Source organism: Bombina bombina, chromosome 1, assembly GCF_027579735.1.
Source record: "Bombina bombina isolate aBomBom1 chromosome 1, aBomBom1.pri, whole genome shotgun sequence".
In the NCBI taxonomy this organism is placed as follows: domain Eukaryota; kingdom Metazoa; phylum Chordata; class Amphibia; order Anura; family Bombinatoridae; genus Bombina; species Bombina bombina.
Window position 1 is genome coordinate 786647019 of NC_069499.1, and position 72089 is coordinate 786719107.

The window sequence follows — 72089 nt, forward strand, 5'->3', positions numbered from 1 at the left end:
ATTCAAAGAGAAATTACTCAGAGCTTCATATCAAAATAAACAGCTAAAAGACCCATTCCAGTCTATCCAGATCTTTCCCGACTTATCCTCTCATACTTTGAACAAACGACACTCCTTCCAACAAATAACTCAGACTTTACGCCAAAATAATATCAAATACAGGTGGGGATTTCCGGTTAAGTTATTTTTCCAGATTGAAGAGCAATCACATATTGTTTCCACTGTCGAACAAGGCTACAAGATCCTACAAACAGCAGGACTACTCCGCTCTCAAAATACATCCAAAGATCTTCCAGCCTCCTCTGAGAAACTCAATGCCACCGCTCCAGAGTGGAGACCTCTCCCACAACGGTTCAGCTATCAAGCTAAAAGAAAAGAACTTCACTCTCCACAAGGAGACCTCTGATACTGATCAAAATTTACAGGACTTTTCACATACTGTGTGCCTTCCTTCACCTTTTCATTGAATGAACACAAATTATTCAATTCTCCTCTCCAGAACATGCATAGGTGACCCACACTCAGGATGGTAATGTAGCAATGTTAACTCTGTTCTTCTACTTTTATTGTTATTTCTATATTCTACATGTTACATGATTAATGCATTCTTAGTTATGCTAATGTTGTTTTTCTTTTCATAGTAATAGTTAGTTTTCAATACTGATATTGGACTTACGCTGTACAGCCCTAATTTCAACCAAAGCTACAATGTCATAATCTCTAGACCTATAAGGGCTGTCACATAGTCAGAAATACATTACATTACCCACCGGACCTTCCGTACACTAATTACCCCCCTCTCACCTTTTACCTTATACTACTTCGACATAATGTGGTTGATCTCTATCTTGGACGTCATAGGGTTAATTCACATTTGAAGACAGCGATATATCAATGTAAGCTCAGTTTCCCTGATTTAATTATTTTTCCTTTTTTTTGTTTTCTGTTTTCTTTTGTACTTTTTTGTTTTCATATTATACGGTTATTATATTGCCAGATTGGTTATTATTATCTGTTGTTATAGACCCTGTTACGTCTCAACATTAATATATGACATTGTGCTAGTTTAGATGACATACACATTCTCTCTCCTCTTTACCCCCTATTTTAATTTCTTTGAAAGAGAGTAGAAAAGGGGGGGAAAATTCCATATTTCTGCTCTTCTACACGTTAAACTAATGTTTCATCTGTCACACTGATCAAAAGTGTGCAGAACTTTGCACATACGGTTTACCTTCTGTCACTTTGTCCAATTTTCTACTCCAGAACATACGTATGTGAATCACACTGAGGATGGTAATGTAGTGACCTTAACTCTGTCCCCCTAATTTTATTGCTCTTTATCCTACGAGTTATATGGTTAATACATCCTCAGCGATACTAATGTTGTTTTTCTTTTCATAGTAATTATTGGTTCACAACATTGATATAGGACCTATTCTGTGCAGCTCTAATTTCTAGTACCACCACAAAGTCACAATTCCCTGCTTTATAAGAGCTTTCTCATAGCCAGAAATAGATTACATTACCCACCAGTAGCGTTATACTGTTAAAAGGTGTGCGTAGTCTTCCGCACACTAATCACCCCCCACTTACCTTATACTACTTGTACATAGTGTAGTCGACCTTCATCTTAACCACTTTAAGGTTGATTCATTTGAAAGACAGCGACATACTGATGTAAGCTCAGTTCTCCTGATTTAACTCTCTTTCCTTTAATTGTTTTTTATTCTCTTTTGTACCCCTTTGCTTACATGTTATATGATTATTACATTGCTAGATTCGTTATTATTGACTGTTTTATATAAACTCTGTTGTGTCTCAACATCAATATAAACTGTTTGTTTAACTGCATTGTGCTAGCATAGATGACATACATATTTACTTTTCTTTTCACCACCTAATTTAATATCTCTGAGAGGGAAGAGAAAAGAGGGAAAAATTCCATATTTCCGCTCTCCCACATGTCAAGCTAATGTTTCATTAGTTTTTTTCTCATTAGATCCCGGCACCCCCCCCCTTATCTTCACTACTACATATACCTATTCCCCCTTCCACTGCTCCCTAATATCTGCAGCATTAGATGTATAAACACCTTCATTTTATTCCCCTCCTATACTATATTATTTTCTTTTTGCAGCACTTGGTTTACTAACTTCTCTATAGCGTTCGCATACTCCTTACAATATTGTCTTAACTGGCCTAGTTATACTTGTAATTACGTATCATTCTAACCCCCTTATTCTTAAGATAATTCACTTTTCTCTTAAGTGACTTTAATTCAATATTATTTCCACCTCCTCATTATTACCCCGTCCCTCATCCTTTGAGCGGCTCTTGTCCGCTGATTACCCACTCCTCATACCTTAATATTGATAGTATTATGGTGCATACAACTCACTTGCTTGCTCTCGTGGAATTTTTTTTTTCCCCTTTCCCCCTTTCCTGGTCACCCCTTTCCTCCCCTTTTCAGTCTCACCCCCTCCCACTTTCTCTATTAATTATATATAGTAGTCATGGACCAGCTGCGTATACTGACCCTTAACACCCAGGGCCTTAACTCCTCTACTAAACGCAGCTTAATGCTAAATATGCTACAACGCTCCAAGATTGATATTGCTCTAATCCAAGAAACCCACTGGCTCGCCAACTCGGCCCCCTCTCGCAGATATAGGAAATACCCAACACTTTTAGAAGCTTCATTTACCACCAAATCTAGAGGGGTCGCAATTCTTATTAGCTCTCTGGTAAATTATGAACCAATTTACACAGAAATTGATCCGCAAGCCAGATTCATTATATCAATTTGCAGATTGAACGATAAATTGTTTACCATCGTCAATGCGTACGCACCTAACACAAAGCAAATCAGATTTCTCAGACGTTTGTTAGACCTAGTAATAACTATCCAGCAGGGTGAGCTGATATTAGGAGGAGATATGAACATGATCTGGGATTTTGCTTTAGATAGATTAGGCCCTAGAATTTCGTCAGGGGAGAGATCCACACACCCACTTTCAATATCTTTTCAGAAGCTACTCGTGAAATTTGATTTGTATGATGCATGGAGGGCTCTACATCCTTTTGATAAGGAATTTACCTTTTATTCCCCACCGCACCGCTCGTATAGTCGTATTGACTTCCTCTTCTTGAGCTCATGAGCCTTAGAACAAGTAGCCCTAGCTAAGATCCTTCCAATTTCATGGTCTGATCATGATGCCGTACTACTCATGTTAGGCTTATGTCCCACACTTATTCCCCCTTACTCCTGGCGGCTTAAAAATCATTTAATCACTCTTCCAATTCTCAAACTTGAATTTTCAGACTTAATAAAGAATTACCTCGTGGTTAATGATACCCCTCATATCCCCACAGAAATAATATGGGCATCACTGAAAGCCTTTCTGAGAGGTCATTACATGACTAAGGAAGCCCAGTTCAAAAAGATGCAAAACTCATCTCTAGCCACTCTAACTTGTCATCTTAGATCACTTAAGAGTTCCCTTGCTACCTCTTATACTATCAACCTAAACACTCAAATATCTGATCTGATGAAACAGATCAGAGACTTGGAACTTCAGAAAACACAGGTAAACCTGGAGAAACTTAAACAGATCTACTACTATAAAAGTAATAAGATCTCCTCATTTCTAGCTTCTAAACTGAGACACAGAACCGCTCAGTCCAAAATCATACGAATTAATTTGAGTAAACGGTGCAGTCACCTCACCAAAAGACATTGGGGAGACTTTCCGAGCGTACTACCTGGATTTGTACAATTTATCAGATTCCGACCCAACCCCTCTTATAGAGGCACAGGAGATCCGACAGTTCCTAGAGTCTCTCAACCTCTCTTCGGTTAATCCGGAGCTCTCCCATGATCTCACTGCCCAGATCACGCCGAAAGAAGTCAGTGATACCATTAAAGGTCTCAAAATTTCTAAGTCCCCAGGTCCTGATGGATTTCCGGGACAGTTTTACAAGACCTATGTGGACATTATAACCCCGGTTTTATGCAGAGTCTTTAACGAAGTGATGGGAAAAAGTTCCTTCCGTGCAGAATATTTAATGGCATCTATTACTACTATCTTTAAGCCTGGTAAAAAACCCCTGGATTGTGGAAGCTACCACCCCATCTCCTTGTTGAATATTGACACAAAGCTGTATGCTAAAATCCTAGCCAATCGGTTATCCAAACTGCTTCCTTCCCTGGTGCATCCTAATCAGGTTGGGTTCGTTCCCATGAGAGAGGGACCTGACGCCACTAGATATGTGTTGGACATCTTAATCCAAGCAGCCAACACAGCAACGCCCATGCTCGCCCTGTCACTGGATGCCGAGAAGGCCTTTGACAGGGTGAGATGGGTTTACTTATGGGAAACCATGAAAGTTTTTCAATTCCCAACAGCCTTCATCACAGCCATTCAAGCACTCTATTCTAGTCCTTCAGCTGTAGTTCGAGGTGTTGGATTCCAATCTGACCCTTTTAAAATATCCAATGGCACTAGGCAGGGATGCCCCTTGTCACCCTTGCTTTTTGCGTTAGCAATAGAACCCATTGCACAAGCGATCAGACTAGACCCGAATATTATGGGGTTTTCCACCCAGGGAATACAGCACAGAATTTCACTATATGCTGATGACATTACATTACTTTTAACACAACCCTTTCAATCCCTCCCTGCTGTATTTAATCTTCTCAAATACTTCTCCTCTCTAAGCTACTATAAATTGAATCTCTCCAAGACGGAAGCTCTTCATATCCACATATCTCCTCCTGATCTCATTCGCTTGCAGAAGCTATATAATTTTCACTGGTCCGATCAGTCAATTAAACTGTTAGGAGTTCACCTTAGTATGGATACCTCTATTGTAGTTGCAAAAAACTTCTCCGACATGCTCCCTGAGTGGTGCGGGCTACTGGACTCTTGGGAATTCCGGGAGATATCTTGGACTGGTAGGATAGCAGCGATCAAGATGACATTTATCCCTAAAATTATCTATCTATTTTGGGCCCTCCCCATAAACTTGCCCAGATCCATTCTGAACAAAATGCAGAGTCTCGTCACATCCTATGTTTGGAAAGGCAAGACGCCAAGGACGGCCACTCACACTCTCCAGAGGCACGTCTCTGATGGCGGTCTAAGTCTCCCTAACATTATACTATACTTTCAAGCAGCTCGCCTCACTCACTTATTAAACTGGAGTTATACCTCTAACTCTGCTTCCTGGTGAGCGGTGGAATTATCCCTACTCCCTAGTGGTCTCCAGTTACAAGATTTACCTTGGGTTCCCACACACTATAGAAAAGACCTCAAACTGACTCATACAGTAATTTTTGAGACCCTACAGTTTTGGGACCAAATCAGGCACTCCCCTAATATAGCTCCCCACCCTTCCCCAAGACAGACAATTTCTAGCACTCTCATTTGCTTACCAGATTTCCATATATTTGCATGGACTCAATATGAGGTTAAATATGTATCAGACCTATACGACCGGGCTAATACCCTCTCCCATGTTAACCTATGCAGAAACCTCCAATTACCAAGTTCTTTGAATTTCGAATTTTTCCGCCTCTGCTCTATCCTTAAATCATGGAGGTTCCCCGGTACAACACTCAGAGATACAACAAACTTGGAAAGACGTTGGTCACTAGCTGTACAGATCAAAGGCGCTCTTTCTTACCATTACAACACACTTATTGAACCATACTCGCTCCACAAATTATCCCAACATATAGCTTGGGAAAAAGAGTTAAGTTTCATTTGCGATATTGATATCTGGCATAGGGAAATTTTAATTACAAAGAAAATTCTGCACTGTGCCACCCTGTGGGAATTACACTTCAAAATCACAGTACGTTGGCACTTAGTTCCAGTCACTCTCCACAAGATATACCCTAATCACTCACCTGCCTGCTGGAGAGGTTGCGGTCATTTAGGCACACAGAGTCACATATGGTGGTTCTGCCCACTCATCACCCCCCTCTGGTCCCAACTCTTCAATGTACTTAGGCGACTGGGAATTGCCTACCCGCTAAGCCCCCAGACATGTATTCTTCATTTAGAGTTCCCTCCACTGACTACTTCACAAAAATATCTGACGATATACTTATTAATGTCCACCAAACTAGAGATCGCGAAGGCCTGGAAGCAGAGATCCCCTCCTTCCATCAGACAGGTCATGGCCACTGCGTCATTCATTCACAAGATGGAATCTTATGCATATGCTGCCATGGACTCGTCTGACACATCACTTGGGAACTGTTCAACTATACCTTGATATATGGCGTCCTTGGGTAGAGCAAATTACCCCCTCAGAAATCTAATTCTCTTCTTTAATTGCCCCCCCCCTCATTCCTTCCCCTAAAACCTTTACTTCCCCTTTTCCCCTATTATTACTCTCCCTCATTCCCCCCTTCTTCCTCCCTCTTTCCCTCCCATCCTCCCTCCCCCACTTTTTTTTTTTTTCTTCCCTCCCCTCCTACACACCCCTTCTACGAGTCATTAAACACCTCCATCTTCTGCACATCAGTAATATGTATTAGAAAAAGAGAAATCACTTTTGTAACTTCAGGTTATACTTCTATCAATGTCTTATTGGTCATTAAGTTTAAGCTCTTAACCTTCTCTCCGCAAAGTTAAGGAAATGGGGCTAAGACCCCACTGTAATCCTTTGCTATAATGTACCATTGCATAACTGTTCATTTCCTCTTGGTTCCTATTTTTGTTTTCTTTTACTTGACGATAACTGAAGTTACTCTTGAATACAAAAGAACTTATGTATATTGGAATTAATGTTATCCCTGCGTGGATATTGATCATTTACATGTTTGCATTTATTTTTCTCAATAAAAACTCTTTTAAAAAAAAAATATATATATATATATATTAACCCCTAATCCGCCATTAACCAACATTGCAATAAACCTAATAAATGTATTAACTCTTAATCCGCCATTAACCCACATCGCAATAAACCTAATAAATGTATTAACCCCTAATCCGCAAAACCCACACAATGCAAATAACTAATTAAATTACTAAACCCTCTAACCTAACACCCCCTAAATTAACCCCAATTACCTAAATTAAAAAATACTAAGTTACAATTAAAATAAAAAGCTAGCATTACTTAAAAATAAAAAAAAAGATTAAATTAATCTAAGATTACAAAAAATAAAAAAAGTCTAACATTACATAAATAAACCAGATTATTAAAAATAAAAAAAATAAAATGAAAGGGACATAATATTCATATGCTAAATCCCTTGAAACTAATGCAGTATAACTATAAAAAGCTGACAGGAAAATATCACCTGAGCATCTCTATGTTAAAAAGGAAGATATTTTACCTAACAACTTCCTCAGCTCAGCAGAGTAAGTTCTGTGGAAAAAGTTATACTCAGCTGCTGCCCAACTGCAGGTAAAAAAAAAAAAAAGAAGAAATGAACAGCAGCCATTCAGAATCAACAGTGCTGAGGTCATGAACTATTTTACTGTGATTTCATGAGATTTGACTTAACTCTCATGAGATTTGACTTAACTCTCATGAGATTTCATAGTAAACTTCCTTAAACTGAATAGGGAAATAAGATGAGAGTGCACAAAAGCTCACTCACTTAGCTGTCCCGGGACAGACATACTGATTTGCTGCTTAGAAGTCCTTTACAATGGGATGTGGCTACTGAGGAACTTTTGAGGTAAAATTTCTTTCTTTTTTTACATAGAGATGTTCAGGTGATGTTTTTTAGTCAGCTTTTTACAGCTATGCTGCATCACTTTCAAGTGTTTCAACATTTGGGTATCATGGCCCTTTAATCCCTATGAAAATAAAAAAGTCCCCCCCCAAATAAAAACACCCCCTAATCTAATACTAAACTACCAATAGCCCTTAAAAGGGCCCTTTGTAGGGCATTGCCCTAAGTTAAACAGCTCTTTTACCTTAAAAAATAAGGTACAAGTTAAACAGTAAAAACCCCCACCCACCAAACCTCCCCAAAAAAATAACCTAACACTATAAAATCCTAAACTAGCAATTGCCCCTAAAGGGCAATCAGGTCTTTTACTGCCAGCGCCGTATATGTGATTCCCCGATGTGCGATGGGAATTTATGGGCAATGTAGGTTTCAGCAGTTATGCTGAAGCCTGCGCCGCATATGTAATCTCGCCCGAGGAGGAAAAAATACATGACTGTGTCTGCACATCAGATGCATGCTCCCTTGCAAGTTCTGAGGAAATTATGAGGTAAGATGTCTTCCTTTTTTTGTGTAGAGATGGTCAGGTGAGATTATCTAGTCAGATTTTCACAGCTATGCTGCATCACTTTCAAGTGCTTCAACATTTGGGGATCATGGCCCTTTAAAGGGACAGTCAAGTCAAAAAGAAAACTTTAAATAGGGCATGTAATTTTAAACAACTTTCCAATTTACTTTTATTACCAATTTTGCTTTGTTCTCTTGGTATTCTTAGTTGAAAGCTAAATCTAGGAGGTATATGCTAATTTCTTAGACCTTGAAGGCCACCTCTAATCTGAATGCATTTTGAGTTTTTCTCCACTAGAGGGCATTAGTTCATGTGTTTCATATAGATAACATTGAGCTCAGGCACATGAAGCTCCTAAGAGCAAGCACTTATTGGCTAAAAATTCAAGTCTGTCAAAAAAACTGAAATAAGGGGGCAGTTTGCAGAGCCATAGATACAAGGTAATCACAGAGGTAAAAAGTATATTATTATAACTGTGTTGGTTATGCAAAATTGGGGAATGGGTAATAAAGGGAGTATCAACCTTTTAAACAACAACAATTTTTTAAGCTCCATTAACAGACAAACTAAAGATGGCCCCACTTTAAGAAACATTCTTGAGTTTCTGATATAATATTTTTTTATATACAAAACTGTCACAAATGAGCAATGGTGAAAAATGGGAAAAAAAATGTAAAAAAAATTATACTTAACAATTGCCAAACAATGCATATGCTGTAGCTAAAATAGTCCACTAAGTAAAGTGATATTTGTCTTATCTTCTCTTTGTAACTCGAACAAATATTAGAACTTAATTTTAATATATATTTCTCCTACTGAGAAGACCAAAGCAGTTCTGCTCTAAAGATTTCTGCTTGTGATTAGATAAGTTAGAAAACATATTTTTATTTTTTAGGTTTGCATTGTTATGTTAATTTTGTATCATTTCATGTGTGCTATAACAAAATATCCTATTACTCTTAGACATGCTGAGTTCAATTTCTGTGTGTTTTGTACAAAGCTGAATCCAGAAGACAGAAAAAAATGTAGGATTTTATTCAGAAAAAGAAACATCTGTCATTGCTTTATATTCACACGAAAAAAGGAGCCATCCACCCATATCACAGATTTGCAGTTTAACATTTTGTATCTATCACTATGAGAACTTAATGGCCCAAGTTATATTACAAACTCTATTATATTATACTTGGTTTCTTGGCTTATTGAAAACATTGATGAAATTTGACATCTGCAAGAATATTCTAAGGACAACTGTCATAAGATGGCTACAGATTAGATTTGCAGACAGCTTTCTCAAACAGATGGGGTAAAGTTTAGGAACCAGAAGACTAGTCTATGGAATAACACTTGCAGATATGTTATTAATTTGTTATCATCATGTAATGGTGATTTTTGGTTAAATTGCAATAATATATAATTTTTAAAGGGACATTGCACTCTAAGATCCCCCCTCTTTAATGTGTTTTCAGTGCTCAAATGTACTTGCTGGAGTGTATTTTAACTGTTTGAAAACATCTACTTTACCTTTATTTTTATTTTAAATAGCTGTTTTTGCCTGTTGTATACCAATCTACACTGAAAATAAGTAACACATGTTTTTGCTATAAAACAGCTGTGTAATAGGAGAAAATAACACTGATTAATCTCCCAGTGGGGACTGTAAGAGAGAGATCTTTCATGTGAAATAGCTGCTTGTGCTTGTTCAACCCCCAGACATAATTAGCATTTCAATACCTAACAAATACTTGAAGGCTCAGCCCATTGTTATAGGCACATGCTAGGTGATGGTTTTAATTAATAAAAAAAAAATGCTATTTCAAATATAGAAATAAACACAAAATAATAATTACTCATATATTTAACAATCTGATGTAGGTATAACAAATCATTTAGAACAAATTATTCTATATTAAAGGGACAGTCTAAACCAGAATTTTTTATTGTTTTAAAAGATAGATAATCCCTTTATTACCCATTTCCCAGTTTTGCATAACCAACACAGTTATAATAATATACTTTTAACCTCTGTGATTATCTTGTATCTAAGCCTCTGCAAACTGCCCCTTTTCAGTTCTTTTGACAGACTTGCAGTCTAACCAATCAGTGCCTGCTCCCAGATAACTTCTTGTGCACGAGCACAGTGTTAACTATATGAAATACGTGCACTAACACCCTCTAGTGGTGAAAAACTGTTAAAATTCAATCTGAAAGAGGTGGGCTTCAAGGTCTAAGAAATTAGCATATGAACTTCCTAGGTTAAGCTTTCAACTAAGAATACCAAGAGAACAAAGCAAAAATGGTGATAAAAGTAAATTGGAAAATTGTTTAAAATTACATGCTCTATCTGAATCATAAAGGTCGATTTTGGCCTAGACTGTCCCTTTAAATTACTATAAAAAAGGCTTAGCCCCTTGACTGACAAAAATAGTTGCAATGGATTGCATAGCAATGTGTTTCATGCTTTAGTTACAATTGCTGGCTTGCAACTTTGTTACTCTGTTGTGGACCCTGATGGGTGAATAAAGGTCTATTTTATGAAAAAAATTATGGCTGGGCTCACTTATCTATCATTTACCATTACTGTAACAAATGTCCACAGCACTTTTTTATATAAAATTTCCTTTATTTGTCACACAACTTCACATGTTAAAGCGACGTTTCGGGTTACCCATTAGATGGACGGATTAAGTTCCCAGCTAGGGACTCTGTCCCCCCATTTTTGTGGGGCATTGGGGATGCTGTTCGTTCTCTGCCTGCATTTATTAATACACAAGATCATTCTGGTACAGTGCCGACCCATGCTCTTGCGTTAAAACCTCATGAAAGCATGGCCTGTCAATAACCTTGAATAAATAGGTTTGGGTTGATTTATCTCCAGCACTTGTCAGGTTAACTTGCTGTAAGCATATTCACAAAAGCAAATATTGCAAGGGCTCCCAAGCAGCCTCTGCAGTTTGATAAATGGAGCCCACAATATTGATTATTAGATTGAACATTTTTGCTCTCAGCAAACTTTAACATTCTGATTATTGTTTCAGTTGTGGACAAGTTTAATAGCTCAAAAGTGTACACTGCTTACGATTCTTTTTCTATTTTTTTAAGTAAATAGGAAATAACCATATTTTTTTAATATGTGAACTGTATTTGTTCAAAACTTTTTAGTTTGGTTCAAGGCTGTTGAAATAAAGTCCAAAGCTGATCAATTTGCGTGTATTATGATGGCTAGGTTGGTATTTTTAAGCACAAAAATGATATGCCAATATAGCAATTCCAGGATAAAAATAATAATTAATAGTGTATATTTAAAACAACTAGAGGACTTCCATCCAAATTAGTATAGTCTAAATTCACTAAACCTTGCTGGAGCCCAGAGTGAGCAGCTAAAAGACTTTTCGGAAACACTATCCAATAAGATAAATTGCTGATCAATGCTACTCCAAGCCCATTGTCATATATGGGACTATATTAATAAAGCTGTAGCTAAAACATGGGGTAAAAGACTTAAAACATTGTGGACTGATCCATCCAAGTGAATACATAGGTGACAATGCCTACTCTTGTGCAATCTGTCACGCAAAAGCAGAGGTGGGTCTGCACAAGAAATTATAAATACCGGTAGCCAATGCTGCCCCTCTCCCGGTAGCCAATGCTGCCCCTCTCCCAGTAGCCAATGCTGCCCCTCTCCCATCGAATCCTGACACACAGGTTCCCTGGCTGGGAACATTGCTCTCCCACATTATAGTAACTGTTGTCCATATAATACTATCACTTCTGAAACCCTTCTATATGGCATAAATAAATCTAACGGCGATGTTATTAGCACATTATCTATTTTTCAGTATGCTTATTTTAACTAAAAACTTAGCAACTGTATCTCTTATTTTGAGGTTTTTTTTGCAAATATGGAAAGGATGGCTTGAAAGGCCTTAAATCTTCATGAAAATACGAGTTTATATACAAGATCCATTTTGTGTGCAGTGTCTCACGTTAATTTTTGCATTGGATGTTCTTTACATACTCATTTAGAAAAATCAAGAGACTATTGTCCACAATCAGTTACAAGGCCTATTCCCTTTTAATTATGCATTTTTTTGGATGACAGCAAATTAAGGATTTTTGAAGCCTAAAATTTGATTTTGTATGATATACTATTTAAAATAGATTTTGAATTGTTGAAAAGAAGTGTACATGCTATGTTTACTTTACCAGCAATCTTTACAATAGGCACAAAGTCTTTAAATTGATGTTGAATTTTTTTTCAACTTTTAGCTATTAACAAAGGTGTTGGATTTTTGTATTGCAATAGCTGCATTAGTTGAGTGGAGTGTCACTTGTGGCTCCTATTAAACTCAACTAATGCCATTAAATATAAATATTCCTTTAGTTCACACTGAAGCTTTTAACAACCTTTAACCAACACAATGCTGATGTAAACCGGCTCTTTTGGAAAACTGGCTTTATGCTTGCGAAAAATGATCACACTAAGATCTGAATTTGCACAGATCTTTCACAAGCATAAAGAGCCGAAGTCAAGCTGTCGCATTCCCATGTCTAATGTCTATCTCCACTAAATATAAAGTGAAAGAATATTCTATGCAACTAGTTTATAAAAAAAGTATAACCATTTTAAAATATATGTTACATATATAATTGTTTTAAAATGTTACACGCACATAATACATTTAAAATTATATTTCAGAATGATATTTCTTTCAAATATTTTATAAGTAAATATAAATATATGTAAAATACATTAAAACCTTATAGTGCTGTATATATTAAATTAGAAAAGGGGTTCAAAATGTTATGTGTGTGTGTGCATAAAATGTTTTAAAAACACAAAGAAACATAAGTAAATACATGAATCGGAAATAGATGTAAATCCAATAGTATAGTAAATATTTTAAATATATTTGTTCATCTATTGAGCTGAGTCAGTCAAAGGCCGAATGTTGCAAGTTTTATATCTACTGAGTTATAGTTGCTAAGCAACACTAAAAATCATTTAGGGTGGTAAACATTAACTAAAACTGTGGGTGGGGCTACACTTAGGGCAAGATTTATCAATCTGCAAACCGTTAGGAATCATATGTTGTGAACCTATCCGCATTTGATCGCAGATTGTGGGGCACATTTGGTCTCCATATTTATCATTGCATGGGCAAACACTTGTGCAATGCTATCCCCCCTACCCTCATGGAACCAATTGCGTGAGTGTAGGGCTTGTCAATCACTCCAGTCGAATGAATCAGGGTTGATTTTCATCCGCCAACTCTTAATTAGTGAGAGGGTTTAAGTGGTCACAGGAAGGGTTTAAGTGGTCACAGGAAAAGACAATGGCACTACTCATAAGTAATAAACGTTCCCCTTTGAAAATATTTTTAATAATAATATATTAGGGATTGGTGCTTGTACTGGTCATAACTTTTACAAAAAATCAGTAAAGAAATGATAGAAGAGTACAAATGTAGCACTCATGAAGGTTGAAGAAAAATATATGTGGAAAATTGGAATAAAATATTTATTCCTTTTACTATATATACTAAATATTATTAAAAACTGGGGGTATACATATAATTTAAAAGAATGTGTATGTCTATTTGAAATGAATCCCAAGAGTATATGGACTTAAACCTGTTGGGATATTTGATTTGTCTCGTGAATAGATAACTAACCATAATACTGACCACTGGTATAGTATGGAGTTTACATGTGCCTGAAATAGGTACTTATTGGTTCACCGTTAGTAATCACTTGGAGTGTGAATTGCTGAGAATAAACCAGGATATAATGTCTTTGTTGAACAAAAGGTGAGATGGATACGTATATCTGTACCTGTACCAATAATTACGGTGTAAATACCTGGGTTTGAAAATATTCAACACCTATACCTTGTAATTACCGTTAGTATCAACTTAGTAACAGTCTGGAAATACCAGCACAAAATACCTATTAGTTTACCCTGGATTATAAAAGGTAAGGAAAGTAAATATGTCTATTCCTATACCTGGGATTGACGTGTGAGTCCCCAGGTCTGGAAATATCAGACACCTATACCTTGTAATTACCGTTGGTCACGAATATATAACTGTCTGGAAGTGCCGAGACAGAATACCTGTTGTTTTATCTTGAATACTGGAAGGTAAGGTGTGTAAATATGTTCAAATTTTTACCCGGTGTTACCTAAGTCTAGAAATAGCAGACACCTATAGCTAGAGATTGACGTTAGTTACAACTATGTGACGGTCTGGGAATACCAGAACAAGATACCTGTTTAATTACCATTGATGATAAGAAAAGAGGTGAATAAGTGTATCTCTGCTTATACCTGAGGTTACCATATAATTTCCTAGGTCTGGATATGCCGGACACCTATACCTGGTGATTACCGTTAGTGACAGCTATACAGGAATCTGGAAATACCAGAACATCTATACCTTTTAATTACCATTAATAACAACTACAGGGAGTGCAGAATTATTAGGCAAATGAGTATTTTGACCACATCATCCTCTTTATGCATGTTGTCTTACTCCAAGCTGTATAGGCTCAAAAGCCTACTACCAATTAAGCATATTAGGTGATGTGCATCTCTGTAATGAGAAGGGGTGTGGTCTAATGACATCAACACCCTATATCAGGTGTGCATAATTATTAGGCAACTTCCTTTCCTTTGGCAAAATGGGTCAAAAGAAGGACTTGACAGGCTCAGAAAAGTCAAAAATAGTGAGATATCTTGCAGAGGGATGCAGCACTCTTAAAATTGCAAAGCTTCTGAAGCGTGATCATCGAACAATAAAGCGTTTCATTCAAAATAGTCAACAGGGTCGCAAGAAGCGTGTGGAAAAACCAAGGCGCAAAATAACTGCCCATGAACTGAGAAAAGTCAAGCGTGCAGCTGCCAAGATGCCACTTGCCACCAGTTTGGCCATATTTCAGAGCTGCAACATCACTGGAGTGCCCAAAAGCACAAGGTGTGCAATACTCAGAGACATGGCCAAGGTAAGAAAGGCTGAAAGACGACCACCACTGAACAAGACACACAAGCTGAAACGTCAAGACTGGGCCAAGAAATATCTCAAGACTGATTTTTCTAAGGTTTTATGGACTGATGAAATGAGAGTGAGTCTTGATGGGCCAGATGGATGGGCCCGTGGCTGGATTGGTAAAGGGCAGAGAGCTCCAGTCCGACTCAGACGCCAGCAAGGTGGAGGTGGAGTACTGGTTTGGGCTGGTATCATCAAAGATGAGCTTGTGGGGCCTTTTCGGGTTGAGGATGGAGTCAAGCTCAACTCCCAGTCCTACTGCCAGTTTCTGGAAGACACCTTCTTCAAGCAGTGGTACAGGAAGAAGTCTGCATCCTTCAAGAAAAACATGATTTTCATGCAGGACAATGCTCCATCACACGCGTCCAAGTACTCCACAGCGTGGCTGGCAAGAAAGGGTATAAAAGAAGAAAATCTAATGACATGGCCTCCTTGTTCACCTGATCTGAACCCCATTGAAAACCTGTGGTCAATCATCAAATGTGAGATTTACAAGAAGGGAAAACAGTACACCTCTCTGAACAGTGTCTGGGAGGCTGTGGTTGCTGCTGCACGCAATGTTGATGGTGAACAGATCAAAACACTGACAGAATCCATGGATGGCAGGCTTTTGAGTGTCCTTGCAAAGAAAGGTGGCTATATTGGTCACTGATTTGTTTTTGTTTTGTTTTTGAATGTCATAAATGTATATTTGTGAATGTTGAGATGTTATATTGGTTTCACTGGTAAAAATAAATAATTGAAATGGGTATATATTTGTTTTTTGTTAAGTTGCCTAATAATTATGCACAGTAATAGTCACCTGCACACACAGATATCCCCCTAAATTAGCTAAACCTAAAAACAAACTAAAAACTACTTCCAAAAATATTCAGATTTGATATTAATGAGTTTTTTGGGTTCATTGAGAACATGGTTGTTGTTCAATAATAAAATTAATCCTCAAAAATACAACTTGCCTAATAATTCTGCACTCCCTGTATATAACAGTCTGGAAATACCAGAACAAGATACCTGTTAATTGACCATAGATAATAAAAGGTGAGTTAAAATATATCTACACCTATACCTGGGGTTACTGTGTGATTGACAAAGTCAGTAAATACCGGACACCTATACCTTGTAATTACCGTTAATAGTGACTTAGTATCTCTATTGAGGTTACTGTATGATTGACAGAGTCCAGAAATACCGGACATCTATACCTTGTAATTACCGTTAATAGTAACTGAGTATCTCTATTGGTAAATACTAAATGCCTCACCATAGAGGTGCCACTGTCTGAAAATACCAAACTCCTATACCTTGTGATTACCATGAGTAACAGCTAGTTAGTAATTACAGAGTAACTGTGCCTACTGATTACCAAACACCTATACCGGCTACCAAAAGCCTATACCTTTAAATTACCGTTGTTGGTGGTAAGGTACTGGATTACATTTTTCTGGCTTAGGCTGGATGGAAAACCATACCTGGGGTAAGATAGACCCTTAGAGCGGTCAGTACCACATAAAATATCAGGTAGTTACCATTAATACTAAAGTAGACATAACGTTAAAAACATAATAAACAACAGGGGGGATGTCACTGACGCGTTTCACCGAGGTGGCTGTATCAAAAGGAAGAAGTGGTGTAAACTGCAGATTCATAAATGTCAGTTGCAGGCTCAAATGAGCAAGCCTGCAACCATTTAGGGACTTTACCTCATGATAAATCTTCACTTAATGCATACAAATATTTTCATTCCCAAATAAAAAAAAAATGAGGAAAAGTGTTATCATGAAGCAAAATAGAAGCAATGTGTATTATACACCCATCACTTTTAATAATGATTTTGCTCAATTTTAAGGCTTGCCATCTAAATTTCTCCAAACTTCTATAAACAAAATGTTATGAGATATTTAATGCTGCGGATCAACTAAAACTTTTTATAAGTGACAACATGCTAAACCTCTCAGCAGGTTGCTGCTTTTTTATTCAGAGCCATTGCTTTGCAAAGAAAACCTGCCATACAAAGCTTGAGATTCAATATCTTTCCTCAATGCATTTTGCTGCGACCTGCATGGTATGCAAACTGCTAGATTTCTGTCCCTGCAAGTTTAAATTAATGCAGCTCAGTGAAACACATAAGGCTGTGACACACTGAGAGCGGAGCGGCGTGCAGCGTGTACATGCGGCTGTGTGCGCTCAGTGTGTCCTGCCTTTTCATCTTTGAGCACTCTGCTGCATCAGGTCGCGTAGCTGAGCGCTCAGAGATGAAATATTTGAACTTCAGAAGTGATACGACGTGGAGCGAAGCAGCTGCTTCGCCTCGTGCCGCATCGCTTGCAGTGTGTAACAGCCTTTACAGATGTTAATTACTTACTGAATATGCTGAGAGTTACAAGAAAAATTTAAATAACCAAGGAAAGTCATTTTCTAGTCCACTCACTAATACTTTAGGAACCACACAAAATATGATACAATATAAAAATGAAGGGCTTGATTACTAGTGGAGCACTATCGGTTGCACGCGAGCGGCCATTTGCATGCAAGTTAAATTACGCTCATGTTACAAGTTGAAAGTAAATGTGAATGTGTGAACGCAATCACGATTTAAGCTGGAATGATTAACGCAACTTCAGAGCTCTGGTTCACTGTTATGCAAGTCAAAAAGTGTCATAAAACACATCATTACAAAGTACAGTTACACTTATAATAACGCCATCTAATAAAAATAATTTAAAAAAAAAATTGCAATTAAAAGTTATAAGGGTTCAAAGAATTCGGAATAACTCTAACAGAGCCACAGGGGTCTCTCAGTTGCAATTGATGAGGGACAAATTCCTTCAAAGAGGTTATAAGGCACAGATGGTGGATGGCATACTACAGGAGGTGATGGGGTCTACACAGGACAGCCTTATTAACAAAAGCACTGCAGTTCGTGAATCCAAAAAATTAATTATGGCCACTACGTTTGCTCCCAACACAACTGAAGCAGGAAAGGCCTTGAGACAACATTGGCCCATGATACAATCAGACCCAAGACTTGTCTTTTCTTAGGACCTTACTCCAATGATAGCATATAAGAGGGGTACCAATTTGCTGGACATCCTGGTCATGACTGACCCAAAGAATTGCTATCAGAACAGGACATATAAAAATGTCAAAGGATCCTACAGATGTTTGGGATGCACTACGTGCAATGGGCTCATCTCTACAAAGACATTTCATCACCCACATACTAATAAAGTTTTTTCCATCAAGCATTCCATCACATGCACTACCACCCACATGGTGTATTTGCTATTTTGCCTATGTGCCCGGTTCTATGTGGGCAAAACTATAGGTACACTCCGGGAGAGGATGGCCAACCACAGGCGGGCAATTCGATTGGCTCTTACGTCTGGGGAATCCGAACAGCTGGTAGCAAGGCACTGTGCACGAATGGGTCACCAAGTATCCTCTATTAGATACATTTTAATTGATCATATCTCCTGCCTGGACAGGGGTTGTGACCGGGATAAGACACTACTCCGACGAGAGGCCGAGTGGATGTACCGCTTGGGTACGATAATTCCGGGTGGCTAAAATTCACAGCCGGATTTTAGGATGCTCACCTAAGTTGGAGATACATACTTGGGGTACGTGAGGCATGGGAGTTGACTCTGTCCAGGGGAGCTGTGGACCAGGCCCCGCTGGGGGTAGACCCACTGTCTCCTCTGGGTCATATGGTGCATTTGGGTCACCTTTGTGTTCCTTTTGCATTATTAAGCCAACATACCCCACCTCAGTGGGTTACCCATTTTTCTCCTAGACCTAATAAAAGAGCCCACCCGGTTCCATACATCCACACCATCTGGAATTTGTCTTGTTATGTATACAAATAGGTGATATATGGTTAACATGCAACATGTATTGTTTTCCCTTCTAGATAGACAAGAAGATTCTGTATATTACATCAAGGGATTTCTGATATGGGATGTGACACAACCTGTTACAGTAGTATATTTCACATTGGTCATTAAGGAAGGTTGGTAAGGGGATGATATAATGTCTCATACCTTTTAAAGGATTAGTAGGTTTCTCCTTTTCCCTTATATATTTAAATTATGGTTCACCATGGAGGGTTGGAACTAATCTATTGCAGCTTGTGTGCCGAGAATCGGCAATGAAGTAATTCTGTGAATGTTAATTTCATACTTTTGTTGGGATAGCTCCTAACTAGATAATAGCGCTATTTCTACTATGCTATTATTATAAGCTTGGTTAAAGTTCTATCTAACTTTTACTTTTTATTCTTTTATAGTTTAGAATTTACCTTATGTAACTTAAGTTTCAAAACCGCTCACCATTCTCATAAGGTGCTAACAGACACACTGTCTAAGTGCTTTGACCCAGCTCGGACACCGTAGCTGGAGTTTACATGGGGATGTGTGTATATGTGTTGCTATGGCAACCAACACGATCGCCGTGTATATAGCTCCTTTGAAATGAATGAGTGGGTCTTTCTATGAAATGGCTTAAGTATGTTATTTGCCATCTATGGCTGTATAATACACGTTTAAGTATTTATCGTATGCATTTAATTTGCACTAGTTTTTTCGATCGCACAAACTGACTATTACACATTTGAACACATTGAGACTTGGATTCCCAGGATGGATGTGTATTCTAATGTGGATCCACTGTATAAATATATAACTCGAGATATTTAGAGTTGAATTAATGTTTATTTGACATTCACACACCGGATGTGCTATGTTAAACAGCACTTCTGGTTCTTCACATTACCTGGAACGCATGGCTTGCGTTCCAGCACGATGCTGTGGTGATTGTGTTCACTGATTGTACACAGGTATTACTTGTTAACCTTTAATTTTATTGTGTGTGCATGTATTTATTGGTCACATTTTCACTTGTATGCTATGCTGATGAAGGGGAAGATATCCCTGAAAACGTTTCATCAATAAACAAGAGCCTGCAAAAAGACCCATGAGTGCATTTCTATCGTAAGGAATATATTTTGCATTCTTGCACTCAGGCGGATATCCCTAGGAGGGTAACACAGCTAGATGGACGGTATATGTATATATATATATATATATATATATATATATATATATATATATTTGTACAAAAATCAATTAAATATATATTTAAATATTTATTTAAGAATAAATAGTACATATTCTGAGCAATATGTGCAAAATGATATTCTTATGTTGCATTTTACATAACCGCGTATTTTCTTCAACTTTTTTGGCACCACTGAAGTCTATGGGGAATGCGAATTTGCATTTGCAACCTCTCAAATTCTATTTGTTACCGTGACTTTGCAAATGTGAGAGCGCAAACTTTTTACTTTCAACTCATAATACAAGCGCGAATCTCCAAGCACAAGAAAACACAAGCGCAAACTAACGCTCCACTCGTAATGTGGCATGAAGTTGTTTAGAAGATATTGGGCTAGATTACAAGTGGAGCGCTAATTAATTTGCCAATTTGTGGGCGTGTGTGATAAATAAACAGCCATTACAAGTGGCTGGTTATTGCTACCCCGAGTTTGCAATAGCAATTAGTGTTTATATAATTAACCAGATCTCAAATCTCTTGTTAATTTTATGTGTCCCAATGCCCCCAAAATACACTGTAGTGTATTTTATTAAAAAATTAAAATTGTAGCATTATTATGTTAATAAAATAACTGCACTAGGCAGTATTTTGGGGGTAAGGTTAGCGGGAGTGCATTTACATTGTGGTCTATGGGAATTGTGTGTTCCCAGTAAATATATATGTATATGCTTATATACATATATATTTATGTGTATATTCAAATATATATAATATATATCTGTATATTACCATATGCACTATATTTGCTGCCATCGCTGCACAACTTACCCCCTTCTCTGCACTTTGGTTCTGTGCCGTGTATGATGGCATCAGAACAAGGCTCCCATAGGAGCCTACAGAAGCGCGCCCTCATGAGTGTAATTCTACCGAATAACACAACCGCAAGCTTGCGTTCGCATTGCTGTCAACTTGTATTACCAGTGCACATTAGCTTGCGCTGGTATTACTCGGTGGAGTGCAAATATCGCTTTCACAAAAGCGATATTTAGCACTCCACTTGTAATCTTGCCCATATTCATAAAAACAAAACAATGGTATACAAATTTGTAATTGAATAAAATTGGTATTATGGTACAATATTGTAATTTAATAGGCCTCTAATTCTCATTAATAAATGAAGACTATAACCTTAAATATTTTATTGAGCTTAAATTATATTATTGATGGGAATGTGTCTGGTGTTCAAGCCAGTGCAAGGCAGATTGTTATTTATGTGTTTATATTTGCATGTTTTTTTTTTAAAGTTAGTTTTATTTTGTTGGAATAAGTAACTAGTGGGGGGGTCACTTGTAATACATACGGCTAGATTTAGAGTTTTGTCGGTAAAGAGCCGCATAGCTAACATAGCTTTTTTCCCAATGAACCCATAAGACAACGCTGGTATTTAGAGTTGTCTGAAGGGCTGCGTTAGGCTCCAAAAAGGGTGTGTTGAGCCGAATGTACCGCCACTTCAACCCTCAATACCAGCGTTGCTTATGGTAGCTGTAAGCTGGCAAAACGTGCTCGTGCACGATTCCCCCATAGGAAACAATGGGGCAGTTTGGGATGAAAAAAAACCTAACACCTGCAAAAAAGCAGCGTTAAGCTCCCAACGCAGCCCCATTGTTTCCTATAAGTCTGCACCTAACACCCTAACATGAAACCCGAGTCTAAACACCCCTAACCTTACACTGATTAACCCCTAATCTGCCGACCCCGCTATCGCTGACACCTGCATTATACTATTAACCCCTAATCTGCCGCTCCGGACAACGCCGCAACGTACATTATACCTATGTACCCCTAATCTGCTGCCCTAACATTGCTGACCCCTATATTATATTTATTAACCCCTAATCTGCCCCCCCCAGCGTCGCCGCTACCTTACCTAAACTTATTAACCCCTAATCTGCCGACCAGACCTCGCCGCTACTCTAATAAAGTTATTAACCCCTAAACCGCTGCACTCCCGCCTCGCAAACCCTATAATAAATAATATTAACCCCTAATCTGCCCCCCCCAACGTCGCCACCACCTAACTGCTTAAATCAGCTAATCAGATTCGAGTTCAATCCGATTGGCTGATCCAATCAGCCAATCAGATTGAGCTTGCATTCTATTGGCTGTTCCGATCAGCCAATAGAATGAGAGCTCAATCTGATTTGCTGATTGGATCAGCCAATCAGATTTTTCCTACTTTAATTCCGATTGGCTGATAGAATCCTATCAGCCAATCGGAATTCGAGGGACACCATTTTGGATGACGTCATTTAAAGGAACCTTTATTCGGCGAGTAGGCGTTGGTTGAAGAGGATGGATCCGCGTCGGCTGGAAGAAGATGGCTCCGCTCCGGTTGGATGAAGATAGAAGATGCCGCTTGGATGAAGATGTCTGCCGGTCCGGACGTCCTCTTCTGGCCGGATAGGATGAAGACTTCTGCCGTTCCGGATGTCCTCTTTTGGTCCATCGGTGCCCGGCTGGGTGAACACGACTCAAGGTAGGGAGATCTTCAGGGGGGTAGTGTTAGGTTTATTTAAGGGGGGTTTGGGTTAGAGTAGGGGTATGTGGGTGGTGGGTTTTAATGTTGGGGGGGTTGTATTTTTTTTTACAGGCAAAAGAGCTGATTACTTAGGGGCATGCCCCGCAAAAAGCCCTTTTAAGGGCTGGTAAAAGAGCTGGTTACTTTTTAATTTAGAATAGAGTAGGGACCTTTATTATTTTGGGGGCCTTTTTTATTTTATTAGGGGGCTTAGAGTAGGTGTAATTAGCCTAATATTATTGTAATCTTTTTTTATTTTTTGTAATTTAGTGTTTGTTTGTTTTTGTAATTTAGTTTAGTTTATTTAATTGTATGTAATTGTAGGTAATTTATTTAATTAATTTATTGATAGTCTAGTGTTAGGTTTAATTGTAACTTAGGTTAGGATTTATTTTACAGGTAATTTTGTAATTATTTTAACTAGGTAGCTATTAAAAATTAATAACTATTTAATAGCTATTGCACCTAGTTAAAATAAATACAAAGTTGCCTGTAAAATAAATATAAATCTTAAAATAGCTACAATATAATTATTTGTTATATTGTAGCTATATTAGGGTTTATTTTACAGGTAAGTATTTAGTTTTAAATAGGAATACTTTAGTTAATAAGATTTAATTTATTTTGTTAGATTAAAATTATATTTAACTTAGGGGGGTGTTAGGGTTAGGGTTAGACTTAGCTTTAGGGGTTAATACATTTATTAGAGTAGCGGCGAGGTCCGGTCGGCAGATTAGGGGTTAATACTTGAAGTTAGGTGGCGGCGATGTTAGGGAGAGCAGATTAGGGGTTTATACTATTTATTATAGTGTTTGCGAGGCAGGAGTACGGCCATTTAGGGGTTACTACATTTATTATAGTGGCGGCGACATTGGGGCAGCAGATTAGGGGTTAATAAGTGTAGTTAGGTAGCGGCGACGTTGGGGGCAGCAGATTAGGGGTTAATAAATATTATGTAGGTGTCGGCGATGTTAGGGGCAGCAGATTAGGGGTTCATAGGGATAATGTAGGTGGCGGCAGTGTGCGGTCAGCAGATTAGGGGTTAAAAATATTTATTATAGTGGCGGCGATGTGGGGGGACCTCGGTTTAGGGGTACATAGGTAGTTTATGGGTGTTAGTGTACTTTAGAGTACTGTAGTTAAGAGCTTTATAAACCGGCGTTAGCCCATAAAGCTCTTAACTACTGACTTTTGTTTGTGGCTGGAGTCTTGTCGGTAGAGGCTCTACCGCTCACTTCAGCCAAGACTCCAAATACCGGCGTTAGGAAGATCCCAATGAAAAGATAGGATACGCAATTGGTGTAAGGGGATCTGCGGTATGGAAAAGTCGCGACTTGAAAGTGAGCGTTAGACCCTTTCCTGCCTGACTCTAAATACCAGCGGGCAGCCAAAAGCAGCATTAGGACCCCTTAGCGCTGCTTTTGACGGCTAACGCAGAACTCTAAATCTAGGCGATAGATTGTTAATGTGCTTGTGTAGAGTATGTATAATACAAATAATGTAAAAAGTGAATTCATTTATAAAAACAGTGCATGATGTAATCTGAACTATTGAGTGGCAATATATATATATATTTGATATATACATTCTGCTTTAAGTTTGAACCAATTTCCATTCTCTTGCATATCTGTCTTATATCTAGCTATTTTAAATTAGTTTGTAATTTTAATCTATCTGATCAGTTTTGCTTTAGACTTAGGGAAGAGAGAAAACTCTTCGAAGATTATCTTGTAGCATGAAATGTTATTCCATTAAAATGGTATCAATACAAACTTTAATACTCTGTTTTTTTATACTTCAGTTATTTTTGCATCTGATTTATTTAATGATTGCTGTTTAACTTGTTTATATAAACTGATTTATTCAATAGATTTTGAATTTTTTAACACCTAGAATCAGAATGGAGAAAAGAGATCATAACATTTTTTGAAAGTTTTTTTTTTAAAATACTATATTTAAAGGGACAGTCTACCCCAAAATGTTTATTGTTTAAAAAGATAGATAATCCCTTTATTACCCATTCTTCAGATTTGCATAACCAACACAGTTTTATTAATACTTATTTTACCTCTGCAATTACCTTGTATCTAAGCCTCTGCCTCCTTGTCTCAGTTCTTTTGACAGACTTGCATTTTAGCTAATCCGTGCTGACTGCCATATAGCACATGTGAACTAGCACTGTCTAACTATGAGAAACTGTGAAAATGCACTAAGAAAAGAGGCAGCCTTCAAGGGTTTAGAAATTAGCATATGAGCCTTCCCGGGTTTAGCTTTTGACAAAGAATAGCAAGAGAACAAAGCAAATTTGATGATAAAAGTAAACTGGAAAGTTGTTTAAAATTGCATGCCCTATCTGAATCCTGAAAGTTTTATTTTGACTAGACTGTCCCTTTAACTTACTTTACTAAAACTCTTTGCAGGTTTTTGAAAATAATAGTATGAAGTTTACACCACCAGAAAAGTTTTCAGGAATTTTAAACCCAATATTTTTCTTTCATGCTTTAGATAGATCATATCATTTTAAACAACATTCCAATTTATGTCTATTATCTAACTTGCTTCATTCTTTATATATCCTATGTTTAAAAATGCAATGCACATGGGGGAGCAAATCACACTAGGCATTTATGTGCAGCAACCAATTAGCAGCTACTGAGCCTATCTAGATATGTTTTTAAGCAAATGATATCAAGAGAATAAAGCAAATGAGATAATATAAATAAATTAGAAACTATGGCCTAGATTTAGAGTTCGGCGGTAGCCGTCAAAACCAGCGTTAGAGGCTCCTAACGCTGGTTTTGGCCGCCCGCTGGTATTTGGAGTCAGTGATTAAAGGGTCTAACGCTCACTTTTCAGCCGCGACTTTTCCATACCGCAGATCCCCCTACGCCATTTGCGTAGCCTATCTTTTCAATGGGATCTTCCTAACGCCGGTATTTAGAGTCGTTTCTGCAGTGAGCGTTAGAGCTCTAACGACAAGATTCCAGCCGCCTGAAAATAGCAGGAGTTAAGAGCTTTCTGGCTAACGCCGGTTTATAAAGCTCTTAACTACTGTACCCTAAAGTACACTAACACCCATAAACTACCTATGTACCCCTAAACCGAGGTCCCCCCACATCGCCGCCACTCGATTAAAATTTTTAACCCCTAATCTGCCGACCGCCACCTACGTTATACTTATGTACCCCTAATCTGCTGCCCCTAACACCGCCGACCCCTGTATTATATCTATTAACCCCTAACTTGCCCCCCACAACGTCGCCGCAAGCTACTTAAAATAATTAACCCCTAATCTTCCGACCGCAAATCGCCGCCACCTACGTTATCCCTATGTACCCCTAATCTGCTACCCCTAACATCGCCGACCCCTATGTTATATTTATTAACCCCTAATCTGCCCCCCTCAACGTCGCCGACACCTACCTACACTTATTAACCCCTAATCTGCCGAGCGGACCTGAGCGCTACTATAATAAAGTTATTAACCCCTAATCCGCCTCACTAACCCTATCATAAATAGTATTAACCCCTAATCTGCCCTCCCTAACATCGCCGACACCTACCTTCAATTATTAACCCCTAATCTGACGACCGGAGCTCACCGCTATTCTAATAAATGTATTAACCCCTAAAGCTAAGTCTAACCCTAACACTAACACCCCCCTAAGTTAAATATAATTTTTATCTAACGAAATAAATTAATTCTTATTAAATAAATGATTCCTATTTAAAGCTAAATACTTACCTGTAAAATACATCCTAATATAGCTACAATATAAATTATAATTATATTATAGCTATTTTAGGATTAATATTTATTTTACAGGCAACTTTGTAATTATTTTAACCAGGTACAATAGCTATTAAATAGTTAAGAACTATTTAATAGTTACCTAGTTAAAATAATAACAAATTTACCTGTAAAATAAATCCTAACCTAAGATATAATTAAACCTAACACTACCCTATCAATAAAATAATTAAATAAACTACCTACAATTACCTACAATTAACCTAACACTACACTATCAATAAATTAATTAAACACAATTGCTACAAATAAATACAATTAAATAAACTATCTAAAGTACAAAAAATAAAAAAGAACTAAGTTACAGAAAATAATAAAATATTTACAAACATAAGAAAAATATTACAACAATTTTAAACTAATTACACCTACTCTAAGCCCCCTAATAAAATAACAAAGCCCCCCAAAATAAAAAATTCCCTACCCTATTCTAAAATACAAATATTACAAGCTCTTTTACCTTACCAGCCCTGAACAGGGCCCTTTGCAGGGGATGCCCCAAGAATTTCAGCTCTTTTGCCTGTAAAAAAAAACATACAATACCCCCCCCCCAACATTACAACCCACCACCCACATACCCCTAATCTAACCCAAACCCCCCTTAAATAAACCTAACACTAATCCCCTGAAGATCTTCCTACCTTGTCTTCACCATACCAGGTTCACCGATCCGTCCTGGCTCCAAGATCTTCATCCAACCCAAGCGGGGGTTGGCGATCCATAATCCGGTGCTCCAAAGTCTTCCTCCTATCCGGCAAGAAGAGGACATCCGGACCGGCAAACATCTTCTCCAAGCGGCATCTTCTATCTTCTTCCATCCGATGACGACCGGCTCCATCTTGAAGACCTCCAGCGCGGATCCATCCTCTTCTTCCGACGACTAGACGACGAATGACGGTTCCTTTAAGGGACGTCATCCAAGATGGCGTCCCTCGAATTCCGATTGGCTGATAGGATTCTATCAGCCAATCGGAATTAAGGTAGGAATTTTCTGATTGGCTGATGGAATCAGCCAATCAGAATATAGTTCAATCCGATTGGCTGATCCAATCAGCCAATCAGATTGAGCTCGCATTCTATTGGCTGATCGGAACAGCCAATAGAATGCGAGCTCAATCTGATTGGCTGATTGGATCAGCCAATCGGATTGAACTATATTCTGATTGGCTGATTCCATCAGCCAATCAGAAAATTCCTACCTTAATTCCGATTGGCTGATAGAATCCTATCAGCCAATCGGAATTCGAGGGACGCCATCTTGGATGACGTCCCTTAAAGGAACCGTCATTCGTCGTCTAGTCGTCGGAAGAAGAGGATGGATCCGCGCTGGAGGTCTTCAAGATGGAGCCGGTCGTCATCGGATGGAAGAAGATAGAAGATGCCGCTTGGAGAAGATGTTTGCCGGTCCGGATGTCCTCTTCTTGCCGGATAGGAGGAAGACTTTGGAGCACCGGATTATGGATCGCCAACCCCCGCTTGGGTTGGATGAAGATCTTGGAGCCAGGACGGATCGGTGAACCTGGTATGGTGAAGACAAGGTAGGAAGATCTTCAGGGGATTAGTGTTAGGTTTATTTAAGGGGGGTTTGGGTTAGATTAGGGGTATGTGGGTGGTGGGTTGTAATGTTGGGGGGGGGGGTATTGTATGTTTTTTTTTACAGGCAAAAGAGCTGAAATTCTTGGGGCATGCCCCGCAAAGGGCCCTGTTCAGGGCTGGTAAGGTAAAAGAGCTTGTAATATTTGTATTTTAGAATAGGGTAGGGAATTTTTTATTTTGGGGGGCTTTGTTATTTTATTAGGGGGCTTAGAGTAGGTGTAATTAGTTTAAAATTGTAATATTTTTCTTATGTTTGTAAATATTTTATTATTTTCTGTAACTTAGTTCTTTTTTATTTTTTGTACTTTAGATAGTTTATTTAATTGTATTTATTTGTAGCAATTGTGTTTAATTAATTTATTGATAGTGTAGTGTTAGGTTAATTGTAGGTAATTGTAGGTAGTTTATTTAATTATTTTATTGATAGGGTAGTGTTAGGTTTAATTATATCTTAGGTTAGGATTTATTTTACAGGTAAATTTGTTATTATTTTAACTAGGTAACTATTAAATAGTTCTTAACTATTTAATAGCTATTGTACCTGGTTAAAATAATTACAAAGTTGCCTGTAAAATAAATATTAATCCTAAAATAGCTATAATATAATTATAATTTATATTGTAGCTATATTAGGATTTATTTTACAGGTAAGTATTTAGCTTTAAATAGGAATCATTTATTTAATAAGAGTTAATTTATTTCGTTAGATAAAAATTATATTTAACTTAGGGGGGTGTTAGTGTTAGGGTTAGACTTAGCTTTAGGGGTTAATACATTTATTAGAATAGCGGTGAGCTCCGGTCGTCAGATTAGGGGTTAATAATTGAAGGTAGGTGTCGGCGATGTTAGGGAGGGCAGATTAGGGGTTAATACTATTTATGATAGGGTTAGTGAGGCGGATTAGGGGTTAATAACTTTATTATAGTAGCGCTCAGGTCCGCTCGGCAGATTAGGGGTTAATAAGTGTAGGCAGGTGTCGGCGACGTTGTGGGGGGCAGATTAGGGGTTAATAAATATAACATAGGGGTCGGCGATGTTAGGGCAGCAGATTAGGGGTACATAGGGATAACGTAGGTGGCGGCGGTTTACGGAGCGGCAGATTAGGGGTTAAAAGTGTAATGCAGGGGTCAGCGATAGCGGGGGCGGCAGATTAGGGGTTAATAAGTGTAAGGTTAGGGGTGTTTAGACTCGGGGTACATGTTAGAGTGTTAGGTGCAGACGTAGGAAGTGTTTCCCCATAGGAAACAATGGGGCTGCGTTAAGAGCTGAACGCTGCTTTTTTGCAGGTGTTAGGTTTTTTTTCAGCTCAAACTGCCCCATTGTTTCCTATGGGAGAATCGTGCACGAGCACGTTTTTGATGCCGGCCGCGTCCGTAAGCAACTCTGGTATCGAGAGTTGCATTTGCGGTAAATATGCTCTACGCTCCTTTTTTGGAGCCTAACGCAGCATTTGTTTGAACTCTCGATACCAGAGTTAAATTTATGGTGCGGCCAGAAAAAAACCCGCGGAGCGTTAACAGCCCTTTTACCGCCGAACTCCAAATCTAGGCCTAAGTTGGCAAGCTCTTTCTAAATCATGAAAGACAAAAATGTGGGTTTCATGTCCCTTTAAATGTCAGCATATGAATTTAACTGTGAAATAAAACTTGAAATGCAAGTGCTAGTAAATTGATTCGCTGATAGCCATGTAAGAAAAAAATGTTTTATTATGTGTAACATTACTGATCAATATATATAGGCTCACAAAGCTAAAGGACAAATAAATACAGTAGATTTTTATAATTAACAAATGCATGATAAAAAAAGACATCGCAATATCACTTAGGGGTAGATTTATTAAGCAGTGGATGCTGCTTCCTACCACCATCGTTTCAGGCTCTGGTGGTGGACTGAAATCATCCCAATTTGACCGAGATGATTGACACCCCCTGCTCACGACAGTGAGCAGGGGGTGGCATTGCACAAGCATTTCACTAGAAATGCTTGTGCAATGATAAATGCCGACAGCATATGGTGTCAGCATTTAGAGAGGTCGAGCGAATCATGTCTGCTTGACCCTTTGTAAATCTACCCCTTAGACTGAACTAACTAACTGAACAGAAATTATTTGTAGATATTTTAATGGCAAATTCCATTGTAATGTCTATTTCCACTCTTCCTGTATCAGGTGACAGCCATCAGCTAATCAGACATGCATATATGTATATTCTGTGAATTCTTGCACATGCTCAGTAGAAGCTGGTAATGTGAACATTAAAAAAAAGGCTGTGCACATTTTGTTAATGGACATGAATTGGAAAGTTGATTAACCCCTTTGCTACCAAGACGTTCAGAGAAGAACTTGCTCAGTGTTTTAGCATTTTTGTTATCACGCCATTTAAACAGAAATAGAGCCTTGTTTTTTTTGTTTTATTTTTTATTTACCTGACAAAACCAATGTATTGATTTAGGCCCATTTTGTTATATTTCATGCCACTATTTCACCGCCAAATGCGAACATATAAAAAAAAAAAAGTTAACTTTTAACAAAATTTCGGTTTCTCACTGAAATTATTTACATACCGCTCGTACAATCATGATAGAAATTATTATAAAAGCTTCTCTGGGATCCCTTTTGTTCAGAAATAGCAGACATACATGGCTTTGTCATTGCTTTTTGGTAATGAGAATCCCGCTAATTGCACCAGCGCAGCACAATTCTATTATTCCCAGCAATGAAGGGGTTAATAGCTTGTAAGGTTAATTTTAACTTTAGTGTAGAGATTACCCTCCCACCTGGCACCTCACACCCCCAATCCCTCCCAAAAAGCTCTAGATTACTAGGTTTTCATGTGCGCTAACCCAACCACGTTAAGATCTAAATTGCGAAACACAGTCGGGTTAGCGCATATGAAATTTAGTAATCTTATGGTGTGTTATTGAAATATAACATATAAAGTATTTAAAAATGTATATACATTATTAAAAATGAATAAACATTTTGTAAAATATATAGATATATTTACGGATTATTTAGAATATTTTACAGTATGTTTATTAATTTTTAATAATTTATATACATATTTTAAAATATTTTATATCTAATATTTCAATAACACACCTTAAGAACATAAAGTTTTCATGTACGCTAACCCGACTGCATTAAGATCTAAATTGAGAAAAGCATACGCAAAACACATATTTTACATTCCTATGTTCTTCAAATATAAAACAATTTAGTTTTTATTATTAAATATATATTTTTCTATAAATATATATGATCCTATTGCAGCCCTTTGCAGTTAAGTAGATGAAAACAAACATGTAAAATTATATTTATGTAACATTCATGTCATGCAGCTCCCCGTTACGCCACTCTGGCTGTTGCCAGGGACACAGAGCTTGCTGTGAGCATCGCTGCACATCAATTCCCCCCTCAAGCCAGTTGGATCCTTTGAAATCCTCCATGGAGCGAATCGGCGCCTATGTAAGAAGTACCTGCATAACTTGCATACACTGGCCAAGAATAGGACTTACTTTGTGTGCTCTTGGGTGTTGCTTATTGCTGAATTGCCTTATTGTTACTGAACTCTGCCTGTCTGACCACTCTGCTGTTAAACCCCTGAATTGCTGGATTGCCTTATTGTTACTGAACTCTGCCTATCTGAACACACTGCTGTTTAACCCCTGAATTGCTGGATTGCCTTTGTTTTGCTGAACTCTGCCTGTCTGACCACTCTGCTGTTTTACCCAGTACTGCTGATTCCTTGGACTGCCCTGTCTGCCGTGAGTACTGCTTACCTCATTTCATACATCTCACTTTGCTCAGGGATATTTCCTTATCCTTCCACTTGACACTGGAATAAGAAGACTACTGGCTAAGTTTGGGAAATATCCCATGAGCATTACATTTCATACTTAATAAAGTATTTTTAAATAGATATTCCTTTATATATCTGTATATATCTATTGAAAAATATAAAGAAAACACAGCGACCACCGATGCAAGGTAGCATAAAAACAGTTTTTATTTACAAGGGCAAAAAGCATATATCACTCACAAGATAGAAGTAGTTAAAAGGCGTATCACAAACGTGACAAAATCCTCCGTAGCTTAGTCGTGTCCAGGCCAAGTGGAAGGTTTCCGTAGCGTCCTTACTAAGGAATTTAGATGCAGTCTTTGCGTTTATTCCTTAGGATTGCAGCACTGTCTGATATCTTTAGATCTTTGCCAAGACGCTGTTAATTATCTCCACAAAAGAACCGTCACAGGTTGGTCTTGATGCAGTTACAAGAAAAGGGATTGTTAAAGATACTAACACTCTAATCTCTAATAGCTAATCCCAAAAGGTATGTACACCTCCTAACTACAAACCGAAAATAGTGCAAGAACAAAAGAGTGTGGGATAGCGCTAGTCAGCATAAGAGATACATAAAGAATTTGATGTGTATATGTACGGATATTGCCAATCTCAAATATACCTGAGATATCTTTAGTCATAATATTCCTTGACTAATAATATGTTAGAATGATAGAATAATGCAATTTATATATTAAAAATATATTTATATGGGGGGGCGGAGCCAACAGCCGAGATAACCAGACGTCCATTTCTTGAGCTCCTAGGCCTTAATTAAAAATAATCCTTACTTTCAATAAAGACAGACCTGATCTCACATGCAGATAACTGCTACTCAGCCCTTGATCAAAGGACAACTTGCCTGAGCCAGCTTTTGTGGCTGACTGGGTGTTTAACAACTTTCTTTTTGGGAGAAGATTCTTGGGCCTACTCTCCCTGAAACGGACTTTAGAGGGAACTTAGATTTCTTTGCAATATGGAGGAGAATCGAGAAATATTCTATACTCTACTACAAGACCTGGACCGGCAGATGTCTAGCAGTTTTTCAGACCTCTCAGCCACGCTAAAATTGGCACTTAAGGGAGGGGATAGCTGGACTCTATCTTGCAAGGAGAATGGCGACACGCGGGCAGTAACGGCTTGGGAAGGTCCACTTAAGCTCTCTCAACCCCCTCTATCAAGCGTTTGCGATGCAGATGAGGGAGATGTTTCACTAACCTACTGTTACCCGCCTCTGGCTGCTAGCATTACAGCGACAAAGAATATTTCTACAGTACCGGATTGGTCCCTGCTAAATATGGAGTTGCAACAGCCCTCTGGCCCCCGGGACGTACCTTATGGCTTGTGGGGAGCAGTGTTCACTTCTAGCCGTCCCGGTGCCTTGTGCGGTGAAAACAGCCGACACAACCCAGGTAACACAACAGAGGTCTGAGAAAAGTGGATCCATCCGGATAGGAACTAGGGCGCAGGATGCGGCCTGGGAGAGCAGAGATTTAGATGCAAGTCTCATTGAAAGTGTTCCTACCCCGCTTCTACCCTATAAGACGTCAGGAGCAACTCGGCCTTCCTTGACTACAAATTTTAAGACGGTCGCATCTCTATCCCCCTGGGAGAGGCCCTGGCTGAATATCACACCGTTTCCAACAGCGGCTATCTCTCCCTCACAATCGGGGTATGATGTCCAGACACCCCTAAGACGCATGAACACTCTAATTCATAACACTGGCCAAGTTAAATGCCCCTACTACTGCTCTGCCTGCGTAGTTGGAGTGGGTTAGTGAGTTATTCTCTGGGACTGTCTCTCTCCTGAAACCCGGTATAACGATCATGAAGGGGACACTTATTTATTTCTTTTTCGGTGTATTTGCCATTAATAACTGTGATAATATGCTCCTCACATTTTATGTTTTAACTGTGGAGTCTGTTAGACTTTGCTATATATCGTCAACCCTTTTCACTTTGGTTTGCTTTCTGGCATAAGTGTGTTCTTAATTTGTGACATCTGACTCTATGCTCCCGATTGAATTTGGCCAGTGATGAGACTTATTGACCTTCCAGGGTGCTTATACTAGATCTAGTCATGTGTAAATACCTTTTAGAAATTTTTATGTGTTAGGGTCTAATTTTTCTGTACCTGTTAGAACCACTTATATGCTAGCTTTAAATATATGCTTCTACAGTGGAACTTTCCATTGCACTCCAAGTTTGTGTATTATCTGTGTTTATGCCTTTGCTCAGGGTTGTACTATTATCCATAATTGTCAAGTAGAATTGGTGCTAGTAACAAACGACTTATATTGCTATATTGACTAGTTGCATAAAAGGTCTTATACATAGCAGTATGCCACATTAAGCAGAAATGCTGTTGTATGATTGACAATGTATTCCTAACATGCTGTTTTAGAGTTAAACATGTCAATGGTGCCTTCTAATATTCTACATCCTTACTTGGTATGCTTGCTATAAACTTCGCTGTATTGTATTAACTAGCTATGGCACAATAGTGTATTGACAGCTCCTCTTGAGTGGGTTAGCTAAAATGCAGGCTTAGCTTGCATAGAATAATCAATATGTCATACCCAGATATGTTCCTTAGCCTACACTAGCCATATTTTCACATTGGTGATACATGGTGTTTTATTATGCTAGTTGCATATTGGAATGAGGCCATATTAGTGTGGTGGCAACTCAAGTTTCACAGTTGTAAGCTTATTCTCACCTATTATACTATATACCCAAGTGTTCAATAAATATTTTTGCCCTAGTTTACCACCCAATATTACAGTTAACATGTGGCCTGAGCTTTGAAAAATGCTACTCTTTTGATCGCACCAATGTAGATTATATATGCAATAGGTTCATTTACATATCCCAGATTCCAAATGTCCGCGTGCCTGACAATTTAGCTAGTTTATAAACAAATTTATAATTCTATATTTCATGCTTACTGTTCATCAGTGACGCCCTACAGATTGCACAGACTGTATCCCAAGTTCTGTGCATTACACATATGGGAGATTTATATTATGACTCTATACGTGGTAATGTAACCTTTTACTTACTTCTTGATTAGAAGATGTTCATGTGGGGTTTAGATATGTTGTTAGTTATTGATTAATAGTTATGTTCAATCCTAACGTGCACTATTATAATCCTGCGGCCTACTCTCCGCTTTATCCCCCTTTAATTATAAAATTCCTGTTTTCCCATAGCCCTCTTTCTCAGCTAAATGATAGAGTTAATACACTATATTTTATCTGTTTACCAATAGATTATTTAAATTTCCCTTTGATATACCCCCATTATGCTTATCCATGGCTAATAATACATAGATGGATAACATGGCGTCATAGCCCATCTACTTTACTACTTGGTCAAGTCTAAGTGCCCCTACCAAGCCTCCTAAAGTATTCTCATATATATATATGGCTCCACCCTCCACCCCTTCCCTACTATACATAGCGGTGCTTACCCGCTGAATCTCCCCTCCCCCCCCCAACTGCACATGTATTCACGCTCTTATTGAAGCTCTTAAAGAGTTAGACTTCTGGTCATCAAATACCTTTTATTTACTATATTTTTGGTCCTTGGGACCTAAAACTAAGTTCCTAACTGGCCAGACATTCATGATATGCTATTGAAAAAATGAGGTCTCATTAACCTTACACCATTGTATTTAATAGAGACCGAAATTTTTTGGTTAATTGTGTTCGTATTTTGTTCTTTTGACAAAAAGGTGTTCTGTGTTCTATGTATATTTTATGCAAAATCCTCAATAAAAAATTATAAAATTAAAAAAATATATTTATATGGAAAAACAAAATAAAATAAAGATGCCAGCATCAAATTTACAATGACAATAATTACACAATAAAAAGTTAAAAAATCAGTATACTAACTGAAGGTGCATATCAGTTAAATGCAAAATGGAGTATAACAACTTACATAAGGCTAATAATATAATGTTAACCCCATCAATGCTAAATAGCAAGAAAATCAGAACATTCAGAGTTCTCCTATTGCGACAATGTCTTAGAGGTATGATAACAGTGTTACCGTTAGTCTGTGTTAGCGATTCAAAGTATCCCAATAATAGTCACCAAACCTTGAGTATACGGCTGTGGAATCGGCTAAAATCTGTAGCCAGAATGAGTGTTCCTCGATGTGGTAGAGGTAGATGTTGGGACCGAGGTGTTTGTTGGCAGCCTTTGCGGTTGTTGCGGCTGAACCTCTAGGTCCTACTACCAGTTCCGGTTAGCAGGTCAGGATACGGGTCTCAAGTGTGAGCGCTGTGGATCCTGTGTGTAGCCAGATTGATAACGGTAGGTCATGGGTTAGGAATTACGCATATAGAGACCACTCTTATTATATTGTAAGTGGCTCAATGCACCTCACCTACTACCGTATATTAGTGAATGTAACTTAAGAGTAAATGAGCAGTTCTACAAGTTTCAGCCCTTCAGGCCTTTATCAAGATGCTCATTATTATCCAGTGGGAGTATAAATAGCATATGTCTTATCCTCATTGGTTGAAATGTGATCCCAGTAGGTGTGTACCGACATGGAGGCCATTTATTTGAAGTATCGTTGACATATAGGCTGTTCTTTGAAACATAATTAGATACATATTGAACATATAAAAAAAATTGCTAATTTAATTGCAAGTTGCAACACATAATAACACTCAATGTGAGAAGAGTGTATTACTAGGTGTGTGAAATACTAAAAGGACCTGTATTAAATACTATAAACGAAAACAATTTTGAAAACAGGAATTATATCGTAATATCATAGTGATGTATGTTTATGTTCATACGTATTTATTTGATAGTTTAAAAGATAGTTTAAAATAGGATGCATATGTAAATCTAAAGATATACATACTCCACAAATGCATCATAAGATACCCATCATGTGTTATCTAAAATAATGTGTTAAGACATATGTCTAAAACTATTTTAAAAAATTGATTTAGAAAACAATTAAAGAGACATGATCTTAGGTTTTTATTAGCAAAAAATGTATTTATATTTATAATATTAAGATCTTTTGGGGATCCCTATTGACTTTAATGGTGATTTCAAATGAGTGAATTTAAATCCAATTCTGCGTTAAGACCATGTGGATACAGAGTTCTATAACGGAATATAATTTCTGCTTCCTTTTTAGTTAAGAGTGAATTCATATTTCCTCCTCTCTTACCTAAGGAGAGTTTCTTTATACCCCAGAATTTAAAGTGTTTCAAATTACCATGGTGTATTTCTTTAAAATGGGAATATAAATTGGTGTCTATGGATTCATGTTCTATTTTGAGGATATGTTCACGTATCCTATCTTTTAACATTCTACTAGTCTGTCCAAAGTAGAACAGATTGCATGAACACTGTATGCAATAAATTATGTTTTTATCTGTGCATCTGATTAATTCCTTAAACTTGGTATAATAACCTGTACTGGGGGATTTAATCTCTTTGATTTTAGTGCTGTATTTACAGGATTTGCACATGTTACATGGGAATAAGCCAATTAGTTCTTTACCTCTTAGATCTATATCGTTTAGTGGTTTATTCCCTTCATATTCACTTGGTGAAAGCAAACTTTTTAAATTTTTTGCTTTTCTAAAAATAATATCTGGTTGATTTTTTAATTTATGACCTAATATATGATCTTGTTTTAAAAGGTGCCAGTGTCTCTTGAGAATTTGTTTAATCTCTGAGTGTTGTGAGCTAAAATCTGTGATAAACGGTATAAAGAGATCATCAAGATTTTGATTCTTTTGGTGATTTCTTGTACTGGTGTCTATCTTTTTATCTTTGATTTTAGTAGTTAATAATATCTCTCTATCTATATTGGCCACTTTGTTTTGTGTTTTCTCTATTATTTTAGGGTCATATCCTTTTTCTATAAACATTGTGGTGAGAATTTGAGATTGTGATTAGTAACTATCTAGAGAGGAGCAGTTCTTTTTAATCCTCATAAATTGACTTTTAGGAATGTTAGATTTCCATTGGGCCAGAATGCAACTTTCAAAGTGTACATAATTGTTAGCATCAATATCCTTAAAATATGTCTTAGTGTGTATTTGATTATTGATTATTTCAACTTCAATATCTAAAAAATTTATTTTTTGGCTGCTGTATTCATGGGTAAAAGAGATACCCATATCATTGGTGTTCATATCCCCCATGAAAGAATCTAACATTTCAATATCTCCCTTCCAAACTATGGATATATCATCAATGTATTGGCAATAGTGCACAAGGTTCGCCCCCCATGGACCATCATTGATATTATTCTCTTCGAAGTGACCCATGAAAAGGTTAGCATAACTGGAGGTGAACCTTGTGCCCATTGCAGTACCTTTAACTTGCAAAAAAATCTCTTCATTGAACAAGAAAATATTATTAGAATGAATAAAGTTTATACAATCCAAAATAAATTTGTTTTGTGTTGCTGGTAAATCTTCATCCCTATCTAAGTATGCTTTTACAGCTGATAGACCAAGATGATGTGAAATGTTGGTGTATAATGAATTGACATCACATGTAACTAAAATATAATTATCATGTCAGATAAGGCTTTTAATGAAATTTAAGAAATGGGTAGAATCCCTTAAATATGATTGCAAATTTACAACATATTTTTGTAGAAAGAAATCTACATACTGTGATAGGTTAGAGGTGAGTGACTAAATCCCTGATATTATGGGATGTCCCAGAGGTCTTGTTAGATGTTTGTGTACTTTTGGTAAAAAATAGAAAGTAGGGGTCTTAGGATGTGTTGTAGACAAAAATTCTAATTCCGAGTTGTTTATAATTCCTTTTTCCCTAGCATCTTTCAATAGGGTTCCTAGTTGTTGTTCTTGTTGTCTTAAGGGATTATTTTTAAGTTTCACATAAGTGGATGTATCTTTTAAAAGTCTGTTAGATTCCTCCAGATAATATCTTGTGTCCATGACAACTATACCCCCACACTTATCAGCCGGTTTGACCACTATCTCTTTATTGTTTTTGAATTCATTCAATACTTGGATTTCTTTTTTACTTAAATTATTAATAAAATGTTTAGTTTGGTCTACCGTATATTAGTGAATGTAACTTAAGGGTAAATGAGCAGTTCTACGCATTTCAGCCCTTCAGGCCTTTATCAAGATGCTCATTATTATCCAGTGGTAGTTTAAATAGCATATGTCTTATCTTCATTGGTTAAAATGTGATCCCAGTAGGTGTGTACTGACATGGAGGCCATTTATTTGAAGTATCATTGACATATAGGCTGTTCTTTGAAACATAATTAGACACTCAGAACTATATAGATCTGAAAATGTTACCAAGAGGCCTGAGACTTAAGAAGAATTGCACATTCACTTTGCCAGACTCACTATCTAATGAATGGTTTGGAGTATTAGAGACTGCTTCAATTGGCCTCATGAAAATAATTATTAAGGCCAGACATATACAACTCACTGACATTAAGAAACATATTGAAATATCTAAAAATAAGCTTACCATTTTAGAAGTTAATGAGGAACATAAGTATATACAATCGGAAATTGTTAAAAGAATTTCTGAACATAAAGAAAATATCATTGCACAGAAGAACTATAAGTACAATAGGGACTTAGAGGATTATAAAAAAGATGATGAAGATAATACTTTTAATGAGAATCTAGTTTCCGATGACCATGTGGATATAGGTGATGTTAATAACCCACAAAATTCCAGAAAGGACCTTGCACAAATCTTTAGCAAGGGTCATACCAAATCCCATAATAAATCACACAACTCCATTTCCCATACAAATAAGGTAGGGCACTTACATACAAATAAAAAACAAATCAATTATAACCAATATAATAAAACACGGAAAGACTATAAAAAACAAATTGGAGGGAACATGAAAAGAAAACATTTGGGAACAAAAATTGGCATGGACAATACCAATATACACAACATACACCTCCCCCTAAAAATGAATTACATTGGAATAAAAATAAAAATAATTATTTGGAAGCACATGGAGATAGATATCATTCATGACCATCCCGGCGCTTCAGGTTCCTATGATACAAGATTTTATTATAAATCATACCGGAATAAATATGATAACTTTAATGGTTCAAATAAATATTTACATGCACAACAACAACGTGACCAATTTTATGATCACAAAAATCAATTCATAAATCATGAAAATCAATATGATAATAGACATAATAGGAACCAATACTATAATCACCAAACTGAAAATTTGAATAAACCATATAGCCCCAATTTAAATTGGAGGGTTCCTTTGAGAAATAGATTTGCACCATTGCAATATACACCTTATAGAAGTAGGAATAGAACTTACTTGAATAGGAGGAATTCAGATACTACTAGTCAAGTAGCTATTCCCAAAGAGACATCTTTTTTAGGGGATTCCACTGCAAGAGCAGGGACTTCAAAAGAATTCATAGGATCAGTAAAACCACAAAGAAATCCACAAAACAAAAGAAGACTAGAGGTAGAAGAGGGAAAGGAACCTCTAAACAAAACATTAAAAAAGATTAAAACAATAAAATCTGGAATTTTTAATATCAGTAAAACCATTCTGAATGAGAAACAAAAGGAAGTTCTGAGTAAAGTTCTGACTTTCGCTTCCTCTTGTAAACTCAACAAATTTGAAACTCTAATCAACATTAATCAATTTACCCATAAATTAACGCTAAAAATATATTTTCTAAAGAAAAAATAAAATTTCATATGATAGTGATAATTTTATCCACACAAACTTCAAAACGAAATCTACCTTTTTCCCAACAAATGAAAAAAGTGAACATATCAAACTTTTTGAACAGAACATTAAGAAAGATCTAGAATCACTAGACCAAACTAAATATTTTAGGAATAATTTAAGTAAAAAAGAAATCCAAGTACTGAATGAATTCAAAAACAATAAAGAGATAGTGGTCAAACCTGCTGATAAGGGTGAGGTTATAGTTGTCATGGACACAAGATATTATCTGGAGGAATCCAACAGACTTTTAAAAGATACATCCACTTATGTGAAACTTAAAAATAATTCCTTAAGACAACAAGAACAACAACTAGGAACCCTATTGAAAGATGCTAGGGAAAAAGGAATTATAAACAACTTGGAATTAGAATTATTGTCTACAACACATCTTAAGACCCCTACTTTCTATTTTTTACCAAAAGTACACAAACATCTAACAAGACCTCTGGGACGTCCCATAATATCAGGGATTGAGTCACTCACCTCTAACCTATCACAGTATGTAGATTTCTTTCTACAAAAATACGTTGTAAATTTGCAATCATATTTAAGGGATTCTACCCATTTCTTAAATTTCATTAAAAGCCTTATCTGACATGATAATTATATTTTAGTGACATTTCACATCATCTTTGTCTATCAGCTGTAAAAACATACTTAGATAGGGATGAAGATTTACCAGCAACACAAAACAAATTTATTTTGGATTGTATAAACTTTATTGATTCTAATAATATTTTCTTGTTCAATGAAGAGATTTTTTTGCAAGTTAAAGGTACGGCAATGGGCACAAGGTTCGCCCCCAGTTATGCTAACCTTTTCATGGGCCACTTCAAAAAGAATAATAGCAATGATGGTCCATGGGGGGCGAACCTTGTGCACTATTGCAGATACATTGATGATATATTCATAATTTGGAAGGGAGATATTGAATTGTCAGATTATTTCATGGTGGATATGAACACCAATTATATGGGTATATATTTTACCCATGAATACAGCAGCCAAAAAATCAATTTTTTTAGATATTGAAGTTGAAATAATCAATAATCAAATACACACTAATTATTTTAAGGATATTGATGCTAACAATTATGTACACTTTGAAAGTTGCCATCTGGCCCAATGGAAATCTAACATTCCTAAAAGTCAATTTATGAGGATTAAAAAGAACTGCTCCTCTCTAGATAGTTACCAATCACAATCTCACAATCTCAAATTCAATATAGATAGGGAGATATTATTAACTACCAAAACCAAAGATAAAAAGATAGACACCAGTACAAGAAATCACCAAAAGAATCAAAATCATGATGATCTCTTTATACCGTTTATCACAGATTTTAGCTCACAACACTCAGAGATTAAAAAAAATTCTCAAGAGACACTGGCACCTTTTATAACAAGATCATATATTAGGTCATAAATTAAAAAATCAACCAGATATTATTTTTAGAAAAGCAAAAAATTTAAAAACTTTGCTTTCACCAAGTGAATACAAAGGGAATAAACCACTAAACGATATAGATCTAAGAGGTAAAAAACTAATTGGCTTCTTCCCATGTAACATGTGCAAATCCTGTAAATACAGCACTAAAATCAAAGAGATTAAATCCCCCAATACAGGTCATTATACCAAGATTCAGGAATTAATCAGATGCACAGATAAAAACATAATGTATTGCATACAGTGTTCATGCAATCTGTTCTACTTTGGACAGACTAGTAGAATGTTAAAAGATAGGATACGTGAACATATCCTCAAAATAGAACATGAATCCATAGACACCAATTTATATTCCCATTTTAAAGAAATACACCATGGTGATTTGAAACACTTTAAATTCTGGGGTATAAAGAAACTCACCTTAGGTAAGAGAGGAGGAAATATGAATTCACTCTTAACTAAAAAGGAAGCAGAATTTATATTCTGTTATAGAACGCTGTAGTATCCACATGGTCTTAACTCAGAATTGGATTTAAATTCACTCATTTGAAATCACCATTAAAGTCAATAGGGATCCCCAAAAGATCTTAATATTATAAATACTTTTTTGCTAATAAAAACCTAAGATAATTTTTTTTAATTGTTTTCTAAAACAATTTTTTAAAATAGTTTTAGAGATATGTCTTAACACATTATTTTAGATAACACATGATGGGTATCTTATGATGCATTTGTGGAGTATGTATATCTTTAGATATAGATCTATTTTAAACTATCTTTTAAATTATCAAATAAATACAATTTAAACTATCAAATAAATACATATGAACATAAACATAAACATACATCACTATGATATTACAATATAATTCCTGTTTTCAAAATTGTTTTTGTTTATTTATTAAATGCGGTTAACATTATATTATTAGCCTTATGTAAATTGTTATACTCCGTTTTGCATTTACCTGATATGCACCTTCAGTTAGTATACTGATTTTTTTATGTTTTATTGTGTAATTATTGTCATTGTAAATTTGATGCCGGCATCTTTATTTATTTTTTTTCCATATAAATATATTTTTAATATATAAATTGCATTATTCTATCATTCTAACATATTATTAGTCAAGGAATTTTATGACTAAAGATATACACATCAAATTCTTTATGTATCTCTTATGCTGACTAGCGCTATCCCACACTCTTTTGTTCTTGATGCAGTTACACATACAATGAATTGCCGTTGGATTAAACATTGAATTACCCTACGCGTTTCATTTGCAACAAGCACACTTCATCTTATTAACATCGTATGAACCTGCACATATATCAGACCTAAAGCTTAAGCCATGGAGCAAACTAATTATTAGTGTTTTAAGAGTTATTATAAATTTATTTTATATTTGATGATTTGTTTTACAGAATTATTTGCAATTATATTTTATGGGGAGTTAAGATCACACTTCATTTGATCTAATTTTGTAATGCCTAGATTTAGAGTTCTGCGTTAGCCGTCAAAACCAGCGTTAAGGGGTCCTAATGCTGCTTTTTACCGCCGGCTGGTATTTAGAGTCAGTCAGGAAAGGGTATAACGCTCACTTTCCAGCTGCGACTTTTCCATACCGCAGATCCCCTTACGTCAATTGTGTATCCTATCTTTTCAATGGGATCTTCCTAATGCCGGTATTTAGAGTCTTGGCTGAAGTGAGCGGTAGAGCCTCTACCGACAAGACTCCAGCTGCAGAAAAAAGTCAGGAGTTAAGAGCTTTATGGGCTAACGCCGGTTTATAAAGCTCTTAACTACTGTGCTCTAAAGTACACTAACACCCATAAACTACCTATGTACCCCTAAACCTAGGCCCCCCCCACATCGCCACCACTCTAATAAATTTCTTTAACCCCTAATCTGCCGACCGGACACCGCCGCAACCTACATTATCCCTATGTACACCTAATCTGCTGCCCCTAACATCGCCGACACCTACATAATATTTATTAACCCCTAATATGCCCCCCCCAATGTCGCCGCTACCTTACCTGCACTTATTAACCCCTAATCTGCCAACCGGACCTCGCCGCCACTATAATAAATGTATTAACCCCTAAACCACCTCACTCCTGCCTCGCAAACACTATAATAAATTTTATTAACCCCTAATCTGCCCTCCCTAACATCTGCAACACCTAATTTCAAGTATTAACCCATAATCTGCCGACCGGACCTCGCAATTACTCTAAAAAATGTATTAACCCCTAAAGCTAAGTCTAACCCTAACACCCCCCTAAGTTAAATATAATTTTATTCTAACGAAATAAATTAAATCTTATTAAAAAAAATAATCATATTAAAAGCTAAATACTTACCTGTAAAATAAACCCTAATATAGCTACAATATAACTAATAATTACATTGTAGCTATTTTAGGATTTATATTTATTTTACAGGCAACTTTGTATTTATTTTAACTATGTACAATAGCTATTAAATAGTTATTTACTATTTAATAGCTACCTAGTTAAAATAATTACAAAATTACCAGTAAAATAAATCCTAACCTAAGTTACAATTAAAACTAACACTACACTATCAATAAATTAATTAACTAAACTACCTACAATTACCTACAATTAAATGAACTAAACTAAATTACAAAAACAAACAAACACTAAATTACAAAAAATAAAAAAAGATTACAAGAATTTTAAACTAATTACACCTACTCTAAGCCCTCGAAAAAAAGCCCCCCAAAATAAATGCCCTACCCTATTCTAAAATAAAAAGTTAACAGCTCTATTACCTTACCAGCCCTTAAAAGGGCTTTTTGTGGGGCATGCCCCAAAGAAATCAGCTCTTTTGCCTGTAAAAAAACATACAATACCCCCCCCAACATTACAACCCACCACCCACATACCCCAAATCTAACCCACCCAAACCCCCCTTAAAAAAACCTAACAATAAGCCCCTGAAGATCTTCCTACCTTCTCTTCACCCAGCCGGGTACCATCCGATCCGTCCAGAAGAGGGTCCATAGTCTTCATCCTATCCGACCAGAAGAGTTCCTCCAGAGGGTCCGAAGTCTTCATCCTATCCGGCCAGAAGAGGTCCTCCAGAGGGTCCGAAGTCTTCATCCAGGCGGCATCTTCTATCTTCTTCCATCCGGAGCGGAGCGGGTCCATCTTGAAGCAGCCGGCGTGGATCCATCCTCTTCTAACGACGTCCTAACACCGAATGAAGGTTCCTTTAAATGACGTCATCCAAGATGGCGTCCCTTGAATTCCGATTGGCTGATAGGATTCTATCAGCCAATCGGAATTAAGGTAGGAAAAATCTGATTGGCTGATTGATTCAGCCAATCAGATTCAAGTTCAATCAGATTGGCTGATCCAATCAGCCAATAAGATTGAGCTCGCATTCTATTGGCTGATCGGAACAGCCAATAGAATGCAAGCTCAATCTGATTGGCTGATTGGATCAGCCAATCCGATTGAACTTGAATCTGATTGGCTGATTCAATCAGCCAATCAGATTTTTCCTACCTTAATTCCGATTGGCTGATAGAATCCTATCAGCCAATCGGAATTCAAGGGACGCCATCTTGGATGATGTCATTTAAAGGAACCTTCATTCTTCGCTTGGACTTTGTTTGAAGAGGATGGATCCACGCTGGCTGCTTCAAGATGGACCGGCTCCGCTCCGGATGGAAGAAGATAGAAGATGCCGCCTGGATGAAGACTTCCGACCCTCTGGAGGACCTCTTCTGGCCAGATAGGATGAAGACTTCGGACCCTCTGGAGGACCTCTTCTGGCCGGATAGGATGAAGACTTCGGACCCTCTTCTGGACAGATCGGATGGTACCCGGCTGGGTGAAGACAAGGTAGGAAGATCTTCAGGGGCTTAGTGTTAGGTTTTTTAAGGGGGGTTTGGGTGGGTTAGATTAGGGGTATGTGGGTGGTGGGTTGTAATGTTGGGGGGGGGGGTATTGTATGTTTTTTTTACAGGCAAAAGAGCTGATTTCTTTGGGGCATGCCCCGCAAAAAGCCCTTTTAAGGGCTGGTAAGGTAATAGAGCTGTTAAATTTTTATTTTAGATTAGGGTAGGGCATTTTTTTATTTTGGGGGGCTTTGTTATTTTTTTAGGGGGCTTAGCGTAGGTGTAATTAGTTTAAAATTCTTATAATCTTTTTTTTATTTTTTGTAATTTAGTTTAGTTGATTTAATTGTAGGTAATTGTAGGTAGTTTAGTTAATTAATTTATTCATAGTGTAGTGTTAGTTTTAATTGTAACTTAGGTTAGGATTTATTTTACAGGTAATTTTCTAATTATTTTAACTAGGTAGCTATTAAATAGTAAATAACTATTTAATAGCTATTGTACCTGGTTAAAATAAATACAAAGTTGCCTGTAAAATAAATAAAAATCCTAAAATAGCTACAATGTAATTATTAGTTATATTGTAGCTATATTAGGGTTTATTTTACAGGTAAGTATTTAGCTTTAAATAGGATTATTTTTTTTAATAAGTGATAATTAATTTAGTTAGAATAAAATTATATTTAATTTAGGGGGGTGTTAGGGTTAGGGTTAGACTTAGCTTTAGGGGTTAATACATTTATTAGAGTAGCGGTGAGGTCCGGTCGGCAGATTAGGGGTTAATACTTGAAGTTAGGTGTTGCAGATGTTAGGGAGGGCAGAGTAGAGGTTAATAAAATTTATTATAGGGTTTGCGAGGCGGGAGTGAGGCGGTTTAGGGGTTAATACATTTATTATAGTGGCGGCGAGGTCCGGTCGGCAGATTAGGGGTTAATAAGTGTAGGTAAGGTAGCAGCGACGTTGGGGGGGGGGGCAGATTAGGTGTTAATAAATATAATATAGGGGTCGGCGATGTTGTGGGCAGCAGATTAGGGGTACATAGGGATAATGTAGGTTGCTGCGGTGTCCGGAGCAGCAGATTAGGGGCAATAATAATATGCATAGGTCAGCGATAGCGGGGGCGGCAGATTAGGGGCAATAAGTGTAAGGTTAGTGGTGTTTAGACTCGGGGTACATGTTAGAGTGTTAGGTGCAGACTTAGGAAACAATGGGGCTGCATTAGGAGCTGAACGCTGCTTTTTTGCAGGTGTTAGGTTTTTTTCAGCCCAAACTGCCCCTTTGTTTCCTATGGGGGAATCGTGCACGAGCACGTTTTTCAAGCTAGCAGCTACCATAAGCAACACTGGTATTGAGAGTTGAAGTGGCGGTAAATATGCCTGTATGCTCCCTTTTTGGAGCCTAATGCAGCCCTTCAGAGAACTCTAAATACCAGCGTTATTTAAAAGGTGCGGGGGAAAAAAAACACACGTAGCTAACGCACCCCTTTGGCCGCAAAACTCTAAATCTAGCCGTAAGTGAATAATACATTCTGTAACTTCTGGTAGTTTTAAAGTTTTAAAGTTTTGACTCAGACCAAGGGAGCGCTGATATTTTATTACACAAATATTTACATTCTTTTTAGCTTGGTTAATATCTTAGCAGCACCCTGGTAGAGTCAAATATGAATTCCACAAGAGTTGATGTTAATCAAGTAAAGTTACAACCTAATACAGGGATGTGGGAGCACCCGGTTAGACAGAGCAATTAATTTGCTAGATCAGGTTTTTAAAGCATCTAGCATAGAGGATCCTACAAGTCAGTTTAGACTGCTGGATAAATTATTAACCTCTGAGGCCAAAGAATGTCAAGACTTGATCCTCCTGGACAATTAGATCATGCATGATGCAATTCCAAGAGGGTTAAGATTTTTAAATTAATAAACACCAGTACAGACTCAAAAAGTAAAACTAATATTAAGGAATATTCAGGAAAAGGGAATCAAAAGAGTCATTATCAGTTTGGCAAATATATATATATAAAAAAAGAAGCTAAAATAGCGCTACTAAGGTTGTGAATGATTATATAATGGAAATTAGTATATTGAGGCTAATATGCAATAAATATAAACTGCCAAAAAGGTAGTATATTCCTGAATAAGTAAAAGAAATACAAATGCTCAACTGTATTGATCAACGGTAGAACAAATTAAAACATGCCACAGAACAGCTAAAAATAATAGAATACACAATTAGTCCCAATAAGAGTCTCAAAAAGATAGAGATGCCTTACAATTTGAAGCTGTAGTGGTATTGTAAGTCCTCACCATACAAACGGGTGTGTGCTGCTCTTCAAAAAGGGGTGTATCATACGTGGATCCCTTGGAACAAGGCAAAGCTGAAAGATAAAGCAGAGAAGAGTGCAGCCGGACTCAAGTGAAGAAAGTTTTATTCAATTACACAATTAAAAGTACTAAAAATATCCTGCGTACCAGATAAAATTTAAGTAGAAGCATTTAAAACATAAGCTTTTGGTAAATCAGATTACCACTCCACAGGTCGCCCATTCAGGAAAGCCAAATCTTTATCAAAGTCCTTAGCTGCTCCTTTCGTGTAGTGGTGTGTGCGAGAGATCAGCTGTGAACTGCTGAAAAAAGCCGGTTCCGGTTGCTACCGGAAGTCTGTGTTCGTCACTGTCAGTGCAGTGTAACATCAATGGAATCCTCGACGGACGTTTCGTTACCTAGCGTGGGAACTTTCTCAAGAGGTTGCTGTAGTTTACAGGCAAGCTCCACCATAAATACATATTACTCACATTTCATTGGTTTACCGGAGTTGGAATGCATAATGACTGTTCACATTATCAATAAGTATATTACACAAAATGTTCGTTAACAAGTACTAAAACATAATTTCATAATATGACACACTGTTAAAAATTGATTAAAAATTACATGAAAAAGTAACCATCATAAAATCAATTGATCACTATTAAAGGGACAGTCTACACCAGAATTTTTATTGTTTGAAAAGATAGATAATCCCTTTATTACCCATTCCCTAGTTTTGCATTACCAACACAGTTATATAAATACACTTTTTACCTCTGTGATTACCTTGTATCTAAGCCTCTGCAAACTGCCCCCTTATTTCAGTTCTTTTGACAGACATCCATTTTAGCCATTCAGAGCTTGCTCACTGGAACTCCATGTGCGTGAGCACAGTGTTATCTATATGACAAATGTGAACTAACACCCTCTAGTGGTGAAAAACTGTCAAAATGCCCTGAGAGAAGAGGCAGCCTTCAAGGGCTTAGAAATTAGCATATGAACCTCCTAGGTTTAGCTTTCAACTAAGAATACCAAGCGAACAAAGCAAAATTGGTGATAAAGTAAATTGGAAAATTGTTTAAAATTACATTCTCTATCTGAATAATGAAAGTTTATTTTGGACTAGACTGTCCCTTTAAAATCCTGTTAAAAAATGTGAAAAAATGATGTATATATATATAAAATTTCATGCTAATTTATTGGGCAATTGATACTCTCAAATAACATGGGGATTTGGAATCGACAAAAAGACACTAAACTTTGACTGTTAAATACATAGATAGATCACATAAAAATGAGCTATCCCCAATTGGACCATATTTAATGGGGGAAATAATTATTATGTTTATTTTTATGTATAGATAGTAGGGGTGTGTGTAATAGTAGAAGATATTATTATCTGATGAAAATTGTTAATACCTTATTTACTAAGTGTAGTCTCATTATGTAGTATGTGGGTGCAATCTTCTATAAATTATGTGAAACCTTAAGTGTGAATTAATGTGAAAACATATATAAACACTGTAGTTTTTAATACACCATACTTATAGGTATCATCAGATATTTATACCAGGAATGCCTGAATGCCAAGATCGATGTTGAGACCTTCTGGATGTAAGCTATTAAGGGCATAGATCCAGAAAGTCTCCCTTTTACAGGGAAAATTTCGGAAAAACAAATAGAATTTCTAGACCTCATCCTCTTTTCTGAACATGAAAAAATAAAAGTAATAAATTATAGAAAACATACTGACACAAATAGCTTCTTAAAAGCAGATAGTGGACATCTAAAGTTATGGAAAAACAACATACCCTATGGACAATTCCAGAGGTTAAGAAGAATTTGTTCCAATCTAACAGACTATAATAAGGAAGCTAAAATTATGTCTGACAAATTTATTCAGAAGGGTTATTCTGAGAAACTAATAAATAGTACTAATGAGAGGGTACAAAAGATGGATAGAAAGGATTTAATGGAATATAAAAAGAAAAACAACAGTTATGAGCTAATAGAATTCCAAAATAAACCAAATGTCAGATTCATAACCACATACAATGAAAATCATAGAGATATTCAAAAAATTCTGGAAAAACATTGTAAGATCTTAGCAAGAGACCCCGTTCTAGGTACATATGTAGGCCAAAAACCTCAATTTATCTACAAAAGAAATAATAATTTGAAAAATATATTAGCCCCGAGCAAGTTAAGAGAACATCGCCCTATGAACACTAAAAATAAAAATAATATGTGGTTAACACAGAAGAAAGGGTTGATAAAATGTAAAAAGAAGGATTGCAGCACCTGTCCATATGTTAGTAGTGAAGGTTTATTTTATAATTTTAATAAATCAAAATCTAAATGTAAAGCTAGTTGCACTTGTGACAGTACATATGTTGTCTATCAGATCACATGCAAATGTGAAAAAATTTATATCGGAAGGACCAAGAGAAAATTAAAATATAGAATATCTGAACACATTAGGAATATTGAAAATTCCTTCGAAAATCACAGTGTGTCTGAACATTTTAGAATAGCCCATAATAGTAACCCAGAAGGACTTACTGTTAAAATCATTGAATGGATAGCACCGAATAAATTAGATCACAATAGATTATTGAAACTTAGAAAAAGGGAGACTTTCTGGATCTATGCCCTTAATAGCTTACATCCAGAAGGTCTCAACATTGATCTTGACATTCAGGCATTCCTTGTATAAATATCTGATGATACCTATAAGTATGGTGTATTAAAAACTACAGTGTTTATATATGTTTTCACATTAATTCACACTTATAGTTTCACATAATTTATAGTAGATTGCACCCACATACTACATAATGAGGCTACACTTAGCAAATAAGGTATTAACAATTTTCATCAGATAATAATATCTTCTACTATTACACACACCCCTACTATCTATACATAAAAATAAAAATAATAATTATTTCCCCCATTAAATATGGTCCAATTGGGGATAGCTCATTTTTATGTGATCTATCTATGTATTTAACAGTCAAAGTTTAGTGTCTTTTTGTCGATTCCAAATCCCCAAGTTATTTGAGAGTATCAATTGCCCAGTAAATTAGCATGAGATTTTATATATATACATAATTTTTTCACATTTTTTAACAGGATTTTAATAGTGATCAATTGATTTTATGATGGTTACTTTTTCATGTAATTTTTAATCAATTTTTAACAGTGTGTCATATTATGAAATTATGTTTTAGTACTTGTTAATGAACATTTTGTGTAATATACTTATTGATAATGTGAACAGTCATTATGCATTCCAACTCCGGTAAACCAATGAAATGTGAGTAATATGTATTTATGGTGGAGCTTGCCTGTAAACTACAGCAACCTCTTGAGAAAGTTCCCACGCTAGGGAACGAAACGTCCGTCGAGGATTCCATTGATGTTACAATGCACTGACAGTGACGAACACAGACTTCCGGTAGGAACCGGAACCGGCTTTTTTCAGCAGTTCACAGCTGATCTCTCGCACACACCACTATACGAAAGGAGCAGCTAAGGACTTTGATAAAGATTTGGCTTTCCTGAATGGGCGACCTGTGGAGTGGTAATCTGATTTACCAAAAGCTTATGTTTTAAATGCTTCTACTTAAATTTTATCTGGTACGCAGGATATTTTTAGTACTTTTAATTGTGTAATTGAATAAAACTTTCTTCACTTGAGTCCGGCTGCGCTCTTCTCTGCTTTATCTTTCAAATATATATATATATATATATACAGGGAAATGAATCTGGACCTAACCACTCCAAGCAAACAAGTATTTGGGATTTAGAACTATCTTTTCCCCAGAAAAATAGGTTCTCACCACTGTGTGAGGAACAATATGAGGTAGAAGTGGATGAATTAGGTCACATTTGGACTCATCAAGGAGCAAAACCAAAACATCCACTAAATAAAAACAATAAAAATAAAAATGAAAGCCAGGATCCCAGTACAAGCAAAATTTCTGCCCCTTTTAAAATCTTCAAATCCAGAGTAAGGAAAAGAAGTTTAGAACAAAGCGGGGGAGACGAACAGGGAGAATCCAAAAAGGGAAAGGAAGCAAAAAGAAAAACTAGAGAAAACTAAGAGCATGATATTTAACTTATCCAACTACACATTAATCTCTAATTAAACAAAGTTATTACTAAAAGGTCTTAGTTTTGTGCCAAAACAAGACCAAATAAATTTAATACATATATTGATTTGCAAAATTATATACGCAAACTAACTCTTAAAAGACACTTTGCTAAATTTAATAGTAACTACACTTGTGCTAAGACATTAGAAGGTAATGACTGGGCTTATGTAACAATGTTGGATAAGTTAGATACCACTAAGAATCAGAGTGAGCATGATAATAGTAGATATTATATTTTTAGGGAATCTCAAGATCCCACCAAGGATTTGTTGAATTTACATGAAGATGAAATAAAAATAATTCATTACAATTTAAAATGTCCGTCTAATTTTTATCCTGTCTCTTCACAAGGTTCCTATATTCCTATTTTCAATAAACTGGTCACTGATGTTCTTAATAAAATTATGAATAATAACAAGATGTTAAAATCACTAAAATAGAAGGATAATATGAACAAACAGGAAAGAATAGCACTAAATTCTCTATCAAAAAATACTGATCTAATTTTCAGAAAAGCAGATAAGGGAGGTGGACTGGTCCTACAAAATAGGACTGACTATCTAAAGGAAGCATTTAAGTTACTGAATTGTAGAAACACGTATACATTATTACCTACAAACCCAACAGAAAGCTACAATAAGGAATTGCTGTTGCTATTAAATAAAGGGATGACCAAATTCTAAATGATGATGAGTTCAGATTCATCTTTGAATCTAATCCAAGAACTCCAATCTTCTATCATTTGCCTAAAATCCACAAGGACCCCATTAACCCCCCCAGGGACACCCATTATTTCAGGTATTGGTTCTGTTACGGATCACCTGTCGAAATATATTGATGGCTTTTTACAGCCAATAGTTAAAAATATAAAAACGTATGTAAGAGATACAATGGATGTGATCAATAAATTTGAATGTACTACCTGGGGGCCAGGGTTCTTGTGGATTTCCTGCGATGTTTCAGCATTATATACCTCAAATCCCCACCAAAAAGTTATTAAGGCGGCTGCCTCTCATTGTGCAAAATTCAGTATGATTGAAAAACATATTGCATTTATTCTTAAAGGGAATCCAATTTATTTTGGATCACAATAGCATCTTATTTGAGAATACATTTTATAAACAAACACAAGGGACGGCCATGGGCACAACTATGGCACCCACATATGCAAACATCTATATGGGTGAGTTTGAAGAATGCTATGTGTGGTCTAACAATTTCTATTTGAAAAAATATAAAGAAATATTATAGATACATAGATGATCTTTTTATTTGGGAGGTGAATTCACAAGAGGCGTCTAACTTTGTCAAACACCTCAAAAATAATTATTTTAATTTAAAATTCACCCGCTCAATAACTGACGAGTCTATTGATTTTTTAGATTTAACACTATATATTGATGACCAGCAAAATTACTGTAAAGAATTTTAGAAAAGATACAGACAGGAATATTTTTTTAAGTGCAAATAGTGGAGATTTGGAAAGATGGATCCAAAATGTACCCCTAGGACAATATCAATGCCTTAAAAGGAATTGCACAAAGGAGTGTGATTATCAAAAAGAAGCAGAAATCCTTTCAAATAAATTTAGAGAAAAGGGCTATAAAGAGAATTAGTTATTGGACGCAAAAAATAAAACAGATGCAATCTCTAGAGAACATCTGTTAGCTCCGAAATCTGAAATAATTGCTGTCCTGGCCCAAAATAACATGAGCCTACAAGATGATCCACTGTTTATTACGACATACTCTTAAGGGTCCAACCAGATAGGTAAGATTCTTAATAAAAATTGGAAAATCCTTAAACAGGATCCAATTCTAAACTTAATATTAGGTGATAAACCAAAAACTGTCTTTAAAAAGAATATTGATCTAAAACATTTTTTAGCACCCTTTAAATTAAAAAGTGCTCAAATGATAACTCCAATATCTAATTGGTTAAAACCACAACCTGGTATGTTCCCATGTAAAAAAAGAACTTGTAATATGTGTGAATATGTTATACAATGTAATTCATTTTCTAATGCAACAGGGGATAAAAATTATAATATGAAATATAGATGTACGTGTGAATCCACTCATGTGGTCTTTTAACTTATCTGTCCTTGCAAAAAATCTACTTAGTTAGAACTAAGAGAAAAATAAAAACAGGATTTTGTGAACACACTAATAACATCTATAAAGGAGTAGTCAAGCACAGTGTGGTTGACCATTTTAGAGATTTTTATGCTAGCAATCCGGAGGGTCTAAAAATTAAGGTGATTAATTGGATCCCATTTAAAATAGAGGGGATCAATCATCTCACCAAGCTTAGAAGGAGAGAGACATTCTTTATTACGGAACTCAAAAGTCTGTATCCAGTTGGATTAAATATTTATCTAGATTTGGAGCTTTCTCATAATAAAATTATGGGCATATATGTAAACTTTACAATATCATTTAGTTGACATATACATTCATACATTTTAAAATATAGAAATATCAATCATTATACAGTATGAATAGTGAGCATGTATTAAATACATGTTCACATAAAAAATAATAATAAATAATAATACAAAATCTAAAATTAAAATAAAAGAATGAGAATCACTAAGGGGTCATTGCATCAATGACGATTTTATAGTTAATGATTGAAATATATTTTGGATACTTTTATGATAATCCAATTGATATTTTGATGTACTGACTATCCCCGTGTAGTATAAATGAATGCAATGTTGTGAAAATGTCTTGGTATGGTTATTAAGCCTATAATATGGTAATAACATGATACCAACAATGTATGAAATCAAAAGTGTATTAAAAATTATATTGAATATATGAATGTATAACTACCATAACATGATGTATCGTAATGAAAATGATGTTAACTAGGACCCAGGAGTGACATGTGTGGCTACTACAGCCGGCTCCCCACATGTCACTTCCAGTGCGGGTATTTTAAATTTAATGTTTTAAGCTAAATTGTATAGCAATAAGAAGAGTACCCCTGATGAAGTTTGCTTGTTGCAAACAAAACGCGTAGGGTAATTCAAGGGTTAATCCAATGGCAGTTCAATGTATGTGTAACTGCATCAAGACCAACCCGTGACAGTTCTTTTGCGGAGAAAATTAACAGCATCTTGGCAAAGATCTAAAGATATCAGACAGTTCTGCCATCCTAAGGAATAAACACAAAGACTGCATCTAAATTCCTTAGTAAGGATTCTGTGGAAACCTTCCACTCGGGCTGGACACGACTAAGGATTTTGTCACGTTTGTGATACGCATTCTAACTACTTCTATCTTGTGAGTGTGATGTATGCTTTTTTGCGCTTGTAAATAAAAGCGTTTTTTATACTACCTTGAATCGGTGGGCGCTGTGTGTTCTTTATATTTTTCAGCTGCTACTTATGTCAGGACTAGGATACCCGTATTTCATACTCAGCTGCAACCGACGAAGGAAGGAAAACATTTTTTGAACTTTTAAGAACTATTGTTATTATTGATAATTTGGGTAAGCATTATTAGGTTTCTATATACCTTGTGGGTAAAAATATTAATATCTTATTAACATCGTATGAACCTTCACATATATCAACCCTAACGCTTAACCCATGGAGCAAACTAATTATTAGTGTTTTAAGAGTTATTATAAATTTATTTTATATTTGATGATGGTGAGTTAAGATCACACTTTATTTGATCTCGTTTTGTAAGTGAATAATACATTCTGTAACATCTGGTAGTTTTAAAGTTTTGACTCAGACCAAGGAAGCACTGATATTTTATTATACAAAATACTGTATATATCTATACCTACAGTATATATAATTATATATATATATATATATATATATATATATTTACCAAACAAATATAATATATTTATATATAGAGATAGAGAGAGATATAGAGAGATAGCTAGAAATATGTATTCAATCAAGAATAAATATAACAAATTCTGCTATGTGAAAAACATTGGAATGTGAAACATTCATATTTCATGTCGGGTTAGCGCACTTGAGAAAACGCAATCTGGTTTTGTGCGCTAGTAGGGTGTTCATTCCCCCCCCCACACACACACACTTTTCGTGCTCCATTGAACTCTTTGGATTTTATTGCGCTTCGGGTTAGCGCAAGAGCAAAACATTACTTTCAACTTGTAATATGCATGGTATCTGACGTTCGCAAAATTAGCACTCCACACTTAATCTAGCCCATAATGTGTACATAACTGACAGCTTACTCCCTGTAGAACATCCCATGTAAAAGGACCATAGAGATCACAGTTAGGGCCATATTACAATTGGAGCAGTATTTAACACTACCGCTTGCGCGCAAACTCTACTAGAAGTAAGCTTTTTGCGAGCTTCAGGTAGAGAAAATGTGAAGTAAAACCTGTTTTGAGATGATGAATGCTAAATATCAACTCTGCATTGCAGTGCAGCCTACAGCAAAACATTCTGGCCTCTATTTATCAAGCTGTCAACCGCAAATACGCTGGACATCCGCAGCGTATTTGTGGCGAGCCTGATTTGCCTTAGTTATCAAACCCTACAAACTGGCAAAAGTAGAATTTAGTGACGTAACATACGATCTGCTGGACTCAGTCCGACACAGATCAATGCTTACATCACTACAGATGTTCCGAACGCAAGTTCGGCACTATCTGACTACTTTTGGAAGTTATCAAATTCCTACCAGGTACGCTCGGCACTTTTCCGACCCAGCGTACCTGGTTTTCAATCCACCGCCCTGGAGGCGGTGGATACCATAGGAATAATGGGAGTCGGAAAGCAGTGAAAGCTTATGTTCGCTGCTGCCCGATATCCCATTGATTTCTATAGGAAATGTCTACACCTAACACCCTAACATGTACCCCGAGTCTAAACACCCCTAATCTGCGCCCCCTACACCGCCGATACTAAATAAAGTGTTTAAACCCTAAACTGCCGCTCCCGGAGCCCGCCGTCACCTACATTATACTTATTAACCCCTAATCTGCCCCCTTATACCGCCGCAACTCTAATAAATGTATTAACCCCAAAACCTCCGCTCCCGGAGCCCACCGCAACTCTAATAAAGTGTTTAACCCCTGCCGCCCCCTACACCGCCACCACCTACATTATATTTATTAACCCCTAATCTGCCGCCCCCAATGTCGCCGCCACTATATTAAACTTATTAACCCCTAAACCTAAGTCTAACCCTAACACCCACTAACGTAAATATAATTTAAATAAATCTAAATAAAATTACTATCATTAAATAAATTATTGCTATTTAAAACTAAATACTTACCTATAAAATAAAGCATAAACTAGCTACAATATAACTAATAGTTACATTATATCTAGCTTAGGGTTTATTTTTTTTTTACAGGCAACTTTGTATTTATTTTAACTAGGTAGAATAGTTATTAAATAGTTATTAACTATTTAATAGCTACCTATTTAAAATAAAGACAACATTACCTGTAAAATAAAACCTAACCGAAGTTGCAATTACACCTAACACTACACTATAATTAAATTAATTCCATAAAAAAACTAAATACAATTAAAAACAATTATCTAAAGTACAAAAAACAACAAAATAATTACAATTTTTTAAACTAATTACAACTAATCTAATCCCCTAATAAAATAAAAAAGCCCCCCAAAATAATAAAAATACATACCCTATACTAAATTACAAATAGCCCTTAAAAGGGCCTTTTGCTGGGCATTGCCCTAAAGTTATCAGCTCTTTTACCAAAAAAAAAGGACAATACCCCCCCAACATTAAAACCCACCACCCACACACCCAACCCTACTCTAAAACCCACCCAATCCCCCCTTAAAAAAACCTAATACCTTTACATTCTTCTCTTCTACCGAGAGGTCACTTGCTTAACCATAGCCAGGAAGTTGATATGAGACTACATACGGGTACTTATCTTACTCTTTTTATTCTCTATCATTTCTCCTTTCCCCCAGAGGAACTTACTTTCAACTCGGACCAACGCAACAAATGGCACATACTACCGATAGACAGATTGAGCATACATACGGGTACTTATCTTACCCATCATCTTAAGCACAGCTCATCACCTATTGGCAACTGATTTCGACAGACAGGTCTGATTTATGTTGACATGTCCCTCTCCGTTTGTTACTACTCCGTTTGTTACTACTCTGTTTTTGTTCATGTTTATAGTTATTTTAAGGTTTATGCTCATGAATCACTAATATGCATCACAAGATTTATGTATCTCTTTTCGCAGGAATTCATATTTCTTATCTAAGGGAGTCAAAATTTACTTTTAAATAATTTCATATAACCATGACTATACTCCTCAATTATTAGTACCTACACACACTAAATGAGAAATAACATATAGTACTAAGATTACCACCTCTAGTATACTCCTTTTTGCAACAGAAGTGCTTATCATAGATCAATAAATTGATTACCTCCTTAGACCCTTACGGATTATCTACAACACCTTAGTAAGCATGTGATAGATTAGATATTTTAGGGTACAATTACACTTATAACCTATAGGTGGTTATTATTCAAAGGTAGTAGTTTATAGAAAAGATTGCAGAAGATCGAGTTGCACTGTAATGTTTGTTCACTTTTTATTGCAAGGATATGTATTCTGTTAAATGCTAACACTTCCTTAGTTAAAGGTAATAGCCATAGGATGTACATGAAGACTTATAATTTTCTCTGTGATGTTTCACATTGTTTACTAGCTGCATTATACAGGGAGTGCAGAATTATTAGGCAAATGAGTATTTTGACCACATCATCCTCTTTATGCATGTTGTATTACTCCAAGCTGTATAGGCTCGAAAGCCTACTACCAATTAAGCATATTAGGTAATGTGCATCTCTGTAATGAGAAGGGGTGTGGTCTAATGACATCAACACCCTATATCCAGTGTGCATAATTATTAGGCAACTTCCTTTCCTTTGGCAAAATGGGTCAAAAGAAGGACTTGACAGGCTCAGAAAAGTCAAAAATAGTGAGATATCTTGCAGAGGGATGCAGCACTCTTAAAATTGCAAAGCTTCTGAAGCGTGATCATCAAACAATCAAGTGTTTCATTCAAAATAGTCAACAGGGTCGCAAGAAGCGTGTGGAAAAACCAAGGCGCAAAATAACTGCCCATGAACTGAGAAAAGTCAAGCGTGCAGCTGCCAAGATGCCACTTGCCACCAGTTTGGCCATATTTCAGAGCTGCAACATCACTGGAGTGCCCAAAAGCACAAGGTGTGCAATACTCAGATACATGGCCAAGGTAAGAAAGGCTGAAAGACGACCACCACTGAACAAGACACACAAGCTGAAACGTCAAGACTGGGCCAAGAAATATCTCAAGACTGATTTTTCTAAGGTTTTATGGACTGATGAAATGAGAGTGAGTCTTGATGGGCCAGATGGATGGACCCGTGGCTGGATTGGTAAAGGGCAGAGAGCTCCAGTCCGACTCAGACGCCAGCAAGGTGGAGGTGGAGTACTGGTTTGGGCTGGTATCATCAAAGATGAGCTTGTGGGGCCTTTTCGGGTTGAGGATGGAGTCAAGCTCAACTCCCAGTCCTACTGCCAGTTTCTGGAAGACACCTTCTTCAAGCAGTGGTACAGGAAGAAGTCTGCATCCTTCAAGAAAAACATAATTTTCATGCAGGACAATGCTCCATCACACGCGTCCAAATACTCCACAGCGTGGCTGGCAAGAAAGGGTATAAAAGAAGAAAATCTAATGACATGGCCTCCTTGTTCACCTGATTTGAACCCCATTGAGAACCTGTGGTCCATCATTAAATGTGAGATTTACAAGGAGGGAAAACAGTACACCTCTCTTAACAGTGTCTGGGAGGCTGTGGTTGCTGCTGCACACAATGTTGATTGTGAACAGATCAAAACACTGACAGAATCCATGGATGGCAGGCTTTTGAGTGTTTTTGCAAAGAAAGGTGGCTATATTGGTCACTGATTTGTTTTTGTTTTGTTTTTGAATGTCAGAAATGTATATTTGTGAATGTTGAGATGTTATATTGGTTTCACTGGTAAAAATAAATCATTGAAATGGGTATATATTTCTTTTTTGTTAAGTTGCCTAATAATTATGCACAATAATAGTCACCTGCACACACAGATATCCCCCTAAAATAGCTATAACTAAAAACAAACTAAAAACTACTTCCAAAACTATTCAGCTTTGATATTAATGAGTTTTTTGGGTTCATTGAGAACATGGTTGTTGTTCAATAATAACATTAATCCTCAAAAATACAACTTGCCTAATAATTCTGCACTCCCTGTACTCTGTTCTTACTGTTCTCTTTAATGTTCTGAGACTATTATTATTCTAGGTGAATCACTAGAGAACCACATATGTTTTAGTAATTAAGGGAATTTAAATAACTCTACTGTCTCCTACATCAGACTTTATATTAAGTATCTCATCTCAATGCAGGTAACAATAGAATTTTGGATAGCCCCCTAACCATTCTAGGTAGAGTAAGCACACCAAAATAATCTGCCACATAGCTAACACTATTAATGTCCTCTAATGGCTAAACCTGCATATCACACATGTTTAGTCCCTTATAATTTGTTTATTAACTATAGCTCCAGCGGAGCCCCAAGCTCTCTTACACCACTTTCCTTATCACTTTACTTATCTTTCGTATGTCAGGGGACCTCTTTACCGTCGGGCTCCCTTCATCAACCGCTTACTACTACATACCTATTCAATACATAGATAATGTTTATTATAGAATATTATTAATATATTCTCCACTCTACTCATTATCACTAGCGTCACTTCTGACTTAAGCTACTATCTTTACAGTTTATAATCAGCAGAAGTATTATTATCTCATTCTCCTCCTTCCTTTCACTTACTAATCATATCTCATTTATCTTTTACATAATATTTCCCCCCTCCCTCACTAGTGAGCGGCTCTTGTCTGCTGCAGTACCCTATACTATCAACCATTAACATAGGTATAGCTGAGTCATACACTCGTTTAAACTCATACCTTAACCACATTTACAATATTACCAGGAAAGGTTGGCATCTTTAAGTCCTACATAACATATACATTTTCCCCATTACAATACTCCTCATTCCTAAATTCCTCACCAATCACTTCCCCCGTTCCCATTCCCTCTCCCCCCACTTCCCCCCTTTTTCCCCTTTTTTTTTTTTTCTTTCGTCTTTCACCTCAGATCGGAATGGAGGGTCTTCATTTCCTGACCATAAATGCCCAGGGACTTAACTCCCCCACAAAACGTAGCTCTGTGGTTATCTATTAATTTAAAATATCTCTACTTTCTACTTAATATAATATACTAAATCTCTATGGTGGTACCACTAAAACCAACACAGATAAATTGTGAAATAAACTCTATGAGGGGTCCTCCATTATTTGTCAAACAGTTTATTTAGGAATTAATATATGTTAATAATAAGATAAATATTTACAGGAAATCTATTTTACAGATACAGTCCACATTTTAAGATACAGGGCAACTTTTCTAAACTAACCCCAATTGTGCAATACTGCTACACAGAATATTATCCCAGAAATACTTAGCCAGATTCTCTGTGTCCAACATCATCCATCTTTTAGCAGGAGCAGGATAAAATAGAGACAGAGGCTCTGGTGTTACAGTATTTTATAACCCAATTCAAAAGGGAGTGGCTTATCAAATGCCACTCAAAAAGACCAATGGGAGTGTCTATAGTTCAGAGAGAAAGGTGTACTTGGGGGAAGGGATCCCAATAACAGCTAAGTGAATATTCCAGTGATAAAATGTCACCACAAGCTCATTTATGACCTTTTTGAGAAAATCAAAGACAGATGTAGCATATATACAGGATACCCATTGGACGTTAGATATAAATACCACGCTTGCATCTCGGGGATACCCGATAGTAGTAGAGGCCTCATATCAGTCCAAATCGAGGGGAGTAGCAATATATTTCATTAAAAATATAGAATATGAATCCATCTACTTAGAATTGGATCCTCAAGCCCGCTACATCATCCATGTTTGTAAACTCAATGGCCATCTTGTTTCCTTGGTGAATATTTATGCACCAACTCCAAACAAATCAAATGAATTACAAAGCTACTTAAATTGGTGTTGGCTGTGAAGCAGGGTGAATTAATCATAGGAGGGGACTTCAATCTAATCTGGGACCCAGTTCTTGATAGGTTGGGGCCTAAGTTATCTACTTTGGAAAGAGCCACTCATCCTCTCTCCAGAGCCTTCCAACAGCTAATTGGTCAATATGATCTATACGATCCCTGGAGAGCACTACACCCACAAGATAAGGATTATACTTTCTATTCTTCTCCACACAGATCATTCACTCGTATAGACTACTTCTTCATTAGTACTAGGTTGCTGGACAGGATATCTTACACAAAAATACTACCAGTTTCATGGTCGGATCATGATGCGGTTACCTTATATACGAGCCCACATATCACATGTCACTCCCCTTCCACGTGGAAGCTTAAAAAACTACTTGATCACAGACCCCCTCCTTAAAACTGAGACACAAGAGAAAATAACGGAATTTTTGATTATTAATGATGAGCCCCAGATCCCAATAGAAACTTTATGGGCCACTCTTAAGGCCTATTTTAGAGGTCATTTCCATGCAGTCGACACAGATAAATGCAATAAACAGAAAGCTCCTCTAGCAACCCTAGTTATACGACTCAGATAGCTCTGACATATACTAAGTACCTCATATTCCAGTCCAGTGGCCCAAGAAATTACGGAGATCACCAAGCAGATCCAGGAATTAGAATTCCAAAAGACTTGTGCTATATTAGAGAAATTTAAGAGGATATTCTATCACCATAGCAACAAAGCTTCAACATTATTGGCAGCCAAACTTAGGCCTAGATTTAGAGTTTTGTCGGTAACGACCCGCGTAGCTAACGCCGGCTTTTTTCTGGCCGCACCATAAAAATAACTCTGGTATTGAGAGTCCACAAAAAGGCTGCGTTAGGCTCCAAAAAAGGAGCGTAGAGCATTTTTAAGGCAGCTTCAACTCTCGATACCAGAGTTACTTACGCAAGCGGCCAGCCTCAAAAACGTGCTCATGCACGATTCCCCCATAGGAAACAATGGGGCTGTTTGAGCTGAAAAAAAACCTAACACCTGCAAAAAAGCCGCGTTCAGCTCCTAACGCAGCCCCATTGTTTGCTATGGGGAAACACTTCCTACGTCTGCACCTAACACCCTAACATGTACCCCGAGTCTAAACACCCCTAACCTTACACTTATTAACCCCTAATCTGCCGCCCCCGCTATCGCTGACCACTGCATATTATTTTTAACCCCTAATCTGCCGCTCCGTAAACCGCCGCTACTTACATTATCCTTATGTACCCCTAATCTGCTGCCCCTAACACCGCCGACCCCTATATTATATTTATTAACCCCTAATCTGCCCCCCTCAACGTCGCCTCCACCTGCCTACACTTATTAACCCCTAATCTGCCGAGCGGATCTGAGCGCTACTATAATAAAGTTATTAACCCCTAATCCGCATCACTAACCCTATAATAAATAGTATTAACCCCTAATCTGCCCTCCCTAACATCGCGGACACCTAACTTCAAACATTAACCCCTAATCTGCAGACCGGAACTCACCGCTACTATAATAAATGTATTAACCCCTAAAGCTAAGTCTAACCCTAACACTAACACCCCCCTAAATTAAATATAATTTTAATCTAACAAAATTAATTAACTCTTATTAAATAAATTATTCCTATTTAAAGCTAAATACTTACCTGTAAAATAAATCCTAATATAACTACAATATAAATAATAATTACATTGTAGCTATTTTAGGATTAATATTTCTTTTACAGGCAACTTTGTAATTATTTTAACCAGGTACAATAGCTATTAAATAGTTAAGAACTATTTCATAGTTACCTAGTTAAAATAATAGCAAAATTACCTGTAAAATAAATCCTAACCTAAGTTACAATTAAACCTAACACTACACTATCAATAAATTAATTAAATACCTATAATTATCTACAATTAAACCTACCACTACACTATCAATAAATAAATTAAATACAATACCTACAAATAACTACAATGAAATAAACTATCTAAAGTACAAAAAATAAAAAAGAACTAAGTTACAAAAAATAAAAAAATATTTACAAACATAAGAAAAATATTACAACAATTTTAAACTAATTACACCTACTCTAAGCCCCCTAATAAAGACCCCAAAAATAACAAAATGCCCTACCCTATTCTAAATTACTACATTTCAAAGCTCTTTTACCTTACCAGCCCTGAACAGGGCCCTTTGCGGGGCATGCCCCAAGAAATTCAGCTCTTTTGCCTGTAAAAAAAACCATACAATACCCCCCCCCAACATTACAACCCACCACCCACATACCCCTAATCTAACCCAAACCCCCCTTAAATAAACCTAACACTAAGCCCCTGAAGATCTTCCTACCTTGTCTTCACCCTACCAGGTTCACCGATCCGTCCTGAAGAGCTCCTCCGATGTCCTGATCCAAGCCCAAGCGGGGGGCTGAAGAGGTCCATGATCCGGCTGAAGTCTTCATCCAAGCGGGAGCTGAAGAGGTCCATGATCCGGAGGAAGTCTTCATCCAAGCGGGAGCTGAAGAGGTCCATGATCCGGATGAAGTCTTCTATCAACGGCATCTTCAATCTTCTTTTTTCCGGATCCATCTTGCAGACCTCCGACGCGGAACATCCTCTTCTCCCGACGCCTACTAGCCGAATGACGGTTCCTTTAAGGGACGTCATCCAAGATGGCGTCCCTCAAATTCCGATTGGCTGATAGGATTCTATCAGCCAATCGGAATTAAGGTAGGAATATTCTGATTGGCTGATGGAATCAGCCAATCAGAATCAAGATCAATCCGATTGGCTGATCCGATCAGCCAATCAGATTGAGCTTGCATTCTATTGGCTGTTCCGATCAGCCAATAGAATGCAAGCTCAATCTGATTGGCTGATTACTACACTTAAGGTGTAGAAGCCCCAAAGCTGCTACCAGTCTTGAGAAAGGTCCTTGGGGACCGAAACGCGTTGGCTATATACTGGTATTGCAGCTCAGATTATATCTGGTGAGTAGAATACTTTTAATGCTACTTTTAAAGTGACTTTATTGCACTATGTTTTGTCTTTGTACACTTTTATAGGTACAAGAGGATTTCCTAAACACTGATAAAACATTTGAGAAGAGAAATATTATTTTATCAGCACCTACACCATTGACAATTATTTACAACACAGAGGATTCACCTTATTTCCTTTACTTTTTTCATTAAGGACTATTTTTGACACAGGAATTTATCGCTTTTGACACCATTTTAAGTTTTTTTTAGGTGTACACCTCAATTAGTTTTTTCGCATCAATATATATATTTTCCAAGTAACACACATATATATATATATATATATATATATATATATTATTTTTTTTTCAACACCACGATTTTGTATTTGTATTTTTATTTTGTATTTTGATTTTTATTTTTGGATTTTTGGATGAATTTTGGACATATTTTCTTTTGGATATTTTTTGGATGATTATTGGATGATTTTTTATGTTCTTTTTCACAGTCACAGCTTCACTTGTAATATTAGACTTTTAAGATAACATTGGAGCATTTGGATAACCACCCCCTTTTTTCAGGACATTTGTAACTTTTGGATGAAATAGGCCTTTCTGGACAATTGCTTTAATGAACTTTTGCATTTGAACTCTTACCTTATATTTCAACCTGGACATATAATAGGATCTATAATACTGGGTATTTACTCAAATATAAACATAGATTGTTGCGCAACTCTGCATATAGGGTGTACTTGAATGTATTGTTTTTATATTGTTTTTTATATTGTATTTTTATATTGTATTTTGAATTAAATATTGTTATTACCATATATTATCTTTTAAAATCCACATTTTATTACACATTTTTATTATACATTTTATATACGCATTTATATAAAGACATTTTAAAGTTTTAGACTTTGAGATTATATCTTTTACTATATTGGTCGTGGACACCATCTTAAGCCACACAATCCCCTACTGGGGCAGTGTAGCGCTGTACCTTGGCATTCTATTTTTTACTGTACCCTCGGAATCAGGTTGGGAGATTCCGCCTATATTTGGTACGGCTTGTATGGTATTTATTGTGGCGCTGCTAGATACCAACTAATTTGCACGTTAATAAATATAAAACAGGGGTCGGTGGTGTTAGGGGCAGCAGATTAGGGGTACATAAGTATAACGTAGGTGGCGGTCGGCAGATTAGGGGTTAAAAAAAAATAATCGAGTGGCGGCGATGTGGGGGGGCCTCAGTTTAGGGGTACATAGGTAGTTTATGGGTGTTAGTGTACTTTAGAGTACAGTAGTTAAGAGCTTTATGAACCGGCGTTAGCCCAGAAAGCTCTTAACTACTGACTTTTTTCCTGCGGCTGGAGTTTTGTCATTAGATGTCTAACGCTCACTTCAGACACGACTCTAAATACCGGAGTTAGAAAGATCCCATTGAAAAGATAGGATACGCAATTTACGTAAGGGGAACTGCGGTATGGAAAAGTCACGGCTGAAAAGTGAGCGTTAGACCCTATTTTGAGTGACTCCAAATACCGGAGTTAGCCTAAAACCAGCGTTAGGAGCCTCTAACGCTGGTTTTCACGGCTAACGCCAAACTCCAAATCTAGGCCTAAGACACCACACAGCTCAGGCAAAAATACTTTTTATCAAGAACACAGCAAACAAATCAGTCTATTCTCCCAAGGACATAGGTGCCACCTTTCAGGCGTATTATTACTCCTTATATAATCTTAAAGAGAACCCAGACAGTCTACCACCTAATATAGATAACATAAAAACATTTTTAAGTTCTCTACATCTCCCCTCCCTCCCTTTAGAGAGTTCTAGCATGCTCAACAATCCTATCATACTAGAGGAAGTACTAAAAGTAATTCAGAACCTGAAATTAGGGAAATCTCCAGGCCCTAATGGCTACACAGCACGCTTCTATAAATCTTTCCAATCTGTAATTGCCCCGATACTATGTAGATTATTCCTTGAGATTGTGCCTAAAGGTTCGATTAACAGTGAAAATCTAGAAGCAACCATCACTAACATTCTGAAACCAGGGAAACCCCCTGATCAATGTAGTAGCTACCGTCCCATATCCCTACTTAATTTAGATACCAAACTGTATACTAAAATTCTAGCTGATCAACTTTCGAAAGTTATTGATTCACTAATCCACCCAGATCAGGTAGGGTTTGTCCCACAGAGAGAAGGACCACACGTGACCAGGAGGATACTTAATATTCTCTCGATTATGAATAAAAGGAAGATACAATTTCTTGCCCTGTCCTTAGTTGCCAAAAAGGCCTTTGACAGGGTAGGATGGGATTATCTCTGGCTCACGATGGAAGCCTTTAACTTCCCAGACACTTTCATATGTGCGGTTCAAGCTATTTACACGAAACCCACTGCTAGGGTTAAGGGTGTGGGCTTTAGATCTGATACTTTTCAAATTACCAATGGCACCAGGCAGGGGTGCCCACTTTTGCCCCTTCCTTTCGCACTAACCATTGAGCCCTTAGAACAAGCAATTAGGCTTCATCCACACATTTTAGGTGCACAATTCGCAACAACATCTCATTATATATCCTTATATGCAGATGACATAACTCTATTTCTCACCTCACCATCCACCTCTCTTCCAGCTGTTTTCAACCTTATCAATGAATTTGGCCATTTATCTTACTATAAATTAAATATCAATAAAACGGAAGCTCTACATTTAAATATCCCCCCTAAAGAGCTTCTTCTCCTACAAAGAATATACTGTTTTAAATGGAACCCTCACACAATCAAAGTATTAGGCACATACCTAAGCCCTGATCTGGAGCTTACAATCACCAAAAACTATTTAGATAGAATCCCAGAATTTCGGAATCTTCTTCTTACCTGGGAATTCAAAGAAATCTCTTGGACGGGAAGAATAGCAGCTGTAAAAATGTCTTTCATCCCCAAACTCACTTACCTATTTAGATGTATACCATATAACATTCCCAGACCACTACTAAACAGACTAAAGAGCCTCATAACAAATTACATATGGAAAGATCACATACCTAGGACTTCTAGAACTACACTTCAAAGACCGATTTCACATAGGGGCTTAGCCCTACCTAATATTATCCTATATTATACAGCGGCCAGATTGTCAGATATACTTTGTTGGTCATGCACAGCTGATCACCCTCGTTAGGTTGATATTGAATCGACTGTCCTACCACCAGGACTTTCGCTGTATGACCTACCATGGATCCCCTCCCATTATAGAGAAAAATGAGTTAAACTATCCCCAATCATACTAGATGCCCTAAAATTTTGGGACCACATCAGACATAACCCAGATCTGGCACCCCACCCCTCCCCTGCCCTCACTATTGTTGGAGCCCTCTTCTTCCTACCAGACTCTCATTTCAAAATCTGGCAAAACCTACAACCTACGCGAGTTTCAAACATCTACGACCAAGGTTATTGGCTCACACATTTACAATTCTGCTTGAAATACGATATACCTACTTCATTACATTTTGAAGCTTTTCGATTGGGCTCTCGACTAAAATCCTGGGGCTATCCCAGACAAAATTTGAGAACTCTCTCCATCTGGGAGACAAAATGTCTTCAGGGACATAGCATTAACCCCTTAATGACCGCAGCACTTTTCCATTTTCTGTCCGCTTGGGACCAAGGCTATTTTTACATTTCTGCGGTGTTTGTGTTTAGCTGTAATTTTCCTCTTACTCATTTACTGTACCCACACATATTATATACCGTTTTTCTCACCATTAAATGGACTTTCTAAAGATACCATTATTTTCATCATATCTTATAATTTACTATAAAAAACATTATAAAATATGAGGAAAAAATGGAAAAAAACACACTTTTTCTAACTTTGACCCCCAAAATCTGTTACACATCTACAACCACCAAAAAACACCCATGCTAAATAGTTTCTAAATTTTGTCCTGAGTTTAGAAATACCCAATGTTTACATGTTCTTTGCTTTTTTTGCAAGTTATAGGGCCATAAATACAAGTAGCACTTTGCTATTTCAAAACCACTTTTTTTTCAAAATTAGCGCTAGTTACATTGGAACACTAATATCTTTCAGGAATCCCTGAATATCCATTGACATGTATATATTTTTTTTTAGAAGACATCCCAAAGTATTGATCTAGGCCCATTTTGGTATATTTCATGCCACCATTTCACCGCCAAATGCGATCAAATAAAAAAATTGTTCACTTTTTCACAAATTTTTTCACAAACTTTAGGTTTCTCACTGAAATTATTTACAAACAACTTATGCAATTATAGCATAAATGGTTGTAAATGCTTCTCTGGGATCCCCTTTGTTCAGAAATAGCAGATATATATGGCTTTGCCTTTGCTTTTTGGTAATTAGAAAGCTGCTAAATGCCACTGCTCACAATACGTGTATTATGCCCAGCAGTGAAGGCGTTAATTAGGGAGCATGTAGGGAGCTTCTAGGGTTAATTTTAGCTTTAGCGTAGTGTAGTAGACAACCCCAAGTATTGATCTAGGCCCATTTTGGTATATTTCATGCCACCATTTCACCGCCAAATGCGATCAAATTAAAAAAAACGTTAATTTTTTCACAATTTTAGGTTTCTCACTGAAATTATTTACAAACAGCTTGTGCAATTATGGCACAAATGGTTGTAAATGCTTCTCTGGGATGTCCTTTGTTCAGAAATAGCAGACATATATGACTTTGGCGTTGCTTTTTGGTAATTAGAAAGTCGCTAAATGCTGCTGCGCATCACACATGTATTATGGCTAGCAGTGAAGGGGTTAATTAGGTAGTTTGTAGGGAGCTTGCAGGGTTAATTTTAGCTTTAGTGTAGATATCAGCCTCCCACCTGACACATCCCACCCCCTGATCACTCCCAAACAGCTCCCTTCCCTCCCCCACCCCACAATTGTCCCCGCCATCTTAAGTACTGGCAGAAAGTCTGCCAGTACTAAAATAAAAGTTTTTTGGGGGGTTTTTTTTAAAGAAAAAAAAAAAAGCATATTTACATATGCTGTGTTTAGGATCCCCCCTTAGCCCCCAGCCTCCCCCTCTGTCTTATTGGGGGCCATCTTGGGTACTGGCAGCTGTCTGCCAGTACCCAGTTTGCACACAAACAAATGTTTATTTTTTTATTTTTTTTTATTTTTTTCTGTAGTGTAGCTTCACCCCCAACCTCCCGACCAACCCCCACAACATAAATTACATCTAAGGTTTTTTTTTTACATTCATGGTCCCACTTTTATTTTGTTATGGGACACGTTTTTCTGTAGTGTAGCGGTCCCGCCCCCCTCCACATGACCAGGGCCATCGATGGCCGCCACCCACCTCCCACACCGGCTCCCACCCACCAACGATACCGGCCATCGATGTCCGGTGCAGAGAGGGCCACAGAGTGGCTCTCTCTGCATCGGATGGCCGTAGAAGGTTATTGCAGGATGCCTCCATATCGAGGCATCACTGCAATAACCGGAAAGAAGCTGGAAGCGAGCAGGATCGCTTCCAGCTGCTTTCCACACCAAGGATGTGCAGGGTACGTTCTCAGGCGTTAACTGCCTTTTTTCTGAGGACGTACCCTGCACGTCCTCGGTCATTAAGGGGTTAAACATGCTTTATCTTTCCATTATAACCTTATCCTTGAACACACCACTATCCATAAAATCTCTCAACATAAGGCTTGGGAGAACGAGATAGGCTTCACAGCCAACACCAACATGTGGCACACGCAAATACTCATAACTAAGAAACTCCTTCACTGTGCTACTCTCTGGGAACTCTAGTATAAAATCCTTGTAAGATGGCATTTAGTTCCCCTTACTTTGAACAGAATTCATGGTACCCACTCTCCTAGATGCTGGCGAGGTTGTGGGCAGATAGGGACATCTCTACACATTTGGTGGCCCTGCCCTAAGTTACGTTCCCTTTGGAGATGGCTCTTCCGTACTCTCAATACGCTACATATTGATTTGCCATTTAAACCAGAAATTGCTTTGCTTCATTTACACTTCCCAGATCTAACAAAAGGGAAGGAGGCCCTTGCAATTTATCTTCTAATAGCTATAAAAATGGCCATCGCCCAAGCATGGAAAAAAGAGGACCCTCCTATTACATCACAGGTCCTCCCTCTTATACATTACATCAAACAGATGGAACTATACTCTTACACAGCTCTG